The following is a 72,089-nucleotide window of genomic DNA, read 5'->3' on the forward strand; positions in this document are numbered from 1 at the left end:
CAATACTATGGAAGCGGTACCCGCACACAAATAACAAATCCTCGCAACCCAACGAGTGTAGTGGTTGTCAATCCCTCGTGGGTAAAGTAAAATGATAGATTGATAGATGCAAATAAAGTGATGGCAAATAAAACGCAACAAGGTAGTTTCAGGTTTTTGGATAATATATATCTGAAAAAATAGAAAATAAAATGAAAAAACTAATAGCAAAATACCTATTGCAACTAGATGATGTGAAGTACACTCGGGGGCCGTAGGTTTCACTAGTGGCTTCTCTCGAGAGAAAAGAAAACTATGGATAGACAAATAAATGTTGGGAAATTTATAGAAGGGGAAATAATTATGAAGACATCCAAGACAATGATTATGTATAAAGGCATCACGTCCAAGACAAGTAGACCGACTCCTGCCTGCATATACTTCTATTACTTCGCACATCGACCGCTATCCAGCAGGCATCTAGTTTATTAAGTTCATGGAGAAACGGAGTAATGCTTTAAAAAAGATGACATGATGTAGATATATTCATAAAGGAATATACCCCATCATTTTATCCTTAATAGCAATGATACATGTATGTCATGTCTCTTTCTTTCACTGAGATTGAGCACCGCAAGATCGAACCCATCAGAAAGAACATCTTCCGTTGCAAGATAAAAGATCAAGTTTGAGACAAAAACCGAATATCGAAGAAGAAATATGAGGCTACAATAATCAAGGATGGATATAATTACATAGATCTGATCATAATCTCATAATTCATCAGATCCCAACAAACACACAACAAAAGATAGAGTTACATCAAATGGATCTCCAAGAGACCATTGTATTGAGAAGCAAAACAAGAGAGAAAGCCGTCTAGCTACTTCCTACGGACCCGTAGGTCCAGTATGAAGTACTCACGCATTATCGAAGGAGCACCAATGAGGATGATGAACCCCTCCATGATTGTGTTACTCTCCGAAACGGGCTCTAGATTCGATTTTGCGGCTTCTAGAACTTGCGGTGGCTGAAACGGTTTTTCATCGACTCCCCTAGGGTTTCTGGAGTATTGTGGTATTTATAGAACTTAGAGTTAGTGGAGGAGGTGCCCGAGGCCCCCACTACCAAGCAGGCTGCTCTAGGGACCCTGGGCATGCCCTAGTGCCTAGTGGGCCGCCTGGGCCTACTCTGGTGATCATCCTTGGCCCCCAAGTTTCCTTGTGGTCAAAATAATATTCAAAAAGTTTCGTGTCATTTTGACTTCATTTGGTATTGATTTTCTCTAAAGGAAAAAACAACATAAAATAGCAACCGACACTTGGCACTATGTCAATTGGTTAGTCCCAAAAAATGATTTAAAGTTGCTATAAAATGATCATAAAACATCATAGAATGATAACATAAAAGCATGTAACAATCAAAAATTATAGATACGTTGGAGACGTATCAGGCCGCTGGGCTTTGCGCTTCTGATTGAAAGCCACTAAATGGATATATCGATCCCCTCATATGGTGTTGCTACCTGACGAGTGGCTCGGTGGATACTGCACTGCCTAATCAAAGTAGAAAATTCAAAGTGCAAAAACGGATTCCGAGGAGATTACAATCCTCATGTTTGTCGGCCTCACCCAACCTGAGTCACGAGAACTACCGCTTTTTCTCCGAAAAACAAGTTGTCGAGCAAGGAGTTGATCCTCACGCCGATATCCTAAATTGACGTGAGTCGGTGGGACTATGATACCTCCATTTTGCATCATGTTTTCATGTTGATATTTATTGCTTCTTTGGCTATTATTTCACTTCACGATACTATTCTTATGCCTTTTCTCTCTTATTTTGCAAGGTTTACATGAAGAGGGAGAATGTCGGCAACTAGAATTCAGGTCTGAAAGTGGAGCAAAGTTGAGATACCTATTCTGCGCAACTCCAAACGCCGTAAAAATCAACGAGGATTTTTTTCCCGATTTATCAAAAATACTAGGCCGAAGAAGTGCCACAGGGGCACCAGGGGGTGCCCACAAGCCTGCACGGCGCGACCACCCCTCGAGGCTGCTCCATGGGGGCTTGTGGGCTACTGGCCCCCCTCTTTTGCTATATGAAGGGTTTCGTCTAGGAAAAAAATCAGGGAGGAGCTTATTCATGGATTCGCAGCCGCCACGAGCCGGAACTTGAGTAGAACCAATCTAGAGCTCCGGCAGGACGATCCTGCCGGGGAAAATTCCCTCCCGGAGGGGGGAATCATCGCCATCGTCATCACCAACACTCCTCTCATCGGACGGGACTCATCACCATCAACATCTTCATCAGCACCATCTCATCTCCAAACCCTAGTTCATCTCTTGTAACCAATCTCCGTCTGGCGACTCCGATTGGTACTTGTAAGGTTGCTAGTAGTGTTGATTACTCTTTGTAGTTGATGCTAGTTGGATTATTTGGTGGAAGAGTTTATGTTCAGATCCTTGATGCTACTCATTACCTCTCTGGTCATGAATATGATTATGCTTTGTGAGTAGTTACTTTTGTTCCTCAAGACATGGGATAAGTCATGCTAATAGTAGTCATGTGAATTTGGTATTCGTTAGGTAATTTGATATGTTGTATGTTGTTTTTCCTCTAGTGGTGTTATGTGAACGTCGACTACATAACACTTCACCATTATTTGGGCCTACAGGAAGGCATTGGGAAGTAGTAAGTAGATGATGGGTTGCTAGACTGACAGAAGCTTAAACCCTAGTTTATGCATTACTTCGTAAGGGGCTGATTTGGATCCACTAGTTTAATGCTATGGTTAGACTTTGTCTTAATTCTTCTTTCGTAGTTGCGGATGCTTCCGAGAGGGGTTAATCATAAGTGGGACGCTTGTCCAAGTATGGGCAGTACCCAAGCGCCGGTTCACCCACATATGAACATGATAAAACTAGCATGACAGAAATTCCTGTGTGTCCTCGGGAGCGTTTTTCCTCCTATAAGACTTTGTACAGGCTTGTCCCTTGCTACAAAAGGGATTGGGCCACTTTGCTGCACCGTTGCTACTTTTGTTACTTGTTGCTTGCTACGAATCATCTCACCACACAATCACTTGTTACCGACAATTTCAGTGCTTGCAGATATTTCCTTGCTGAAAACCACTTGTCAGATCCTTCTGCTCCTCGTTGGATTCGACACTATTACTTATCGAAAGGACTAAGATTGATCCCCTATACTTGTGGGTCATCAAGACTCTTTTCTGGCGCCGTTGCCGGGGAGTGAAGTGCCTTTGGTAAGTGGAACTTGGTAAAGAAACATTCATATAGTGTGCTGAAATTTATTGTCACTTGTCACTATGGATACTAATCCTTTGAGGGGCTTGTTCGGGGTATCTTCACCTCGAACAGAAGCACAAATAGTTGCTCCTCAACCTGCTGCACCTACTGAAAATATTTGCTTTGAATTTCCTTCGGGTATGCTTGAGAAACTACTGACTAATCCTTTTACACGAGATGGAACATCACATCCAGACTTGCATCTGATCTATGTAGATGAAGTTTGTGGTTTATTTAAGCTTGCAGGTGTGCCCCAGGATGAGGTCAAGAAGAAGGTCTTTCCTTTATTTTTGAAGGATAAGGCGTTGACATGGTATAGGCTATGTGATGATACTGGATCATGGGACTACAATCGGTTGAAATTGGAATTTCATCAAAAGTTTTATGCTATGCATTTAGTAGATCGTGATCGGAATTATATTTATAATTTTTGGCCTCGTGACAGAGAAAGCATCGCTCAAGCTTGGGGGAGGCTTAAATCAAGGTTATATTCATGCCCCAATCATGAGCTCTCGAGAGAAATTATCATTCAGAACTTCTATGCTCGGCTTTCTCATGATGATCGCACCATGCTTGACACTTCTTGTACCGGTTCTTTTATGAAGAGAGATATTGACTTCAAATGTAATTTATTGGAGAGAATTAAACGCAACTCTGAAGATTGGGAGCTTGAAGAAGGTAAGGAGTCAGGTATGAATTTCACATTTGATTGCGTTAAATCCTTTGTTGAGACAAATACCTTTAGTGACTTTAGCGCTAAGTATGGACTTGACTCTGAGATAGTGGCTTCATTGTGTGAATCATTTGCTGCTCATATTGCTCATATTAATCAGTCCACGGGCTAGATATGTCATCGGTGATAAGTGGATAAGTGGCTCAGCCAGCCAGAGCCGTCGTCGGTGATAAGTGGCTCATCGTCTCGTTATTTAAGTCGCTAAATTTGGATCGTATGTTTTTTACCGGTCACTGATCACATCGTCCATGCGGGTGTTTGACACACGTTCGGAATGGACGGCTGCTCTCACACCATACTTTTAGCACCCAACAAACATGAGCGTATGAGCAACAACAAAAAGAGATTCGGAATTAGTCCGAATCAAAGAAAATAAATAAAACAGAAAGAAATTCAGAGTTAGCCCGTGTCAAAGGAAAGAAATGGTTTGATGTCGGTCCGAGTGAAATGAAGAGGAAAATAAAATTGATTTTTCGACATTAGTCTATATGAAAAAGAAATGTGTTTAAAAAAGAAATGTGAGAGGTAGCGGTCAGCCCGATCGTTTGAGGCCTCTGTTTGAATCGTATGTTTTTTTACCGATCACCGATCAGACCGTTCGTCCAGGTGTTTGACACGCGTTCGGGATGCACGACTGTAGATGCGCCCACACCATACTTTTGACTCCCAACAAACATGAGCCTGTGAGCAACAACAAAAGAAGATTCGGAATTAGTCTGAATTTCTTTTTAGTCAGTCCAGGGGCTAGATATGTCGTCGGTGATAAGTGGATAGCCACCAGAGCCGTCGTCGGTGATAAGTGGCTCATCGTCTTGTTATTTAAGTCGCCAAATTTGGATCGTATGTTTTTTACCAGTCACTGATCACATCGTTCACGCGGGTGTTTGACACGTGTTCGGGATGCACGGCTATAGATGCTTTCACACCATACTTTTAGCGCCCAACAAACATGAGCCTATCTGCCTATGAGCAACAACAAAAAGAGATTCGGAATTAGTCTGAATCAAAGGAAATAAATAAAACAGAAAGAAATTCAGAGTTAGTCCGAATCAAAGGAAAGAAATGGTTCGATGTCGGTCCGAGTGAAATGAAGAGGAAAAATAAAATAGATTTTTTGACATTAGTATATATGAAAAAGAAATGTGTTTAAAAAAAGAATATGAGAGGTAGCAGTCAGCCCGATCGTTTGAGAACTCTGTATGGATAGTATGTTTTTTACCGATTACCGATCAGATCGTCGGTGCAGGTGTTTGACACGCGTTCGGGATGCACGGCTATAGATGCGCTCACAAAAAGAAATTCAGAGTTAGTCCGAGTGAAATGAAGACGAAAAATAAAATTGATTTTTTAACATTAGTCTATATGAAAACGAAATATGTGTATAAAAAAGACTAACGTCGCTCCGTACTTCTAGCCCCCAACATGCACGAGTTAACAGCGACCTAGGGTGACAGGCTTTCACACCATACTTTTAGCGCCCAACAAACATGAGCCTATCTGCAAAAAGAGATTCGGAATTAGTGTGAATCAAAGGAAATAAATAAAACAGAAAGAAATTCAGAGTTAGTCTGAATCAAAGGAAAGAAATGGTTCGATGTCGGTCCGAGTGAAATGAAGAGGAAAAATAAAATAGATTTTTTGACATTAGTATATATGAAAAAGAAATGTGTTTAAAAAAAGAATATGAGAGGTAGTGGTCAGCCCGATCGTTTGAGACCTCTGTTTGGATAGTATGTTTTTTACCGATTACCGATCAGACCGTCGGTGCAGGTGTTTGACACGCGTTCGGGATGCACGGCTGTAGATGCGCTCACAAAAAGAAATTCAGAGTTAGTCCGAGTGAAATGAAGACGAAAAATAAAATTGATTTTTTGACATTAGTCTATAGAAAAACGAAATATGTGTAAAAAAAGACTGACGTCGCTCCGTACTTCTAGCCCCCAACATGCACGAGTTAACAGCGACCTAGGGTGACAGGCTGCTGGGCCAAACCCAGCCAGAAGTACGTCACGACCGCTTTTTACCTTGGCAGACCAAGCATAGCTAGTGCTAGCCTTGCGTGGTCGGCCATACATGGCTCATCGTCTTGCTATATAATCCGAGAAGTGGCCAGCTAAACGAGCCGTGTGGGACTAAATAGATACCGGGTCGGCGCGCGGCGCGGCGCATGTGAGCTGAGCTGAGCTGATTGGGCGGGCGGGGATGGGGATGGGGGTGGGAGGAGGGGAGGCGGCGGCGGCGGTGGCGGTGGGGGAGGAAGGGAAGGAGGAGGGCAAGGGGTGGCGCGCCAAGTCGAAGCTGAGCGCGGCGGTAGGGGTGGCGCTGGCGTTGAGCGGGGTGCTGGTGCTGCACCGCAGCCTCCGCCACAACGCGCTGGTCAAGGCCGAGGAGGGCATCGTGTGCATGTGCGAGGAGCGCGCCCGCATGCTGCAGGACCAGTTCGCCGTCTCCGTCAACCACGTCCACGCCCTCGCCATCCTCGTCGCCACCTTCCACTACGAGAAGCAGCCGCCCGCGCTCGACCAGGTCCGTCCCTCCCTCCCTCCCTCCCTCCCCTACCTCCCACCACTGCCTTCCATCCATGCGTGCCTGCCGTCACCACGACGGACAGCTTCAGCAGTCGCCACTGCTTCCTCGGCTCCACCGCAGCGAGTTCGTGGGCGCCATGCTCTGGCTCAGATGCTCGCTCGCTTGCTCGCTCTGCGCCCGGAGTTACTCGCCTGTCTGGCTTCTGAGCCGGCCCTGGCTGGCTCCTGCCTGCTGCCTCTCCCAGTCCCATCCATTACGATGATACCTTGACCACGCAGCAGAAGTACATGCTCTGCCTTTGTACGGCTGCTCCCTCTTCATTGAATTCATGAGAGAGCTCTCCGGGGTCCGGGCCTGTGTCTGCCATGGAAGGACATGCCATCCAGTACCACCGTTTTACAAAAGCAGCTCCTGTTCCGGGGGTTTGAAACTTTGAATTGACTCACCGCCGCCCCGACTTGCTCTGGGCCTCTGGCTTTAACGCGTGCGCTTCTCACCGCCAGCAGTGACGTGCGCGCTACCTCTCCGTTGGCATCTACGGCATGCAGCGAGTACTATCTGTGTGTCAACATATGCTACTACCAAGTATTTGGCTCGCCATGTTACATGTGTGCAATGTAATTCTCACACGTACATTACCAAGTTGAGGTCGCCAAAAAATAAAACAAAGCTCAGTTCTTACTAATGGTAGCAGGTTCACCAATAGATGCTCTCATCTTATGGAACTTTAAATTTTTCAACCACCAACCATCGACCCACTTGTAGCTATGGTTCCTCTGCCTCCCGACTGCACCGATCGCCCGTCCGCCTAGTCTCCGTTGGTGCGTCTAGCATCGTGTGAAAGCATGTGGAGGTGTGTATCCGACACTTCTCATGGGATTCCATCTGTTATTTTCTTTGGTGAACCTTTTTGGATCCGGTCTTCGTTCGTTTTGTTACTACCAAGTAGGAGTATTTGACTCCCCCATGTAACATGCGTGCAATGTCATTCTCACACGTACATCATCAAGTTGAGTTCCTCAGAAATAAAACCAAGCTAATTCTGTACTAGTGGTAGCAGGTTCACTTCAAAATTTACAACCAGCAACCAACGACCCACTTGTAGCTAGGGTTCCTTTGCCTTCCGACTGCGCCGATCGCCCATCCGCCTAGTCTCTGTTGGTCCTAGGACCATGCAGGCACGATGGATCTCAGTCCTTGTCAGCCGGACAGTTATGTTTTACATATACATGGGATTGATAATGATGCATCCGAAAATGTTATATGAAATTTCTATATACATATGAAATTTGAGATGAGTATTGCTTTTGAGTGCACGTGAAATGATATTTGATACATCTCATATAAACATATATTGATTACTATATATTTTGTTGTTTGTACTAAAGGGCCCCGAGTTATAGTGTTCGCCCCGGGCCAGCAAAAACTTAGGACCGTCCCTGATCTCCGAATAGAACATGGTATTAAAGATCAAAGAGAGAGAAGAAGTCATCTAGCTAATCACTATCGACCCATAGGTGTGTGATAGACTACTTTCACATATCATCGGAGAGGTAGCAAGGTTGATGTACAAGCCCTACGCGATCGATTCCTTCTTAGGCAAGACGTCAGAAAAGTCTCGAGATGGGATTGCGAAAGAAAAGAGACTTGCGGCGGCGAAAAAATTATTTCGGATCGCCCTCTAGGGTTTTGGAATATTAGGGAATTTATATTAATGGAATTATGTTAGACAGAGCCACGAGGGGCCGACAAGTCATCATGACGTGCCCTAGCCCCTGGACGCGCGCCCTGTTGCCTTATTGTCTCCTCATTTGTCGTCTATTCTCCCCCAAAGCTTACACGCTCTTTTCTAGCCTAGAAAAATTATGAAAATCTTTCGTAGTGCTTGGACTCCATTAGGTATTCTTTTTCCGTCAAAAAGAAAGCTGACGAAAAACAACATCTGCCACTAGGTACTCGGTTAATAGATTAGGTACCAAAAACAATATAAAATTAAGAAAAAAGTATCTATGATTGATAATACAATTGCATAAAACTATCAAAAATTATAGTTAAGTTGAAGATGTATCATGATGTCAGCCTCCTTTTTCCCTCTTGTGTCTTTTTTCCTAACCTAAAAGAAAAGAATCCGCGAGGAGTAGTTCTCTCCGCCCCTTCGCTCCCACTAGAGAGCCGAGTTTTTATGATATAGAAAAGCTGTAATAGGTCGTTCTCTCTCGCACCCAATTCGACAAGACATCTATGTTGGAGCAATGTTGCCAATACGAATGGAAAATTTTACTTGTGGTTGCTTCATCATCCCATTTTTATTCATTCCGATTGGGTCAACGAAAATCTTTTCTCCCCTTTCTTTAAAGTCATGTGAGTTAGGGTTGACTCGGAGGTACTCAGTATTTTCCCTTTCAGACAGACTAACATCATCTTTATTTTATTGCAATCCAACTAACTCTGAATCATTTTTTTCTTCCTCACATGCTCGTGTTTTTCTGCGATACACATGCTCGTGTGTGTTAGGCGTCAAAAGTATGGAGTAACATCATCCTCTTATTGCCCACTCGCATCTTCTTTTCTCGCATGTGGACATGAAATAAATGAATCCGCTCAGTATAATGCTCGGGTACGACGTGGCAGCAACCAACAACCCACTTCTAGCTAGGTTTTCTCTGCTTCCCCACTGCGACGTCGACCGTTCGCCTAGTTTCCGTTGGCCCTAGGACCATGGAGGCACGGTGGATCTCGGTCCTTGTCGGCGGGAAGGTCCTGTTTTTAGATGTTTTTTTCTGTTCTGTTAGGGTTTCTTCCATGCTGAAGAAGGCGATCTTTAAACTGTAGATAATGCTTTTGAAGAATGTGAACTATTTTTTGAAGTTGTGAACAAATTATGAAATTGTGAAGAAATTTTTAAACCATATAATTGTTTTTAATTTCTGATCAAATTTCGTAGACAGGAACGTTTTTTGCATATGCGAACAAACAAACTGAAACTGTAGAAAATAATTTTGAAGAACCTGAACCATTTTCTGAAGTTCTGAACAAATTATGAAATTTTGAAGAAAAAAATTAAAATCCCAAACATTTTTTGAAGTAATTTAGCGGGAAAACTAAAAAAATAGGAAGGTAGAGGACGAGAGCGAAGAATCTGGCCACAGTGAAGGGAGGCGCAAACTGTGGGGAGCTCGGGGGCCTGCTGCACGGTGCCGGAGGTCGCCGGAAGCGGCGGCACGGTCTGTGGCAGCCGGCATGGGCGAGAGGGAGAGGAGGCAAGCCCGTGCTCATGTGGTCATTTTTTTTCCTTGAGAAATCTGCTCGGACGGCGCGTTGAATATGCTAGACGACGGGGTGCTTTGTTTAAAAATGAATCATTTTTCACGTATTCACTTAAACAGGGATTGTAAGTTTAATCCTTAAAAACGAAGGGACTCTTTTGAAAGAAATCCGCAATGGTGAACGGGCAAAGCACCATTTGCTTTATTATTTGGTAAAGATTTGTTATTACTTTTGGCTTGCACTATTTTATGTGCGTGGGTAATTGGCTTCGAGTGGGTAACACGGTCACCTTCGCGCACTGATATCGTCGTCTTGCCTCTGTCGACTCAATTGTGCCATCACCTTGGTGTGCTGACCTGTGTCAACATCCCTGCGCCATCACCTCATTTAGCCGATGTCCTATACGTCGACTTGCTCTGTCACCTCGGCTGGACCGGGGGCTTCGCCATTTCTTCATCAACCTTCTTCGGGGACTTCGGCGTTGCCAGCCGACCAGCTTCGTCATGTTAGACGGACTGCCCTTAAATTTGTATGAGCCATTTTATAATATATGTGTTTCCTTCTTGGTTGTTGCAAAGTCTTTGTCTACGACTCCTTTTTTCGACACGAGTGTGTGGTCAATAGTCAGGTAGACTGGTTTCTTTCTAAAGTCGCTCGAGTTTAGTTCGCTAAACAAGTCTCAGAGAAACACTCCACCTTCGGAATATAGATGTTAAAGCCGAAGGCTGGCCCATTTAAAGTATGGAGATTGGATGTATCATGTTAAAGCACGATGGAAGCACATATTAACTTTAAAACCAATTTTTGGATTGGCACCAAGAAACTTGACTTAGTTTGGATGTGAAGTTTTTGCTACAAAACTTGGTATGGCGGAGCTTATGGCAGTTTTAATCTATTTTTATGTTTTTCTTTTAGGAAACATGACATCCTCTTGTTCGTGGTGTTATGTATGGTGGATTTTCTTGGAAAATCTTTGTCGACCCACAGCTCGGCATCTTTTTGCCGAGATGCACCTCGGCGTTTAGGGAGCCTCCTCTTGACTGGGTCCCTTACGTAGTCATTCAGCTGGGGAAATATTTGTCGACCCACATTTCCGCATCTTCCCTATCGACCTGCACCATGGCATCTTGGATATTGCCTTGTATGCATCAGTTTCGACACATGTATTTGGTCGAAATTTGGTTGCCCGCCTCCCGTACTTGCCCCTTACGTTCCACAATGTTCGGTCAAGGGTGTAAAGGGAGAACCAGTGTGATTGTATTTCTAGCTTGACTCGTTAAGTACCCTAGTGGAGCAAGCTGAAGAGTGATTGCCATGCTAGGCGTAAACTAGTCGACCATCCAATGAATGTGTTAAACAAAAGATCGATAGAGATTACCCATGTTAAACGATGCCTTTTCATAAAATTGGCCGAAGTGTTAATGGCTCAACCTCGGTTGACGCCGAACACTAACCGGTGGGCTAGTAAGTGGCCTCCCACCTTCAAGCTCCTATGGCTAAGTGAAAGTTATAAAGCCTGCATATCTGATTGCCTCGTTTCCACTAAACACAACCGCCTCCGGGCATCGAGATGCCAGCTAAGGGTTGTAGTAACTCCTATGGCTAAGTGAAAGTTATAAAGCCTGCATATCTCATTGCCTCGTTTTCACTAAACACAACCACCTCCGGGCATCGAGATGCCAGCTAAGGGTTGTCTTGTTACTACAGAAACACCCTTCATAGCATCTACCAAAGGGTGGAAGCCGACGATGGGACACTTTCAAATGATAAACAATCGCAACGGAGTCAGAATAAACATATAGCATAAAGCTGTAAAGAACAACTTAAAAGCTAACTATCACGACATGTGTCGAGGTCTCCTTGAGGCACCTCGGCATGGTTACATCCGGACTCTTGGAGAGACCAACATATCATCAGTGTTTATATTTGATATACGTGTGTTGCCTTCTGTAATCATCATTCTAAAGCCATAAATATGCATCAATTTGACTTAAGACTTTAGCCAATCTGGATTGCGTCGCTCCTATGCTTATCCCCTACGTTCTCGATTGTTTGGCTACGATGTAAAGGAGCATCTGTGTGATTGTTACTACAGGGTTATCCGGGTTAGTACACTAGTGGAAAAAGGGCCTTTGGCCGGGACCATTTAGTCCCGGCCTGCCTCTCGGCCGGGACTAAAGGCCCGGCCACGTCGCCTCAATTCTCAATGCCTCCCTCGAGGCTTTAGTCCCGGCCCGTAAGGAGCCTTTAGTCCCGGTTCGTGTCCCAAACCGGGACTAAAGGGCTATGCGGCGGGCAGTGGTGGTGGCAACCGTTCGTATCCCCCTTTAGTCCCGGTTGGTGGCACAACCCGGGACTAAAGGACTAACACGTGGCGTACCGTAGTGGTGGCAACCGTTGGTATACCTCTTTAGTCCCGGTTGGTGGCTCAACCCGGGACTAAAGACCCAAACGGTTTGCATCCCGCGTCGTTTCGGGTGATGAAAAGCACGAACCGAAGCACAGTCGCCATTTCTCTGTTTCTTATTCTCTCTCTCTCTCCCTCTCTGTTCTTCTCCTCTCTTCTTCCCTTCTCTTCTTCCACCATGCCAACTAGCTTTCATAAGGTGTACACGAACCTGAGCAGCGAGGTGCCATTTTTTCTTCAACAGTTGAAGGAAAAATGGTTTGACAACGCAGTGGATCATGAGAAGTTCTTGGGGCTTGATCTGGAGTACACAGCCGATCAACGCGGTGTTGCCGTCATCCAACTATGCTTCGCACGCCATGTCTTGATCTTCCAATGGGCGAGCTAAGTTTTGAGGCTTTCTTTGATCCAAGATAATGACATTGTAAGTTTATTGTTTCAATCACAGTTGGTTCCCTTCAAATAGTTGTAGTGAAACAATTTTGATTACTTGAAGGGGAACACAATCTAATTGGAATAGTGTTCCATAATCTGAAAAATCGTATTAGAATCAACTAGTGTTTAATATGTTCCATTGGAATCATAGTTGGTTCCCTTCAAATAGTTGTAGTGAAACAATTTTGATTAGTTGAAGGGGAACACAATCTGATTGGAATAGTGTTCCATAATCTGAAAAATCGTATTAGAATCAACTAGTGTTTAATATGTTCCATTGGAATCATAGTTGGTTCGCTTCAAATAGTTGTAGTGAAACAATTTTGATTAGTTGAAGGGAACACAATCTGATTGGAATAGTGTTCCACAATCTAAAAAATCTGATTGGTTCAATATGTTCCATTGAAATCATAGTTGTAGTGATACAATTTTATGCGGTGTTCTTTGATCCAAGGTTATGAAAATTGAATATAGCTAGTGATCTCTCTAGGTTCCATTGGATAGGAATATGATATGTCATAGTCATGAAAATTGCATATAGCTAGTGATCTCTCTAGGTTCCATTGGATAGCTATAGTGATCTCTCTAGGTTCCAATGCATATGTTCTATTTGAATCCTAAAGATAATTTTCTCTTTAGTTGTAGTGAAACATGTTTCCTTATTGCAGCAGTATGTAACATTTGTTCCATTTTAATTTGTTTCTGTTGCAGGAGTGACAAGCATTGTACAGAACTAATGGACTTCCTTCGCAGCGGCATCACTTTTGCTACCGTTGACATAAGGAACGACAAGCTGAAGATGAGGCACAGCTTCGGTATTGAGATACCAGCTGGTTGCCTCGTTGATCTCCAAACGGTATTCAGGCTTCGACATGACAGGACTTCGATGGCTCATATGGCAATTGCCTTGATCGACGAGGGATATGGTGATATGAAGACCAGTTTCCCAAAGTATCACCACAAACTTCGGGAGAAGGGCCCACTTGATCCTATCAACATTGAGTATGCAGCAAAAGATGCATACGTTTCATATGAGTTATACCGCAAGATTCGAGTCGTCAACTATGGCCAGCGTCACCTCGAGGAAGGTGGACATTCTGATTCAGACGAGTAGTGTCCTCAACGGAGAACACTTGTATATATATATCTATGATAGCTATTATTATGTACTGTTTGGACTAGTATCATGTACTGCTTGGATCAATTTATATATGTCTAGTTTCTGTTTGTGCCATTATAGTTTCCAAATTTGAATGGTTTACCCCTTTCTAACTTCATTTGCTACTTTTGAATGGTTTAGCCCTTTCTAACTTCATGTATCATGCATTTCGACCACATATATATAGAAAAAGTCTTCAGTTCAAATAAGTTCAAAAAATGAAATCCCTTTTGTAACAGATCTGTTTTTGATTAAAACAGTCATTTAAAAATGGAAGACCATTAGTCCCACGTGGCATGCAGCGGAACCACGTGGCGTGCCGCGGAACCACTTTTGTTGTGGGGGTCGCTTCTCCTTCTTCTCCTTGTGCTAGATATTGGTTATGCACTAGGGGAAGTAGGAGTAGCGACCATCATCGACGGTTGAAAAATCAGGTGAGCTAGTGTCCACCATATATGAGAGAAGAAGAATGTCGTCTCTTATTGTGGGGGTCGCTTCTACTTCGAGAGAGATTGTCCATTTTGTGATGTGCCTTTGAATGGTGCATTTTGAACACACAAAAAGTATGGAGTTCAAATAAGTTCAAAAAAATGAAATCCCTTTGTAAGAGATGAGGTCTCGTTCGAAACGCTGCTACTTCGAGAGAGATTATCCGTTTTGTACACGAAGTGCATCCAGTTTTTATCGTAGACCTCTCAACTTTTTAACACATGCTATGTGGGTGAAATGATGATAGCATGCCAACTTTCAACATTTTCAGAGTTCATTTGTAGTGCTTTTCAATTTCAGGGTCAACTAGCTCAAAAAAAATAAGTAAATGCACGAAGAATACCAAATGAAGTCAGAAATTGTTGCCATTTTGTGATGTGCCTTTGAATGGTGCATTTTGAACACACAAAAAGTATGGAGTTCAAATAAGTTCAAAAAATGAAATCCCTTTGTAAGAGATGAGTTCTCGTTCGAAACGCTCCTACTTCGAGAGAGATTGTCCGTTTTGTGCACGAAGTGCATCCAGTTTTTGTCGTAGCCCTCTCAACTTTTTAACACATGCTATGTGGGTGAAATGATGATAGCATGCCAACTTTCAACATTTTCAGAGTTCATTTGTAGTGCTTTTCAATTTCAGGGTCAACTAGCTCAAACAAAAGAAGTAAATGCATGAAGAATAACAAATGAAGTCAGAAATTGTTGAAATTTTGTGATGTGCCTTTGAATGGTTCATTTTGAACACCCAAAAAGTATGGAGTTCAAATAAGTTCAAAAAATGAAATCCCTTTGTAAGAGATGAGTTCTCGTTCGAAACGCTGCTACTTCGAGAGAGATTGTCCGTTTTGTACACGAAGTGCATCCAGTTTTTGTCATAGCCCTCTCAACTTTTTAACACATGCTATGTGGGTGAAATGATGATAGCATGCCAACTTTCAACATTTTCAGAGTTCATTTGTAGTGCTTTTCAATTTCATGGTCAACTAGCTCAAAAACAAATAAGTAAATGCACGAACAATACCAAATAAAGTCAGAAATTGTTGAAATTTTGTGATGGGCCTTAGAATGGTGCATTTTTAACACACAAAAAGTATGGAGTTCAAATAAGTTCAAAAAAATTAAATCCCTTTGTAAGAGATGAGTTCTCGTTCGAAACGCTCCTACTTCGAGAGAGATTATCCGTTTTGTACACGAAGTGCATCCAGTTTTTATCGTAGACCTCTCAAATTTTTAACACATGCTATGTGGGTGAAATGATGATAGCATGCCAACTTTCAACATTTTCAGAGTTCATTTGTAGTGCTTTTCAATTTCAGGGTCAACTAGCTCAAAAAAAATAAGTAAATGCACGAAGAATACCAAATGAAGTCAGAAATTGTTGAAATTTTGTGATGTGCCTTTGAATGGTGCATTTTGAACACACAAAAAGTATGGAGTTCAAATAAGTTCAAAAAATGAAATCCCTTTGTAAGAGATGAGTTCTCGTTCGAAACGCTCCTACTTCGAGAGAGATTGTCCGTTTTGTGCACGAAGTGCATCCAGTTTTTGTCGTAGCCCTCTCAACTTTTTAACACATGCTATGTGGATGAAATGATGATAGCATGCCAACTTTCAACATTTTCAGAGTTCATTTGTAGTGCTTTTCAATTTCAGGGTCAACTAGCTCAAACAAAAGAAGTAAATGCATGAAGAATAACAAATGAAGTCAGAAATTGTTGAAATTTTGTGATGTGCCTTTGAATGGTTCATTTTGAACACCCAAAAAGTATGGAGTTCAAATAAGTTCAAAAAATGAAATCCCTTTGTAAGAGATGAGTTCTCGTTCGAAACGCTGCTACTTCGAGAGAGATTGTCCGTTTTGTACACGAAGTGCATCCAGTTTTTGTCATAGCCCTCTCAACTTTTTAACACATGCTATGTGGGTGAAATGATGATAGCATGCCAACTTTCAACATTTTCAGAGTTCATTTGTGGTGCTTTTCAATTTCATGGTCAACTAGCTCAAAAACAAATAAGTAAATGCACGAACAATACCAAATAAAGTCAGAAATTGTTGAAATTTTGTGATGGGCCTTAGAATGGTGCATTTTTAACACACAAAAAGTATGGAGTTCAAATAAGTTCAAAAAAATTAAATCCCTTTGTAAGAGATGAGTTCTCGTTCGAAACGCTCCTACGTCGAGAGAGATTGTCCGTTTTGTGCACGAAGTGCATCCAGTTTTTGTCGTAGCCCTCTCAACTTTTTAACACATGCTATGTGGGTGAAATGATGATAGCATGCCAACTTTCAACATTTTCAGAGTTCATTTGTAGTGCTTTTCAATTTCAGGGTCAACTAGCTCAAACAAAAGAAGTAAATGCATGAAGAATAACAAATGAAGTCAGAAATTGTTGAAATTTTGTGATGTGCCTTTGAATGGTTCATTTTGAACACCCAAAAAGTATGGAGTTCAAATAAGTTCAAAAAATGAAATCCCTTTGTAAGAGATGAGTTCTCGTTCGAAACGCTGCTACTTCGAGAGAGATTGTCCGTTTTGTACACGAAGTGCATCCAGTTTTTGTCATAGCCCTCTCAACTTTTTAACACATGCTATGTGGGTGAAATGATGATAGCATGCCAACTTTCAACATTTTCAGAGTTCATTTGTAGTGCTTTTCAATTTCATGGTCAACTAGCTCAAAAACAAATAAGTAAATGCACGAACAATACCAAATAAAGTCAGAAATTGTTGAAATTTTGTGATGGGCCTTAGAATGGTGCATTTTTAACACACAAAAAGTATGGAGTTCAAATAAGTTCAAAAAAATGAAATCCCTTTGTAAGAGATGAGTTCTCGTTCGAAACGCTGCTACTTCGAGAGAGATTGTCCGTTTTGTACACGAATTGCATCCAGTTTTTATCGTAGACCTCTCAACTTTTTAACACATGCTATGTGGGTGAAATGATGATAGCATGCCAACTTTCAACATTTTCAGAGTTCATTTGTAGTGCTTTTCAATTTCAGGGTCAACTAGCTCAAAAACAAATAACTAAATACACGAACAATACCAAATAAAGTCAGAAATTGTTGAAATTTTGTGATGTGCCTTTGAATGGTGCATTTTGAACACACAAAAAGTATGGAGTTCAAATAAGTTCAAAAAAATGAAATCCCTTTGTAAGAGATGAGTTCTCGTTCGAAACGCTCCTACTTCGAGAGAGATTGTCCGTTTTGTGCACGAAGTGCATCCAGTTTTTGTCGTAGCCCTCTCAACTTTTTAACACATGCTATGTGGGTGAAATGATGATAGCATGCCAACTTTCAACATTTTCAGAGTTCATTTGTAGTGCTTTTCAATTTCAGGGTCAACTAGCTCAAACAAAAGAAGTAAATGCACGAAGAATACCAAATGAAGTCAGAAATTGTTGAAATTTTGTGATGTGCCTTTGAATGGTGCATTTTGAACACACAAAAAGTATGGAGTTCAAATAAGTTAAAAAAATGAAATCCCTTTGTAAGAGATGAGTTCTCGTTCGAAACGCTGCTACTTCGAGAGAGATTGTCCGTTTTGTACACGAAGTGGATCCAGTTTTTGTCGTAGCCCTCTCAACTTTTTAACACATGCTATGTGGGTGAAATGATGATAACATGCCAACTTTCAACATTTTCGGAGTTCATTTGTAGTGCTTTTCAATTTCAGGGTCAACTAGCTCAAAAAAAATAAGTAAATGGACGAAGAATACCAAATGAAGTCAGAAATTGTTGAAATTTTGTGATGTGCCTTAGAATGGTGCATTTTTAACACACAAAAAGTATGGAGTTCAAATAAGTTCAAAAAAATGAAATCCCTTTGTAAGAGATGAGTTCTCGTTCGAAACCCTGCTTCTTCGAGAGAGATTGTCCGTTTTGTACACGAAGTGCATCCAGTTTTTGTCGTAGCCCTCTCAACTTTTTAACACATGCTATGTGGGTGAAATGATTATAGCATGCCAACTTTCAACATTTTCAGAGTTTATTTGTAGTGCTTTTCAATTTCAGGGTCAACTAGCTCAAACAAAAGAAGTAAATGCATGAAGAATAACTAATCAAGTCTGAAATTGTTGAAATTTTGTGATGTGCCTTTGAATGGTGCATTTTGAACACCCAAATAGTATGGAGTTCAAATAAGTTCAAAAAATGACATCCCTTTGTAAGAGATGAGTTCTCGTTCGAAACGCTGCTACTTCGAGAGAGATTGTCCGTTTTGTACACGAATTGCATCCAGTTTTTGTCGTAGCCCTCTCAACTTTTTAACACATGCTATGTGGGTGAAATGATGATAGCATGCCAACTTTCAACATTTTCACAGTTCATTTGTAGTGCTTTTCAATTTCATGGTCAACTAGCTCAAAAACAAATAAGTAAATGCACGAACAATACCAAATAAAGTCAGAAATTGTTGAAATTTTGTGATGTGCCTTAGAATGGTGCATTTTGAACACACAAAAAGTATGGAGTTCAAATAAGTTCAAAAAAATGAAATCCCTTTGTAAGAGATGAGTTCTCGTTCGAAACGCTGCTACTTCGAGAGAGATTGTCCGTTTTTTACACGAAGTGCATCAAGTTTTTGTCGTAGCCCTCTCAACTTTTTAACACATGCCATGTGGGTGAAATGATGATAGCATGCCAACTTTCAACATTTTCAGAGTTCATTTGTAGTGCTTTTCAGTTTCAGGGTCAACTAGCTCAAAAAAAATAAGTAAATGCACGAAGAATACCAAATAAAGTCAGAAATTGTTGAAATTTTGTGATGTGCCTTAGAATGGTGCATTTTGAACACACAAAAAGTATGGAGTTCAAATAAGTTCAAAAAAATGAAATCCCTTTGTAAGAGATGAGTTCTCGTTCGAAACGCTGCTACTTCGAGAGAGATTGTCCGTTTTTTACACGAAGTGCATCAAGTTTTTGTCGTAGCCCTCTCAACTTTTTAACACATGCCATGTGGGTGAAATGATGATAGCATGCCAACTTTCAACATTTTCAGAGTTCATTTGTAGTGCTTTTCAGTTTCAGGGTCAACTAGCTCAAAAAAAATAAGTAAATGCACGAAGAATACCAAATGAAGTTAGAAATTGTTGAAATTTTGTGATGTGCCTTTGAATGGTGCATTTTGAACACACAAAAATTATGGAGTTCAAATAAGTTAAAAAAAATGAAATCCCTTTGTAAGAGATGAGTTCTCGTTCGAAACGCTGCTACTTCGAGAGAGATTGTCCGTTTTGTACACGAAGTGGATCCAGTTTTTGTCGTAGCCCTCTCAACTTTTTAACACATGCTATGTGGGTGAAATGATGATAACATGCCAACTTTCAACATTTTCAGAGTTCATTTGTAGTGCTTTTCAATTTCAGGGTCAACTAGCTCAAAAAAAATAAGTAAATGCACGAAGAATACCAAATGAAGTTAGAAATTGTTGAAATTTTGTGATGTGCCTTTGAATGGTGCATTATGAACACACAAAAAGTATGGAGTTCAAATAAGTTAAAAAAAATGAAATCCCTTTGTAAGAGATGAGGTCTCGTTCGAAACGCTGCTACTTCGAGAGAGATTGTCCGTTTTGTACACGAAGTGGATCCAGTTTTTGTCGTAGCCCTCTCAACTTTTTAACACATGCTATGTGGGTGAAATGATGATAGCATGCCAACTTTCAACATTTTCAGAGTTCATTTGTAGTGCTTTTCAATTTCAGGGTCAACTAGCTCAAAAAAAATAAGTAAATGCATGAAGAATACCAAATGAAGTCAGAAATTGTTGAAATTTTGTGATGTGCCTTAGAATGGTGCATTTTGAACACACAAAAAGTATGGAGTTCAAATAAGTTCAAAAAAATGAAATCCCTTTGTAAGAGATGAGTTCTCGTTCGAAACCCTGCTACTTCGAGAGAGATTGTCCGTTTTTTACACGAAGTGCATCCAGTTTTTGTCGTAGCCCTCTCAACTTTTTAACACATGCTATGTGGGTGAAATGATGATAGCATGCCAACTTTCAACATTTCAAGAGTTCATTTGTAGTGCTTTTCAATTTCAGGGTCAACTAGCTCAAAAAAAATAAGTAAATGCACGAAGAATACCAAATGAAGTTAGAAATTGTTGAAATTTTGTGATGTGCCTTTGAATGGTGCATTTTGAACACACAAAAAGTATGGAGTTCAAATAAGTTCAAAAAAATGAAATCCCTTTGTAAGAGATGAGTTCTCGTTCGAAACGCTGCTACTTCGAGAGAGATTGTCCGTTTTGTACACGAAGTGGATCCAGTTTTTGTCGTAGCCCTCTCAACTTTTTAACACATGCTATGTGGGTGAAATGATGATAGCATGCCAACTTTCAACATTTTCAGAGTTCATTTGTAGTGCTTTTCAATTTCAGGGTCAACTAGCTCAAAAAAAATAAGTAAATGGACGAAGAATACCAAATGAAGTCAGAAATTGTTGAAATTTTGTGATGTGCCTTAGAATGGTGCATTTTGAACACACAAAAAGTATGGAGTTCAAATAAGTTCAAAAAAATGAAATCCCTTTGTAAGAGATGAGTTCTCGTTCGAAACCCTGCTTCTTCGAGAGAGATTGTCCGTTTTTTACACGAAGTGCATCCATTTTTTGTCGTAGCCCTCTCAACTTTTTAACACATGCTATGTGGGTGAAATGATGATATCATGCCAACTTTCAACATTTTCAGAGTTCATTTGTAGTGCTTTTCAATTTCAGGGTCAACTAGCTCAAAAAACAATAAGTAAATGCACGAAGAATACCAAATGAAGTCAGAAATTGTTGAAATTTTGTGATGTGCCTTAGAATGGTGCATTTTGACCACACAAAAAGTATGGAGTTCAAATTAGTTCAAAAAAATTAAATCCCTTTGTAAGAGATGAGTTCTCGTTCGAAACGCTGTTACTTCGAGAGAGATTGTCCGTTTTCTACACGAAGTGCAACAAGTTTTTGTCGTAGCCCTCTCAACTTTTTAACACATGCTATGTGGGCGAAATGATGATAGCATGCCAACTTTCAACATTTTCAGAGTTCATTTGTAGTGCTTTTCAATTTCAGGGTCAACTAGCTCAAAAAAAATAAGTAAATGCATGAAGAATACCAAATGAAGTCAGAAATTGTTGAAATTTTGTGATGTGCCTTAGAATGGTGCTTTTTGAACACACAAAAAGTATGGAGTTCAAATAAGTTCAAAAAAATGAAATCCCTTTGTAAGAGATGAGTTCTCGTTCGAAACCCTCCTACTTCGAGAGAGATTCTCCGTTTTTTACACGAAGTGCATCCAGTTTTTGTCGTAGCCCTCTCAACTTTTTAACACATGCTATGTGGGTGAAATGATGATAGCATGCCAACTTTCAACATTTTCAGAGTTCATTTGTAGTGCTTTTCAATTTCAGGGTCAACTAGCTCAAAAAAAATAAGTAAATGCACGAAGAATACCAAATGAAGTTAGAAATTGTTGAAATTTTGTGATGTGCCTTTGAATGGTGCATTATGAACACACAAAAAGTATGGAGTTCAAATAAGTTAAAAAAAATGAAATCCCTTTGTAAGAGATGAGGTCTCGTTCGAAACGCTGCTCTTCGAGAGAGATTGTCCGTTTTGTACACGAAGTGGATCCAGTTTTTGTCGTAGCCCTCTCAACTTTTTAACACATGCTATGTGGGTGAAATGATGATAACATGCCAACTTTCAACATTTTCAGAGTTCATTTGTAGTGCTTTTCAATTTCAGGGTCAACTAGCTCAAAAAAAATATGTAAATGGACGAAGAATACCAAATGAAGTCAGAAATTGTTGAAATTTTGTGATGTGCCTTAGAATGGTCCATTTTGAACACACAAAAAGTATGGAGTTCAAATAAGTTCAAAAAAATGAAATCCCTTTGTAAGAGATGAGTTCTCGTTCGAAACCCTGCTACTTCGAGAGAGATTGTCCGTTTTTTACACGAAGTGCATCCAGTTTTTGTCGTAGCCCTCTCAACTTTTTAACACATGCTATGTGGGTGAAATGATGATAGCATGCCAACTTTCAACATTTTCAGAGTTCATTTGTAGTGCTTTTCAATTTCAGGGTCAACTAGCTCAAAAAACAATAAGTAAATGCACGAAGAATACCAAATGAAGTCAGAAATTGTTGAAATTTTGTGATGTGCCTTAGAATGGTGCATTTTCACGACACAAAAAGTATGGAGTTCAAATTAGTTCAAAAAAATGAAATCCCTTTGTAAGAGATGAGTTCTCGTTCGAAACGCTCCTACTTCGAGAGAGATTATCCGTTTTGTACACGAAGTGCATCCAGTTTTTATCGTAGACCTCTCAACTTTTTAACACATGCTATGTGGGTGAAATGATGATAGCATGCCAACTTTCAACATTTTCAGAGTTCATTTGTAGTGCTTTTCAATTTCAGGGTCAACTAGCTCAAAAACAAATAACTAAATACACGAACAATACCAAATAAAGTCAGAAATTGTTGAAATTTTGTGATGTGCCTTTGAATGGTGCATTTTGAACACACAAAAAGTATGGAGTTCAAATAAGTTCAAAAAAATGAAATCCCTTTGTAAGAGATGAGTTCTCGTTCGAAACGCTCCTACTTCGAGAGAGATTGTCCGTTTTGTGCACGAAGTGCATCCAGTTTTTGTCGTAGCCCTCTCAACTTTTTAACACATGCTATGTGGGTGAAATGATGATAGCATGCCAACTTTCAACATTTTCAGAGTTCATTTGTAGTGCTTTTCAATTTCAGGGTCAACTAGCTCAAAAAACAATAAGTAAATGCACGAAGAATACCAAATGAAGTCAGAAATTGTTGAAATTTTGTGATGTGCCTTAGAATGGTGCATTTTGACCACACAAAAAGTATGGAGTTCAAATTAGTTCAAAAAAATTAAATCCCTTTGTAAGAGATGAGTTCTCGTTCGAAACGCTGTTACTTCGAGAGAGATTGTCCGTTTTCTACACGAAGTGCAACAAGTTTTTGTCGTAGCCCTCTCAACTTTTTAACACATGCTATGTGGGCGAAATGATGATAGCATGCCAACTTTCAACATTTTCAGAGTTCATTTGTAGTGCTTTTCAATTTCAGGGTCAACTAGCTCAAAAAAAATAAGTAAATGCATGAAGAATACCAAATGAAGTCAGAAATTGTTGAAATTTTGTGATGTGCCTTAGAATGGTGCTTTTTGAACACACAAAAAGTATGGAGTTCAAATAAGTTCAAAAAAATGAAATCCCTTTGTAAGAGATGAGTTCTCGTTCGAAACCCTCCTACTTCGAGAGAGATTCTCCGTTTTTTACACGAAGTGCATCCAGTTTTTGTCGTAGCCCTCTCAACTTTTTAACACATGCTATGTGGGTGAAATGATGATAGCATGCCAACTTTCAACATTTTCAGAGTTCATTTGTAGTGCTTTTCAATTTCAGGGTCAACTAGCTCAAAAAAAATAAGTAAATGCACGAAGAATACCAAATGAAGTTAGAAATTGTTGAAATTTTGTGATGTGCCTTTGAATGGTGCATTATGAACACACAAAAAGTATGGAGTTCAAATAAGTTAAAAAAAATGAAATCCCTTTGTAAGAGATGAGGTCTCGTTCGAAACGCTGCTCTTCGAGAGAGATTGTCCGTTTTGTACACGAAGTGGATCCAGTTTTTGTCGTAGCCCTCTCAACTTTTTAACACATGCTATGTGGGTGAAATGATGATAACATGCCAACTTTCAACATTTTCAGAGTTCATTTGTAGTGCTTTTCAATTTCAGGGTCAACTAGCTCAAAAAAAATATGTAAATGGACGAAGAATACCAAATGAAGTCAGAAATTGTTGAAATTTTGTGATGTGCCTTAGAATGGTCCATTTTGAACACACAAAAAGTATGGAGTTCAAATAAGTTCAAAAAAATGAAATCCCTTTGTAAGAGATGAGTTCTCGTTCGAAACCCTCCTACTTCGAGAGAGATTGTCCGTTTTTTACACGAAGTGCATCCAGTTTTTGTCGTAGCCCTCTCAACTTTTTAACACATGCTATGTGGGTGAAATGATGATAGCATGCCAACTTTCAACATTTTCAGAGTTCATTTGTAGTGCTTTTCAATTTCAGGGTCAACTAGCTCAAAAAACAATAAGTAAATGCACGAAGAATACCAAATGAAGTCAGAAATTGTTGAAATTTTGTGATGTGCCTTAGAATGGTGCATTTTCACGACACAAAAAGTATGGAGTTCAAATTAGTTCAAAAAAATGAAATCCCTTTGTAAGAGATGAGTTCTCGTTCGAAACGCTCCTACTTCGAGAGAGATTATCCGTTTTGTACACGAAGTGCATCCAGTTTTTATCGTAGACCTCTCAACTTTTTAACACATGCTATGTGGGTGAAATGATGATAGCATGCCAACTTTCAACATTTTCAGAGTTCATTTGTAGTGCTTTTCAATTTCAGGGTCAACTAGCTCAAAAACAAATAACTAAATACACGAACAATACCAAATAAAGTCAGAAATTGTTGAAATTTTGTGATGTGCCTTTGAATGGTGCATTTTGAACACACAAAAAGTATGGAGTTCAAATAAGTTCAAAAAAATGAAATCCCTTTGTAAGAGATGAGTTCTCGTTCGAAACGCTCCTACTTCGAGAGAGATTGTCCGTTTTGTGCACGAAGTGCATCCAGTTTTTGTCGTAGCCCTCTCAACTTTTTAACACATGCTATGTGGGTGAAATGATGATAGCATGCCAACTTTCAACATTTTCAGAGTTCATTTGTAGTGCTTTGCAATTTCAGGGTCAACTAGCTCAAACAAAAGAAGTAAATGCACGAAGAATACCAAATGAAGTTAGAAATTGTTGAAATTTTGTGATGTGCCTTTGAATGGTGCATTTTGAACACACAAAAAGTATGGAGTTCAAATAAGTTAAAAAAAATGAAATCCCTTTGTAAGAGATGAGTTCTCGTTCGAAACGCTGCTACTTCGAGAGAGATTGTCCGTTTTGTACACGAAGTGGATCCAGTTTTTGTCGTAGCCCTCTCAACTTTTTAACACATGCTATGTGGGTGAAATGATGATAACATGCCAACTTTCAACATTTTCGGAGTTCATTTGTAGTGCTTTTCAATTTCAGGGTCAACTAGCTCAAAAAAAATAAGTAAATGGACGAAGAATACCAAATGAAGTCAGAAATTGTTGAAATTTTGTGATGTGCCTTAGAATGGTGCATTTTTAACACACAAAAAGTATGGAGTTCAAATAAGTTCAAAAAAATGAAATCCCTTTGTAAGAGATGAGTTCTCGTTCGAAACCCTGCTTCTTCGAGAGAGATTGTCCGTTTTGTACACGAAGTGCATCCAGTTTTTGTCGTAGCCCTCTCAACTTTTTAACACATTCTATGTGGGTGAAATGATTATAGCATGCCAACTTTCAACATTTTCAGAGTTTATTTGTAGTGCTTTTCAATTTCAGGGTCAACTAGCTCAAACAAAAGAAGTAAATGCATGAAGAATAACTAATCAAGTCTGAAATTGTTGAAATTTTGTGATGTGCCTTTGAATGGTGCATTTTGAACACCCAAATAGTATGGAGTTCAAATAAGTTCAAAAAATGACATCCCTTTGTAAGAGATGAGTTCTCGTTCGAAACGCTGCTACTTCGAGAGAGATTGTCCGTTTTGTACACGAATTGCATCCAGTTTTTGTCGTAGCCCTCTCAACTTTTTAACACATGCTATGTGGGTGAAATGATGATAGCATGCCAACTTTCAACATTTTCACAGTTCATTTGTAGTGCTTTTCAATTTCATGGTCAACTAGCTCAAAAACAAATAAGTAAATGCACGAACAATACCAAATAAAGTCAGAAATTGTTGAAATTTTGTGATGTGCCTTAGAATGGTGCATTTTGAACACACAAAAAGTATGGAGTTCAAATAAGTTCAAAAAAATGAAATCCCTTTGTAAGAGATGAGTTCTCGTTCGAAACGCTGCTACTTCGAGAGAGATTGTCCGTTTTTTACACGAAGTGCATCAAGTTTTTGTCGTAGCCCTCTCAACTTTTTAACACATGCCATGTGGGTGAAATGATGATAGCATGCCAACTTTCAACATTTTCAGAGTTCATTTGTAGTGCTTTTCAATTTCAGGGTCAACTAGCTCAAAAAAAATAAGTAAATGCACGAAGAATACCAAATGAAGTTAGAAATTGTTGAAATTTTGTGATGTGCCTTTGAATGGTGCATTTTGAACACACAAAAAGTATGGAGTTCAAATAAGTTAAAAAAAATGAAATCCCTTTGTAAGAGATGAGTTCTCGTTCGAAACGCTGCTACTTCGAGAGAGATTGTCCGTTTTGTACACGAAGTGGATCCAGTTTTTGTCGTAGCCCTCTCAACTTTTTAACACATGCTATGTGGGTGAAATGATGATAACATGCCAACTTTCAACATTTTCAGAGTTCATTTGTAGTGCTTTTCAATTTCAGGGTCAACTAGCTCAAAAAAAATAAGTAAATGGACGAAGAATACCAAATGAAGTCAGAAATTGTTGAAATTTTGTGATGTGCCTTAGAATGGTCCATTTTGAACACACAAAAAGTATGGAGTTCAAATAAGTTCAAAAAAATGAAATCCCTTTGTAAGAGATGAGTTCTCGTTCGAAACCCTGCTTCTTCGAGAGAGATTGTCCGTTTTTTACACGAAGTGCATCCAGTTTTTGTCGTAGCCCTCTCAACTTTTTAACACATGCTATGTGGGTGAAATGATGATATCATGCCAACTTTCAACATTTTCAGAGTTCATTTGTAGTGCTTTTCAATTTCAGGGTCAACTAGCTCAAAAAACAATAAGTAAATGCACGAAGAATACCAAATGAAGTCAGAAATTGTTGAAATTTTGTGATGTGCCTTAGAATGGTGCATTTTGACCACACAAAAAGTATGGAGTTCAAATTAGTTCAAAAAAATTAAATCCCTTTGTAAGAGATGAGTTCTCGTTCGAAACGCTGCTACTTCGAGAGAGATTGTCCGTTTTGTACACGAAGTGCATCAAGTTTTTGTCGTAGCCCTCTCAACTTTTTAACACATGCTATGTGGGCGAAATGATGATAGCATGCCAACTTTCAACATTTTCAGAGTTCATTTGTAGTGCTTTTCAATTTCAGGGTCAACTAGCTCAAAAAAAATAAGTAAATGCATGAAGAATACCAAATGAAGTCAGAAATTGTTGAAATTTTGTGATGTGCCTTAGAATGGTGCATTTTGAACACACAAAAAGTATGGAGTTCAAATAAGTTCAAAAAAATGAAATCCCTTTGTAAGAGATGAGTTCTCGTTCGAAACCCTGCTACTTCGAGAGAGATTGTCCGTTTTTTACACGAAGTGCATCCAGTTTTTGTCGTAGCCCTCTCAACTTTTTAACACATGCTATGTGGGTGAAATGATGATAGCATGCCAACTTTCAACATTTCAAGAGTTCATTTGTAGTGCTTTTCAATTTCAGGGTCAACTAGCTCAAAAAAAATAAGTAAATGCACGAAGAATACCAAATGAAGTTAGAAATTGTTGAAATTTTGTGATGTGCCTTTGAATGGTGCATTTTGAACACACAAAAAGTATGGAGTTCAAATAAGTTCAAAAAAATGAAATCCCTTTGTAAGAGATGAGTTCTCGTTCGAAACGCTGCTACTTCGAGAGAGATTGTCCGTTTTGTACACGAAGTGGATCCAGTTTTTGTCGTAGCCCTCTCAACTTTTTAACACATGCTATGTGGGTGAAATGATGATAACATGCCAACTTTCAACATTTTCAGAGTTCATTTGTAGTGCTTTTCAATTTCAGGGTCAACTAGCTCAAAAAAAAATAAGTAAATGGACGAAGAATACCAAATGAAGTCAGAAATTGTTGAAATTTTGTGATGTGCCTTAGAATGGTCCATTTTGAACACACAAAAAGTATGGAGTTCAAATAAGTTCAAAAAAATGAAATCCCTTTGTAAGAGATGAGTTCTCGTTCGAAACCCTGCTTCTTCGAGAGAGATTGTCCGTTTTTTACACGAAGTGCATCCATTTTTTGTCGTAGCCCTCTCAACTTTTTAACACATGCTATGTGGGTGAAATGATGATATCATGCCAACTTTCAACATTTTCAGAGTTCATTTGTAGTGCTTTTCAATTTCAGGGTCAACTAGCTCAAAAAACAATAAGTAAATGCACGAAGAATACCAAATGAAGTCAGAAATTGTTGAAATTTTGTGATGTGCCTTAGAATGGTGCATTTTGACCACACAAAAAGTATGGAGTTCAAATTAGTTCAAAAAAATTAAATCCCTTTGTAAGAGATGAGTTCTCGTTCGAAACGCTGTTACTTCGAGAGAGATTGTCCGTTTTGTACACGAAGTGCAACAAGTTTTTGTCGTAGCCCTCTCAACTTTTTAACACATGCTATGTGGGCGAAATGATGATAGCATGCCAACTTTCAACATTTTCAGAGTTCATTTGTAGTGCTTTTCAATTTCAGGGTCAACTAGCTCAAAAAAAATAAGTAAATGCATGAAGAATACCAAATGAAGTCAGAAATTGTTGAAATTTTGTGATGTGCCTTAGAATGGTGCATTTTGAACACACAAAAAGTATGGAGTTCAAATAAGTTCAAAAAAATGAAATCCCTTTGTAAGAGATGAGTTCTCGTTCGAAACCCTCCTACTTCGAGAGAGATTCTCCGTTTTTTACACGAAGTGCATCCAGTTTTTGTCGTAGCCCTCTCAACTTTTTAACACATGCTATGTGGGTGAAATGATGATAGCATGCCAACTTTCAACATTTTCAGAGTTCATTTGTAGTGCTTTTCAATTTCAGGGTCAACTAGCTCAAAAAAAATAAGTAAATGCACGAAGAATACCAAATGAAGTTAGAAATTGTTGAAATTTTGTGATGTGCCTTTGAATGGTGCATTATGAACACACAAAAAGTATGGAGTTCAAATAAGTTAAAAAAAATGAAATCCCTTTGTAAGAGATGAGGTCTCGTTCGAAACGCTGCTCTTCGAGAGAGATTGTCCGTTTTGTACACGAAGTGGATCCAGTTTTTGTCGTAGCCCTCTCAACTTTTTAACACATGCTATGTGGGTGAAATGATGATAACATGCCAACTTTCAACATTTTCAGAGTTCATTTGTAGTGCTTTTCAATTTCAGGGTCAACTAGCTCAAAAAAAATATGTAAATGGACGAAGAATACCAAATGAAGTCAGAAATTGTTGAAATTTTGTGATGTGCCTTAGAATGGTCCATTTTGAACACACAAAAAGTATGGAGTTCAAATAAGTTCAAAAAAATGAAATCCCTTTGTAAGAGATGAGTTCTCGTTCGAAACCCTGCTACTTCGAGAGAGATTGTCCGTTTTTTACACGAAGTGCATCCAGTTTTTGTCGTAGCCCTCTCAACTTTTTAACACATGCTATGTGGGTGAAATGATGATAGCATGCCAACTTTCAACATTTTCAGAGTTCATTTGTAGTGCTTTTCAATTTCAGGGTCAACTAGCTCAAAAAACAATAAGTAAATGCACGAAGAATACCAAATGAAGTCAGAAATTGTTGAAATTTTGTGATGTGCCTTAGAATGGTGCATTTTCACGACACAAAAAGTATGGAGTTCAAATTAGTTCAAAAAAATGAAATCCCTTTGTAAGAGATGAGTTCTCGTTCGAAACGCTCCTACTTCGAGAGAGATTATCCGTTTTGTGCACGAAGTGCATCCAGTTTTTGTCGTAGCCCTCTCAACTTTTTAACACATGCTATGTGCGTGAAATGATGATAGCATGCCAACTTTCAACATTTTCAGAGTTTATTTGTAGTGCTTTTCAATTTCAGGGTCAACTAGCTCAAACAAAAGAAGTAAATGCATGAAGAATAACTAATCAAGTCTGAAATTGTTGAAATTTTGTGATGTGCCTTTGAATGGTGCATTTTGAACACCCAAATAGTATGGAGTTCAAATAAGTTCAAAAAATGACATCCCTTTGTAAGAGATGAGTTCTCGTTCGAAACGCTACTACTTCGAGAGAGATTGTCCGTTTTGTACACGAAGTGCATCCAGTTTTTGTCATAGCCCTCTCAACTTTTTAACACATGCTATGTGGGTGAAATGATGATAGCATGCCAACTTTCAACATTTTCACAGTTCATTTGTAGTGCTTTTCAATTTCATGGTCAACTAGCTCAAAAACAAATAACTAAATACACGAACAATACCAAATAAAGTCAGAAATTGTTGAAATTTTGTGATGTGCCTTAGAATGGTGCATTTTTAACACACAAAAAGTATGGAGTTCAAATAAGTTCAAAAAAATGAAATACCTTTGTAAGAGATGAGTTCTCGTTCGAAACGCTGCTACTTCGAGAGAGATTGTCCGTTTTTTACACGAAGTGCATCAAGTTTTTGTCGTAGCCCTCTCAACTTTTTAACACATGCCATGTGGGTGAAATGATGATAGCATGCCAACTTTCAACATTTTCAGAGTTCATTTGTAGTGCTTTTCAATTTCAGGGTCAACTAGCTCAAAAAAAATAAGTAAATGCACGAAGAATACCAAATGAAGTTAGAAATTGTTGAAATTTTGTGATGTGCCTTTGAATGGTGCATTTTGAACACACAAAAAGTATGGAGTTCAAATAAGTTAAAAAAAATGAAATCCCTTTGTAAGAGATGAGTTCTCGTTCGAAACGCTGCTACTTCGAGAGAGATTGTCCGTTTTGTACACGAAGTGGATCCAGTTTTTGTCGTAGCCCTCTCAACTTTTTAACACATGCTATGTGGGTGAAATGATGATAACATGCCAACTTTCAACATTTTCAGAGTTCATTTGTAGTGCTTTTCAATTTCAGGGTCAACTAGCTCATAAAAATAAGTAAATGGACGAAGAATACCAAATGAAGTCAGAAATTGTTGAAATTTTGTGATGTGCCTTAGAATGGTCCATTTTGAACACACAAAAAGTATGGAGTTCAAATAAGTTCAAAAAAATGAAATCCCTTTGTAAGAGATGAGTTCTCGTTCGAAACCCTGCTTCTTCGAGAGAGATTGTCCGTTTTTTACACGAAGTGCATCCAGTTTTTGTCGTAGCCCTCTCAACTTTTTAACACATGCTATGTGGGTGAAATGATGATATCATGCCAACTTTCAACATTTTCAGAGTTCATTTGTAGTGCTTTTCAATTTCAGGGTCAACTAGCTCAAAAAACAATAAGTAAATGGACGAAGAATACCAAATGAAGTCAGAAATTGTTGAAATTTTGTGATGTGCCTTAGAATGGTGCATTTTGACCACACAAAAAGTATGGAGTTCAAATTAGTTCAAAAAAATTAAATCCCTTTGTAAGAGATGAGTTCTCGTTCGAAACGCTGCTACTTCGAGAGAGATTGTCCGTTTTGTACACGAAGTGCATCAAGTTTTTGTTGTAGCCCTCTCAACTTTTTAACACATGCTATGTGGGCGAAATGATGATAGCATGCCAACTTTCAATATTTTCAGAGTTCATTTGTAGTGCTTTTCAATTTCAGGGTCAACTAGCTCAAAAAAAATAAGTAAATGCATGAAGAATACCAAATGAAGTCAGAAATTGTTGAAATTTTGTGATGTGCCTTAGAATGGTGCATTTTGAACACACAAAAAGTATGGAGTTCAAATAAGTTCAAAAAAATGAAATCCCTTTGTAAGAGATGAGTTCTTGTTCGAAACCCTGCTACTTCGAGAGAGATTCTCCGTTTTTTACACGAAGTGCATCCAGTTTTTGTCGTAGCCCTCTCAACTTTTTAACACATGCTATGTGGGTGAAATGATGATAGCATGCCAACTTTCAACATTTTCAGAGTTCATTTGTAGTGCTTTTCAATTTCAGGGTCAACTAGCTCAAAAAACAATAAGTAAATGTACGAAGAATACCAAATGAAGTCAGAAATTGTTGAAATTTTGTGATGTGCCTTAGAATGGTGCATTATGAACACACAAAAAGTATGGAGTTCAAATTAGTTCAAAAAAATGAAATCCCTTCGCAAGAGATGAGTTCTCGTTCGAAACGCTCCTACTTCGAGAGAGATTGTCCGTTTTGTACACGAAGTCAAAATAATTACTTTTGAAAATAGAACATAGTTTTGCGTTATTTATTCAATTTCAAACACTTTTCATTATCATAGTTTTGTCAAATTCTCAAATATGCAAAAAGAATTTTTAATAAACATAGTTTCTAATTGAAAATAACATAATAGATAATAGTTTGGATAGTCAAAATTATTAATTATGAAAATTGAAAATAGTTTTGCATTATTTATTCAATGTCAAACACTTTTCATTATCATAGTTTTGTCAAATTCTCAAATATGCAAAAAGAATTTTTAATAAACATAGTTTTTAATTGAAAATAACAAAATAGATAATAGTTTGGATAGTCAAAATTATTAATTATGAAAATAGAAAATAGTTTTGCATTATTTATTCAATTTCAAACACTTTTCATTATCATAGTTTTGTCAAATTCTCAAATATGCAAAAAGAATTTTTAATAAACATAGTTTTTAATTGAAAATAAAAAATAGATAATAGTTTCGATAGTCAAAATTATTAATAATGAAAATAGAAAATAGATTTGCATTATTTATTCAATTTCAAACACTTTTCATTATCATAGTTTTGTCAAATTCTCAAATGTGCAAAAAGAATTTTTAATAAACATAGTTTTTAATTGAAAATAACAAAATAGATAATAGTTTGGATAGTCAAAATTATTAATTATGAAAATAAAAAATAGTTTTGCATTATTTATTCAATTTCAAACACTTTTCATTATCATAGTTTTGTCAAATTCTCAAATATGCAAAAAGAATTTTTAATAAACATAGTTTTTAATTGAAAATAACAAAATAGATAATAGTTTGGATAGTCAAAATTATTAATTATAAAAATAGAAAAAAAATTGAAACTATATTCGAAATCATAGAGAAAATTTAATCTAAATTCTCATTTGAATTTAGATTGAATTTTCCCTACAATTTCTAATATAGTTTCAATTTTCAGTGAGTTTAGGCCCGTAAGCCTGCTTTAGAGAGGAGCTCGATGGAGAAGCTGCGACGGGGCTTATAAACAAGTGTTAGTCCCCCTCGCTGGGCGAGGTGGGACTCAACTTATCGTGCAGCCGAGGAGGGCTTTAGTCCCGGGTGGAGCCACGCCCCGGGACTACAGACCACCTTTAGTCCCGGTTGGAGCCACGCCCCGGGACTAAAGACCCCTTTTCGGCAGGCGAGGGGGCGGGAAACGAGGAACTTTAGTCCCGGGCCGTGGCTCCACCCGGGACTAAAGGGGGTCTTTAGTCCCGGGTCAAGCCACGTACCGGGACTAAAGATCCACCTATATAAGCGGGACTTCGAAAAATTCCAACCCAAATCGTCCATTTCTCTTCTTCTTCCTCTCGTTCTCCTGCCCGACGCGGCACAACGACGAACTCGACGACGCCGTCAGGCTGCCCGACGTCCTGCTCGCCGCCGCCTACCGTCCTCCTCGCCGTCGCCGTCGTCCTCCTCGCCGCCGCCGTCCTCCTCGCCACGCGTCGCCGTCCTCCTCGTCGCACGCCGCGCCGTCCTCCTCGCGCGCGCCGTCGACACCTCCAGCCTGTAAGCCCCCCGCCCCCTCCTCCCCAACACTCCGGCCAGTAGAAGAAAAGAAGAAAAAGGAGAAGAAAAGAAGAAAAAGGAGAATAAAAGGAGAAGAAAATAAGAGGAGGAGAGGAGAAGAAGAGGAAAAATAGAAGAAGAAAAGAAGAAAAAGGAGAAGAAAAGAAGAAAAAGGAGAAGAAAGGAAGAAAAAGGAGAAGAAAAGAAGAAAAAGGAGAAGAAAGGAAGAAAAAGGAGAAGAAAAGAAGAAAAAGGAGAAGAAAAGAAGAAAAAGAAAAAGATTTTGTTGTCATTTAATTCCTATTGTTATTAGGTTTGTGCTAGATTATTAGGGTTAGTAATATTTAGAATTAGGTTAGGGTTACAAGAAGAAGAAATATGAACAAAAATAAGAAAATAAGATTAGGAAAAATGAAAATAAGAAGAGGAGGAGAAGAAAAGAAGAAAAAGGAGAATAAGAAAAGGAGGAGAGGAGAAGAAGAGGAAAAATAGAAGAAGAGGAGAAGTAGAAGAAGAGAAAAAATTAGAAGAGGAGGAGAGGAGAAGTAGAAGAAGAGAAGAGGAGAAGTACTACAAGAAGAGGAGAAGTAGAAGTAGAAGAAGAAGTAGAAGAAGAGGATACATATTGTATAGTGTCATTTAATTTTTCTATTGTATAGTGTATATGCTTAATTTTGCTATTGTATAGTGTATATGCTTAAGTGTTAATAGTGTTTCTTAGATTATTGCTTAATTTTGCTATTGTATATGCTTAAGTGTTAATAGTTTAATTTTGCTATTGTATATGCTTAAGTGTTAATAGTTTATTTTTAGCAAGAAAAATAATATTTTAGGATGCCTATCCCGCATCCTCGTCGTCGACTCGGCGGAGGACACCTGCTTGATCAGAGGGGCCCTGTCCGGGACTGGGCTCCGCCCGGCTGGTATTGGGAGGTGCTACCTTCCAGGGGGCGTAGGTTGGTGAGGAGCCAGCCCGTCGTTGACCCGATCCTTGTTTGGTGGCGGTCGCGTGGGCCAGTGAGGGTGCCGAGGCTTCCGGACACCGCGAAGGTGGTACGTCACCGTGTCAGCGAGGAGGATGAGCACGTCCGTCGCTACATGGTTGCGTTGGAGGGCAGGTTCGAGCATACCTGGCAGGTTCTTCGGGGATCTCACTGGAGCTATGATCATGTGATGGTTCCTTCTCTTTGGGTGTCCACCGCCCGCGCCGATACCCGTCGGGCGCTACGGTTCTAGATGTATCAGTGATGCTATATGTATGATAGTATTCGAGGAGTATTAGTGATAATATTCGACGATGTACGGACAAAAGAGATGATGTATTAGCTTATAATTGAATGCATGCTAATTTGAATACTACTTTATTTTACGATTTGGTTTTGCTTATTGAATGCTCAAATTGGAAAAGTACTCCTACTTTGAATACTATGCAGAAATCTAGGACTCTCGGGTGGAGCCACGACCCGGGACTAAAGTTGTTTTGGAACGGAGTTCCTGATAGAATAATTCTTTTTTGGTACAAAGGTTAAGATAATCCTTTTTTGCAGAACTCTGGATCCACATATCAGGAACCTCAAAGAGGAAGAACTTCTCGAAGATATAATCAAAGACGGCCCCGACGTTGAACCAGTTGAATCTCCGTCGTCATATCTAAACCAGGACGTTGGAATGGAGGTCGAGCGACACGAAGATGAAGCCGATGGGGCAGGAGATAGGTCCAATGACGGAGAAGACGATAGCTCCACTGATGGAGAAGCTGGTGAAGAAATAATAAAATCCGGCGAGGTATACATATGAAGTTCGACAATCACTTGTAATATGTGAAAAATATTGGAGATAGCTCTATATTGTATACATATACATTCATTTGACGAATGTTTCTCCCTCTTAGGCCTCCACATCGAGCAAAACTACGAAACGAGGCCCGACTAGAAAGTTGGATGCACGGACGCATTACACCTTTGAGGTGATATTTCCTACGGGCGAACCCAAGCTTCCTAAGAATGCTGCTGACACATTCAAGAAGCAATGCGGAGTTCTCGTTAGGGAACACGTCCCGATCAGCGTTCGGGAGTGGAACAAGCGCAAAGGGGCAGCCGATAGTGACTATGTCGCTGAAAGGTACAAAGATAATCTTTGGAATGATCTCATGTCACATTTCAACCTGCCAGAATGTGAGAATGAAGACGCCGCAGACAAACTGAGGGCCAAAGTCAAGCAGTGGACTCTGAAGACGATGGCCGAACTGTTCCGTAGCTGGAAGAAGAATCTATGGAAAAACTATCTGAAGACAAAGAAAGTGCCAGTATTCGAGCGGTATCTAGCCAAGCAGGCGAATCACTGGAAGACATTTCAAGAGTACAAGGAGTCAGAAGATGCCCAGGCATTATCAGAAAAGAACAAGATATATGCCGACAAGAAGAAATATTACCACAAGCTGGGGCCAGGGGGCTATGAGACTGCCATCCCAAAGTGTGATAAGAAAGAGCAAGATCTGATAGATAAAGGCATCATACCTGAACCACTCCGTGATGAGTGGGAATTGAGAGCAAGAAATTGGTTCCTTGCGCATGGTGGGTCGTACGACGAAAAAACAGGGGACCTCATCTGCAATGACGGTCTTAGGATACCCAGGGAGAAATGGAAAAGGATAGTGAAAGAAATTAAGGAGGGAAAAAGAAAGTTCACTGCAGATAGAGATAAAGATTTTCTCACACTGGTCCTCGGCAATGACGAACATGGAGGAAGAACGCGAGGCTTCGGTCCTTCTTACCCATGGTGGCTTGGGTTTGCCAGAGACCAAGACACTTACAGAAGTCGAGAGAGAGCAAAGAAGCGGCAGCGGGATGAGGAGAATGACAAGTTCCACCAGTTGCTTGCCAGGATTAACGAGCAAGAGAAGCAGATTGATGAGCTTAGAGGAGTACCGCGCCAGGAAGATCCTGCACTTGATATTACCGGCGCCCCATCTAAGCGGAAAAGCAGCGTGGCTGAATCTGAGGCCCCGCCCGACGATGCACGAAGAATGATAGAGGGCGGTCCCGGCTACCCCGTGGATGGAATCAAGGAGTCAACATCATGTGAACTCCATCAGAAATTCAAGAACATATCCATGAAGGTGGCCGTCGGACAAGCTTTACCTTCTGGCCCTGATGCACGCTGGCATGGCCGTGAGATTCGAGCTGGCTTTGCTAAAGTCGGGGTGGATGAAATCATGACTGGGTTTAATGATATGGAGCTCGACATAGCTGGACCCGAAGATGAGAGGACACTCGGAGAAGTACTGGGTGGAGTCATCCTATGGGATAAGAACTACATCAAGCTTCCAGGCTCGGCCCCAAGGACAACACCGCCTCCGAGTCGTCGCAGGTCACCTACACCTCCATTACCTCCAAGCCCTCCACATGACGTCGGCCAGCACAACACGAGTCCATCTCGATCACCGCCGCCGGACTTGGGTCATCCGTCTCCGCCACCGCCCGCACAGGATACTAAGCGGAAGCGTGCCAGCAAGAACGCTCCATCGATGATTTCTAAGCGACGGATCTCCCCAAAGCGCAAACTGTCGCCCCTCCCAAAGGTACCTCATGCTAATCTTCCTATCAGACCTTATGATCGTACCTCCGAGGAAAACGCCAGGATAGCAAAGGAACAGCATGATGCGCAGATGAAAAAGAAGGAACCCGAGCCCCGCCCAGAATACACCAAGAAGCAAACAGCATGGGCAAAAGACTTCATAACCCTTCCATCATAGTATGACTTACACTATAAGCCTGATGACTATACACGCACATTGCAGAAGGAAGTAAAAAAGAGCAGCTCACGTGCAAGTACAAGTGGGAGCAAATCAAGTTCAACTACAAGCAAGAAAAAATCAGACGTTCCTCAGCTTGGACAACAGGCCAAACAGTCGATCCCACCCCTCAAGGTGTTAAGCGAGAATGTTCCCCCTCCGGTGCAGGGGCAAGCTTTTGAAAGAGCAAAGGAGTTGGCGGCTGAATGTGGTATCTCGGTTGAAGATTTGCTGGCTTCCCAAGACGACAGGATGCCCAAGGCTGTGGTAGCCCCTAAGCCACAGTTTGTCATGGGAGAGCCTTTGATCAGCAAAGATGATCTCCCAACAAATATGCGTTACTTGCATAAATGGTATTTAAGTGAATCAAAGAATGGGAGAACGATGATCGTGCTGAGTGTCCCACGGGAGTACTACGGCCGCTCCGATGAAATCCATATCGACTTTGATGAACTCTTCCAGATGTACAATGGCGACGCCCTCGACAAATCGCTTATGAGTTGCTATTGCCTGTAAGTTTTTCAATTCGTTGTCTACATATAACTTGTTTAGTTATTTCAATTCATTGTCTATATATAACTTGTACTCTATTATGCAGAATGAAGATTCTGGATTGTAAAAGTAAGAGCATCCTAAATATTGGGTTTATTGACCCAGATAAAATACATATAGCGACGCTAACTGACAAACCCAAGGAGACAGAGGAAAACCTTCTAAGGTTTCTAATAGATCAAAATTTCTGTGATCACATACTGTTTCCATACAACTTCAGGTGAGGGTCTTTACTCTGTTGTGTCTATTCACTTATAAGTGTAATTGATAAGTTACTGACACACACACACACACACACACACACACATATATATATATATGTGTGTGTGTGTGTGTGTGTGTGTGTGTGTGTGTGCAGCTTCCATTGGATTTTGTTGGACATTCAAATTGATAAGGGAAGAGTTGATGCCTTCGACCCATTATCGAGACCCTTGGAACAGTTCCAAAGCCTGCAGAACATGCTCCAAGGGTAATTTTAATCATTCTTGCGCTCTATCGGTCTCTTTCGATGATTTTCTGATATATCAATTAATGAAAAACTTAGCAAATCATTATCCTTGTCGGGCATGGTTTGGAAGCGGTTCAAGTGCGTGACTCCCTATAACTTTCCTGAGAAGCTGACCTTTAGAGCGGCTCAGGTAAGTAGTAGTACGATATACTTCTATTAATTTTCAATACATTTATGATGCTAGATTATTATTTTGATTATATATATTCTATTCTCGTAAAGTGTGACCAGCAGCCACGGGGAACGCATCTATGCGGATACTATGTTTGCGAGACCATTCACACGTTTACCTCTGAGCTCAAGGATCACAGATTCGACGTAAGCAATGAACATTCACACCTCTATTTTTACCCTTCATTCTTTGTTATCATGATTGATATTCATATTCATATCCTCTTCTTATATAGCACACGGCCATGAGGACGAAGGTCCTACGAGAGCAACGCGCGATTGCTGTTGCAGAGGAGCTTGCGGGATTTCTAAGGACGGAAGTTATATAGCTCAAAGGACGATTTAGTGTAGCTAAGGGCCATTAGTGATGTTCGTCCATGTAATCGAATAGACGGGCTCTAGTCCCGATAATTCAGATCTCCATATAATTGTATATATATGCTCGCTTGTAAGATAAGTTAATCTTATATATAAATATATGCATAATTATTTCTATTTAAATTATATAAAAACTAATTCCCGAACACCAAACGAGGCATAACGTTAATCTCCCAAACACCTAAACCCTAAAACCCAAAAATAATTTCATTCAAAAAAAAACCCAAAAACCAGCAAAATCTGAAAATCTTTAGTCCCGGTCCGTGTAACGAACCGGGACTAAAGGGCCTGCCCCTGGGGCGCTACGAGGCGCCCACGTGGAGCACCTTTAGTCCCGGCTTGTAAGAGGGCCGGGACGAAAGCTTAGGACTTTAGTCCCGCCCCTTTAGTCCCGGTTGGTGAACCGGGACTAAAGCCCCTTACGGGACGGGGCTAAAGGCCCCGTCCCCACTAGTGGTACCTCAGACTAGGTGAAGCCGAAAGCTAGCTATCTAAAGAATATAATCGGTCGGTAACGACGCAAGTGAACATTTAGGGTCAATAAGTCCATAGAGTTTGGGAACTTTCCCAAAACTAAATCTTCACTATTTTCCTCTCACATTGATCGGAGGTAAGGTTTCATGCTCATGGTTAACATGACAGCCTGGGAAAATAAACTTATAATAGAACTATTTTTCTTAGAATATGTTTCTTATGTTTAATAGCAATATAACATATATTTCGCGTACCTTTGTTTATAGAACCATATGGTCGGATTGTCTTGTTTTTCGTAAACCTTTGTCCTTCTAAAGGCTTTATAAAGTAGGACAAACACTTTCCGGCTACTCGGTGAGGAGGTTGAAGCCGATGGTCGGTTGAAACCAAGAGTTAATGATGCAAAGTACTTGAATACATAGAATCAATACACATAAATCGTGACTAAACTCATTTTACTATGGATGTCGATCCTTAAGTCGGCACCCATGCCCAAATAAAGGACCGGTGGCCGTGACTCCCCATTGATTTGCGTTGGTTTCCCTCCAAGCTTAAAGGGTGATGTAGCACAATGACTATAAGTATTTCCCTCACTTAAGAAACCAATGTATCAATCGAGTAGGAAGTTCCACAATACTATGGAAGCCATACCCGCACACAAATAACAAATCATCGCAACCCAACGCGTGTAGGAGTTGTCAATCCCTCGTGGGTAAAGTAAAAGGATAGATTGATAGATGCAAATAAAGTGATGGCAAATAAAACGCAGCAAGGTAGTTTTAGGTTTTTGGATAATATATATATCTGAAAAAGAACATATAAAATGAAAAAACTAATAGCAAAATACAGATTGCAAATAGATGATGTGAAGTAGACCCGGGGGCTGTAGGTTTCACTAGTGGCTTCTCTCGAGAGTAAAGCAAACTATGGATAGACAAATTACTGTTGGGAAATTTATAGAAGAGCAAATAATTATGAAGATATACAAGACAATTATTATGTATATAGGCATCACGTCCAAGACAAGTAGATCGACTTCTGCCTGCATATACTTCTATTACTCCGTACATCGACCGCTGTCCAGCAGGCATCTAGTGTATTAAGTTCATGAAGAAACGGGGTAATGTTTTAAGAAAGATGACATGATGTAGAAAAGATCTATTCATATAGGAATAGGCCCTATCATTTTATCCTTAATAGCAATGATGCATGTATGTGATGTCTCTTTCTTTCATTGAGATTAAGCACCGCAAGATCGAACCCATCAGAAAGCACATCTTCCGTTGCAAGATAAAAGATCAAGTTGGCCACACAAAAAACAAATATCGAAGAAGAAATACGAGGCTATAATAATCAAGAATGGATATAATTTCATAGATCTGATCATAATGTCATAATTGATCGCATCCCAACAAACACACCGCAAAAGATAGAGTTACATCAAATGGATCTCCAAGAGACTATTGTATTGAGAAACAAAACAAGAGATAAAGCCATCTAGATACTTCCTACGGACCCGTAGGTCTAGTATGAAGTACTCATGCATTATCTAAGGAGCACCAATGAGGATGATGAACCCCTCCATGATTGTGTTACTCTCCGAAACGAGCTCTAGATTCGATTTCGTGGCTTCTAGAACTTGCGGTGGCTGAAACGATTTTTCATCGACTCCCCTAGGGTTTCTGGAGTATTGTGGTATTTATAGAACTCAGAGTTAGTGGAGGAGGTGCCTGAGGCCCCCACTACCAAGCAGGCCGCTCTAGGGGCCCTCGGCGTGCCCTGGTGCCTAGTGGGCCGCCTGGGCCTCCTCTGGTGATCATCCTTGGTCTCCAAGTTTCCTTCTGGTCAAAAAATATATTCAAAAAGTTTCGTGTCATTTGGGCTTCATTTGGTATTGATTTTCTCTAAAGAAAAAAACAACAAAAAATAGCAACCGGCACTGGGCACTATGTCAATTGGTTAGTCCCAAAAAATGATTTAAAGTTGCTATAAAATGATCATAAAACATCATAGAATGACAACATAACAACATGTAACAATCAAAAATTATGAATACGTTGGAGACGTATCAGGCCACTAGGCTTTGCGCTTCTGTTTGAAAGCCACTAAAGTGGTATATCGATCCCCTGATATGGTGTTGCTACCTCACGAGTGGCTCGGGGGATACTGCACTGCCTAATAAATGTAGAAAATTCAAAGTGCAAAAACGGTTTCCGAGGAGATTACAATCCTCTGGTTTGTCGGCCTCACCCAACCTGAGTGACAAGGACTACCGCGTTTTTCTCCTAAAAACATGTTGCCGAGCAAGGAATTGATCCTCACGCCGATGTCCTAAATTGACGTGAGTCGGTGGGGCTACTAAGATAAGTGGTTTAATTTTTTTTCCTTGAGGTGCATCACGGTTTTAGACTCACACACACCTTGAGGGCTATTGGCTATACATCTTGGAAGTAAATAAATTGCAGAGATCAAAAATAAATTCCGCAAAAGACAGCCCGAGACCGAGGTGGTGCACCACCTCGGAAGCAGTCCGGCACAGAGCTCAGATGCGAATGGCTGGTTCCATAAAAGACTATTTCGGCATTTAATATTGGATGAGCTCCTTAAAAATTTTCAAAGACCGAGGTAATCTATGACACCTCACATACCGACCATTGTTGGAGCTGGGCTGCAAAAGGACACCTCAGATGCAGTTCGGCATTGGAGCTCGGACGCAAGAGGACACCGCCGCACGGGAAATACTTCAAACCCGAGGTGCGGGGTAAAAAATAACAATACATTGATATAGGCCAAAAACATAAAGGACTAGTCGGATGCCCGACGTGTGAACTCTTCGGCTTCAGCTTGGCGATCCTCAAGATCAAAGATGGGAAGATTTCTTAAACCAGCTTTCAAGACCGACGGCTGAAGATGAAGAACAATTCAGCGGAACCGAGGAGCGTCCCCAACTTGAAGACCGGTTCAGGGGGCTACTGATGGTGTCCTCGACTAGGGGGTACTCACCACGTCATCTCTCGACCAGTTAGTCGGGCCGAGGACCCCCATAATGGTTCCCTAATGGGCCACTTCGGATAGCCCATGATGCATACAAGAGAGATTCCACAAGACTTGGCACAGAAGACAAGGACTCATCTAAACCCTAGGCCTCTAGTATTATATAAACAGAGGCCAGGCTAGTCAATAGATAATCTCATATTCATAACAACAATCTCATGGTAGATACATGAACTCTATACTATCCCCGTATCAATACAATTAAAAGCTGGACGTAGGATATTATTTCTTCACTAGTGGATAAACGGCTACCCTCAACTTACGTTGGTGGCGCCCGAATTTGACGCGACACCGGAACTAATTTTTTCAAATAGAGATGACATAGGACAAATTGGTTCGTGAGCTTTGTGTAGTTAGTGCCGGCGTCGACTCACGGCGGAACACCATCGAAACATGGGCCCTGCTTAGCTAACCAGCCTGAATATATTGTTGATGTTGGATGTGCGCCTACGACACGGATATATTATATAGTGTTGTTGTTTCCTAGTCATGAATGCCAACACTAAGTTTGGCCTATATAAACTAGTGACCATGGTTTCTCAAAATACATTTACTTCCAATTCTTCTCCCTAACTAGTTATAGACCCTCTTAGTTATGGACCCACGTTGATGAAGCGTTTTGAAATTTTGGGACTCTCCCGCCCTCGGCGAGCTCTCGTCTGCCTTGTTGGCTACACCATGAGGTCCCCACGGCCAATGCAGCCGGCCCTGTTAGGCGAATCATCCCACTGCAGCAGCGCAACTTCTGTTTATTCCAGCAGCTACGCCACCAACGTCGACGATACCTGCCATGTGCTGCCTTGCGGCTGTCGACGCCCTGTTGATAAGAGTATGTCGCACATAGAATGGAATCCACAACGAGAGTTCTACATATGTGCCAACCGTTGAAATGTGCATATATGACCAGAAATACATCTTAATCGATTTTCAGAAAATTTCACAATTCAACTCCTCTAGTGTCGCTCACATCAATATGTTTATATACATATTGTGATCCACGGAAAACAATAGGAAAATATTGCTTCACATGGATATGGGTTGATCTCTTCCAGAAATACGTGAGCGAGTTGCTCGACTACTCCATTGAACCACTAAGACGACAGACAGATGAGATGCAACTCAGGAACGATGTGATGGAAGGCCAAATCAAGAAATTCAACATGCTTCGATATGCACTTTTAGCCATTTGCTTGATTGGCCTTTTTCTCCCAGCTCGATCGATGGCACCATTTCTTCTCATGGCCGTCATCATACTGATGATATTCTTAGTCTAGATTTAGTAGTAAATTATATTTTTTATCGTTAATTATCCTTATGTAATGGCTAATATTTTTTAAATATTGCATTTTTTATTCTTTTTGAAAAATAATGCACCCAATAAAAAATTTCGAGAAATATACCTTCCTCGGCCACCCTGTGGCCGACTGGGAGCTCTCGGCCTCGCCATAGCCGACAGGGTGCTCTCGGCCTCCCCCTAGCTGACAAGGAGCTCTCGGCTTCCACGTGGCCGATTAGTCGCTGACCACTGCCACTCGGCTTTGGGGAAGCCGATAGGCCACTCGGCCTGGCCGTGGCCGAGTAGTGGTAGCGCCAGCCCCTCCCCCCCTCTCCCTCCTTTCTCTATTTCTTCTCCTTATTTGTTCCCTTATTTATTTTTGCTGTTTTGGAGGGAAGTGTCATCTTTTTTCCTCTTTGGAATAATCATTCTATTACTTCTAAGAAGAATTCAAACAATGAAAAAATGGTACTAAAATGATGTACTCCTTTTCTTGGATAAATAGCAATAGACACATGGAACTAAAATTACAATTTCCTACTTCTTGAACAGATAACAACTAGATTTTGAACATTCACAAAAAAAAGATTAAATTTCGTAAAACTAAATCTGTCAGTATTGTCTTTCTCATATTGCTTAGAGCAATGCTACACCCACGAACTGTTTTTAGAGGACGAAAGAACTAGCTTACATGAACTGTTTTGAACGTCTCACTCGCGATGATATTTTATGTTGTGTAAGGAGGAGGGCATCCAAACTATCCGTCTCACTCGCGATGATATTTTATGTAAGAAACTTATGTGTATTTTGAACGTTAGCTATTTTGCCTACTCCGTTGCCGTAAATATTTCCATGTCTCCATTCCCGCCTAATTTTTTGCACCACCTTTCCTGCCAAATTTTGCCCGTTTCGTTTCCCGCCACCTTTCCCGCCAACTATTTACCCTCTTATTTCCCGCCAAATCTTTCCCGCCTCATTTCCCTCCTCTTTTTCCCGCCATAGTCCTGGTCATCTAAGTCTATAAAAGGAGGCATTGGACTGCCTTCCTCCATCATCCAGCCTCACTTGAGAACACTGGCACTGCCTTCCATCCTCCATCATCCAGTGAATATGAGTTTGCCTTGCTCGGATCAGAGCATCAGGCCTAAGAAAATGCAGAGTCCGAGTTTGCCTCGGCGTGTGGAAGTAGTTCGATGTTGGTGCGGTGATCTCTGCAAGGTGAAGGAGGTGACAGATTTTTCAGATTGGTTGGGCATGAAGTTTTTCATGTGCGCCAATTATGAATCTGATCCGCCCAAATCTATTTCTGCGTACCTCAGGCCTCCGGTATGCTCAAGTTATCCAGAGTAAATATAATGTTGATATTATTGTTTACTTGATATTTATATATATATATATATATATATATATATATATATTGTAGTCTCCTCCTCCTCTCTGCATGTACTATCGTTGGATTGACACGGAAATGCCGGACTGGGCGATTACCGAGATTCGTGAAAGAGGTCATCGTGCATGGGCTAGCTTGGACTTGGAAGAGTGTCGCACGAAGGCTGAAGCAGAGGAGAAAGCAGAACAGAACAAAGAGTGGGAAGATTACTGTGTGGAGCAGAGGGCTTTTATTGATGAGATGATAAGGAAGAACCAAGAAGAGAAACTTCGGTTGGAGGAGGTTTACAAACAGCGGGAACAGGCCCGTGAAGCTGAGAGGGGGAGAAAGAGAGAAAGGGCTCGTGCGGCCAAAGCAGCAGAAGAAGCCGGTGATGGAAAAGGGGAATATCCATGCTGGACTCAGTAGATTTATTATAATTTCAGCAAGTTGTATCTTAATTTCAGCAAGTTGTGTTAGCACGTTGTATCTTAATTTCAGCAATTTGTATTTTAATTTCGGCAAGGTCTATCTTAGTTTGTCTGTAATCTCAAGTTATTGGTAGTATATGTGTTATCCACGAAGAACCAACAGAGCATTTTTGTTCCTGTCTTGCTTTCCCGCCATTTTGTTCCCGCCTAGCTTTCCCGCCATTTCGTTCCCGCCTCGCTTTCCCGCCATTTATTTCCCGCTCTTCGGCACCTATAAAACCCTCTCCACAGCAAGGTTGTTAAGGAGTGTGCTCAAAATGTCTCATTATCCTTTCGATCGTAGTTTTCACAGTGGTATGTCGGAGTGTCTTCTACGCTTGGCTAGCAATTTCAAGATAGACAATAGAATAGTTTCATGGGACGAACTCATCAGTAGTGACACGCTACTGAATGAGGTTGCTCATGCATTAGATAGGAAGGGGTGGCCTGCAAGGACATATGAAGAGATTCGGAAGGAACTTCTGCGGTTGAATGAAAGGTGGAAGAAGAAAGGGCAGCACATACGCGGTTGAATGGGGATGTAACACGCACTCAAAGTAGTGACATGGTTCTCTGTGAACATCACCTTCCCAAGAAGCCACAATAGGTACGCCTCCAGGCTACGAGTAATCTGTATAGCACTCAAAGGGACTTGTGAATAACCTGGAAATCTCTCGATCTGCAATCATGTAAGGACAAAGGGACTTGTGAATAACCTGGAAATATTGCAACTTGAAACATTTACCTTTGATAGATATGTGAGGTAGGAACTAACCCTGAAATGTTGTAACCAGTCATACTTAGGTCCGTGTGCCTCTAACGCCAGTACTGGAGCCCCATCATATATATTGAAGAAACGTGTTGCCAAAGTATGTTGCCAATCTGGCGGGTCCTCCAACGGTCCTATCGCATTTCCCGCCAACAGAAGTCCGAGCAATATTGAGACATCTTCCAGAGTAGGAGCCATCTCAGCCCATCTGAAGTGGAAAGTGTGGGTCTCAGGCCTCCATCGGTCCACTAAGCAATTGAGCAAAGAAGAGTCAATGCTGAGGTGCCGCGAAGTCTCAGTGGCCTCAACTAGACGTGCGAATGATAAAAGCCTGGCCCATTTGAGTCTGCATATCCACCAATCATAAAAGAGATTGCGTCAAGACCTATGAGCCCGCAAGCAGCAAGTACATGCGAGCATCTCTTGCAGCTCTCCTGTCCCTAACATGTCTCTGTGTGCAAACATTTAGTCTATTACGTATCAGCTCATATTTCCATTGTTGGTTCTGCTTGCAGAGTTTCTTGAATAGATTCATGAGGTTCTTATTTCTAAATTGCGAGAAGACATTTGCCCCTAGATGGCGCATGCACCAACAACTCTGAATTTCTTGCCAAGGATTTTGTTCACCGGGAGCAGGGTTTGACAATGTCTTGATCGCGCTGAGTATACCTGCATGCCTATCATGAAGGATGCACACATTCTGCTTATCTTGCATAACAACTATTTTCAACTGCCTGAAGAACCATGTCCAACTCTCGATGTTCTCTCTCTCCACAAAAGCAAATGCAAGTGGGACGACTTGATTTTGCCCATCTTGACCTATGGCTGTGAGGATCTGACCCTTGTACTTGCGAGTGAGAAATGTGCCATCAACACATATCACCGGTCGACAATGTCTAAAAGCTTCAATGCAGGCACCGAAAGAGAAGAACATCCGATGTAACACCATAACCATTGGGAACTCTGGCAGGTACAACTCTTGGATGTCAACATACGTGCCAGGATTCCGGTTCTGCAGTGTCTGCACGAGCCGAACAACAGAGTCATATGCATTAAAATATGAACCAAATCTGGTCTCCAGTGCCTTCTGCTTAGCCCTCCAAGCCTTGCCATATGATATGTTGTACTTTAACCTGACGAAGACTTTTTTCTGGATAGCCTTCACTTCCATCGCCTTGCACTCCACAATCTCGCTGTAAAGCAAGCGAGCTATCATAGTGGAAGTAAGGTTGGGATGATCTTGAGGGATGCATGGAATAACACAATTATGACTAACTAAGTCACTTATGACCCATCTTGTGTCGTACTTAGGGAGATATCCATGCACCCTTGCGGGACAACCCTGATTTCTACAAACCATTGTCAACTTATCCGGACAAGATACTTGAGCTACAAATACCCTTTGAGTGGACATTGCCCAATTAAGGACGGCATCCTTCAGAGCTTGTTTGTTCGGGTAGAGGGCACGTGTTGCAATGTTGTTCTGGTGATACTGCCAGGCAGAATCATGACCGTCGTTCACCAACATTACAGATGAGAAGTCCTGATTCCATGATGCAGGAATAGACACTTCATGTGCTCTTCTCCATCTGATTCGGCGGATTCATCGGAAATATCACCCGCTATATCTTCTTCATGCATCTCGTTTTGCATGTGCCCATCTATCTCGTCGGCATCCGCCTCACCGCTGAGATAATCATCTGCATCTCCCCCTTCTGCCTGACTACTCTGGCCTGCTTCGTAAAAATCATCCCGAGCATGGGACGCATGAATTGACTGTGAATCATGCATCCCTACACTGCTCTCACCATATTTAGAGCTACGTTCCACTTCAGGTTCAGTAACCGGCTTTAGCACGGGGAGAAGTAAGGCCACAGGATGATATCCCCTACCTCGCAAGATTCTAAAAAGCGCACCCACTGGTCGTCCCGCTCTATATGCTTCAAATACCAGAAAATATTACCAGTGGACCGGGTCCATAATGCATGAACACCGATGGTGTGTGTTTCAGTATTGAACCCTAAACATCGCGCAAGCCATTCTGTCAACTGAGTAACAGACCATGTTTTAGGGGAGGACACCTGCACCTTTGTGTACTGAAATTCACTAAGATCAGCTCCCATCTCATTTGTTTGAACGGTACCACGACCATAGTGCAAACATAACGTCACTAAATCAGACATCTATGCTGACCTAACATATTATTCAACAAGGAAAAAAAATTAGAAGAACGACAAACCGAAATATATTTTCCAAATCTATTGGAGAACCTAAAAATATTTAAACTACTTCATTTACTAAACTTCATTTATACTAATCTACAGGAGCACCTAAAACTAGTTAGACAACTAAATTTATACTAATCTACCAGAGCACCTAAAACTAGTTAAACAACTAAATTTATACTAATCTACCGGAGCACCTAAAACTAGTTAAACAACTAAATTTATACTAATCTACCGGAGCACCTACAACCTGTTAAACAACTAAATTTATACTAATCTACCGGAGCACCTAAAACTATTTAAACAACAAAAATATTTTACCCTTGAAGCGTGTGCAGAAACGATGAACAATGAACGACTCTTGACGAACACCGAGATTAATCCCACACCACCACCTCCAACTCCACCAAAACAACCAACTACACCCACACCACCACCACCACCACCAGCACTACAACCTCCACCTCAACCTCCACCACCACCACCAAAAATAGCTTCAAAACAAGCACCACAAACTACCCCATTGCGAGTGAGAAGGATAGTTCGGATGCCCTTCTCCTTACACAACAAATGTACGGTTCAAAAATGGAAATGGCAGATTTTTTGGGTGGGGGGAGAAGGTAGGAGGAGAAAGAAAGAAAGGAGATAAGGTAGAAAGGAGAAGGAAGAAAGAGGGAGGAGGAAGAAAGGAGGAAGGAGGAAGAGAGGAGGAGGGGCTGCGTCGGCTGGCTGGCCACTAGTCGGCCTCCCCCAGGCCGATAGCCTTATCGGCTACGCTAGGGCCGACAGGCAGGGCCGACTGGGCTATCAACGTGGCCTGGCCAGTAGTCGGCCGCCACGTGGCTGAGAGGCACTTATCGGCCGCCACTAGGCCGACTAGCCCCCTGTCGGCCGCGCCGACGCCGACAGCATCCTGTCGGTCATGCCAGGGCCGAGACAGGCCCACTTTTGAAAATATTCAAATTGGCGCATTATTCTTCAAAAAGAATAAAAAAAACATATTAAATTTTTTTTGCTATGTAATGTATATATATATGTAAGAAGACTAGATTAATTAATGATAAAGGTTGACCACATGGGCGAACGCTACCAAACACACCACCATCTGTCTAATCCAACCGCCCATATACACACCCGATCTATTCCTCACACAAACACACCCAATCAATCCCAATCATCCGACTCCACCGTCGCCGGGAACGACCAAGGTCCTGGCTGCCGTTGCCATCTCTGACTCCATACGACCGCCGTCTCCAACTCCACCGCTGCCGCGTCAAGGACCCGTCAGCCCCTCGCTTCTATCGCACTATATAGCTAGATATTTTGTGTATGAATTGACTGTTTAACTTTATGCATGTTATTATATGTTTGAGCCGTGCACCGTTTGTAGAATTGTTTACTTACTAGTATATGTTCTATTTTGATGTGTTAGTTATTTAGTTTAATGATCTATGCATGCTTACTTTGATCAACGATATTGACATAAGTTAATGAATGCCCCGTGTAAGAACTGTGGTGCTTTGAGATGCCAGAAGGATAGGAAGTTCTTCATCGATCTTTCGAAAGACTTCATCACTAAAACGGTATATATATGATTTAGTTCAACATGTTCTGTTTGAGTTCCTTGACCGCTCTCTGTACTGCTTGAAGCAGGCGCCCAAGCCTAGTTCGATTGCTTCGCCGCCTTCCTTCACCAAGTTGGGTTCGTGACGGCCCGACCTGACCCATCCCTCTTCGGTCTCAAGCGCGCCGACGAGTGTGCGTACCTCCTGTTGTACAGCGACGACATTGTCATCACAGCGTCGTCAATGTCTCTCCTCCATCGACTCCAGCAACAGCTCCTTTCCGAGTTCACCATGAAAGTCTCGGCCCCTTGTACTACTTCTTCACCATACGCGTCTCCCACACCAACGTCGGCTTCTTCCTATCACAAGGCAAGTATGTCGCAGAGCTGATGTACCGCACCAACATGCTGCAGTGCAAGCCGGACAACACACCCGTCGACACGCGTTGCAAGTTGTCCGCCGATGCGTGGGCCCCGACCGAGGACGCCTCGGACTACCGCAACATTGTGGGTGCATTGCATTAACTAAATACAACAAAAGGAGATTCAAAGTTAGTCCGAGTGAAAGGAAATAAGTTAAACAAAAAGAGATTCGGGGTTAGTCCCAGTCAAAGAAAATAAATACAACCAAAACGAATTGTTGAGGAAATCATTAATTAACTGGTAGTTGCTCGGTTGGTCTACGAGTAGATGATTAATAGGCTAATCAGCAAGTTAATTCGCCAATTAATTAATTAATCAAGCGATTTATGAGTGATTTATGAGTTAATCGGCTACTCGATGACCCAATGAATTCAGAGCTAGCCCGAGTCAAAGGAAAGAAATGGTTCGATGTCGGTCCGAATGAAATGAAGAGGAAATATAAAATTGATTTTTGTACATTAGTCTATATGAAAAAGAAAAATGTGTTTGATAAAGACTGATATCGCTCCGTACTTCTAGACCCCAACACACACGAGTTAAACAACGACCTAGGGTAACAGGCTGTTGGGCCAAACCTAGACAGGGTACGTCACGACTGCTTTTTAATCAGTCCACGGGCTAGATATGTCATCGGTGATAAGTGGATAAGTGGCTCAGCCAGCCAGAGCCGTCGTCGGTGATAAGTGGCTCATCGTCTCATTATTTAAGTCGCTAAATTTGGATTGTATGTTTTTTACCGGTCACTGATCACATCGTCCATGCGGGTGTTTGACACACGTTCGGAATGCACGGCTATAGATGCTCTCACACCATACTTTTAGCACCCAACAAACATGATCCTATGAGCAACAACAAAAAGAGATTCGTAATTAGTCCGAATCAAAGGAAATAAATAAAAGAGAAAGAAATTCAGAGTTAGCCCGAGTCAAAGGAAAGAAATGGTTTGATGTCGGTCCGAGTGAAATGAAGAGGAAAAATAAAATTGATTTTTCGACATTAGTCTATATGAAAAAGAAATGTGTTTAACTAAAGAAATATGAGAGGTAGCGGTCAGCCCGATCGTTTGAGGCCTCTATTTGGATCGTATGTTTTTTTACCGATCACCGATCAGACCGTCCGTCCAGGTGTTTGACATGCGTTCGGGATGCACCACAGTAGATGCGCCCACACCATACTTTTGACTCCCAACAAACATGAGCCTGTGAGCAACAACAAAAGAAGATTCGGAATTAGTCTGAATTTCTTGCCAAGGATTTTGTTCACCGGGAGCAGGGTTTGACAATGTATTGATCGCGCTGAGTATACCTGCATGCCTATCATGAAGGATGCACACATTCTGCTTATCTTGCATAACAACTATTTTCAACTGCCTGAAGAACCATGTCCAACTCTCGATGTTCTCGCTCTCCACAAAAGCAAATGCAAGTGGGACGACTTGATTTTGCCCATCTTGACCTATGGCTGTGAGGATCTGACCCTTGTACTTGCGAGTGAGAAATGTGCCATCAACACATATCACCGGTCGACAATATCTGAAAGCTTCAATGCAGTCACCGAAAGAGAAGAACATCCGACGTAACACCATAACCATTGGGAACTCTGGCAGGTACAACTCTTGGATGTCAACATACGTGCCAGGATTCCGGTTTTGCAGTGTCTGCACGAGCCGAACAACAGAGTCATATGCATCAAAATATGAACCAAATCTTGTCTCCAGTGCCTTCTGCTTAGCCCTCCAAGCCTTGCCATATGATATGTTGTACTTTAACCTGACGAAGACTTTTTTCTGGATAGCCTTCACTTCCATCGCCTTGCACTCCACAATCTCGCTGTAAAGCAAGCGAGCTATCATAGTGGAAGTAAGGTTGGGATGATCTTGAGGGATGCATGGAATAACACAATTATGACTAACTAAGTCACTTATGACCCATCTTGTGTCGTACTTAGGGAGATATCCATGCACCCTTGAGGGACAACCCTGATTTCTACAAACCATTGTCAACTTATCCGGACAAGATACTTGAGCTACAAATACCCTTTGAGTGGAAATTGCCCAATTAAGGACGGCATCCTTCAGAGCTTGTTTGTTCGGGTAGAGGGCACCTGTTGCAATGTTGTTCTGGTGATACTGCCAGGCAGAATCATGACCGTCGTTCACCAACATTACAGATGAGAAGTCCTGATTCCATGATGCAGGAATAGACACTTCATGTGCTCTTCTCCATCTGATTCGGCGGATTCATCGGAAATATCACCCGCTATATCTTCTTCATGCATCTCGTTTTGCATGTGCCCATCTATCTCGTCGGCATCCGCCTCACCGCTGAGATAATCATCTGCATCTCCCCCTTCTGCCTGACTACTCTGGCCTGCTTCGTAAAAATCATCCCGAGCATGGGACGCATGAATTGACTGTGAATCATGCATCCCTACACTGCTCTCACCATATTTAGAGCTACGTTCCACTTCAGGTTCAGTAACCGGCTTTAGCACGGGGAGAAGTAAGGCCACAGGATGATATCCCCTACCTCGCAAGATTCTAACAAGCGCACCCACTGGTCGTCCCGCTCTATATGCTTCAAATACCAGAAAATATTACCAGTGGACCGGGTCCATAATGCATGAACACCGATGGTGTGTGTTTCAGTATTGAACCCTAAACATCGCGCAAGCCATTCTGTCAACTGAGTAACAGACCATGTTTTAGGGGAGGACACCTGCACCTTTGTGTACTGAAATTCACTAAGATCAGCTCCCATCTCATTTGTTTGAACGGTACCACGACCATAGTGCAAACATAACGTCACTAAATCAGACATCTATGCTGACCTAACATATTATTCAACAAGGAAAAAAAATTAGAAGAACGACAAACCGAAATATATTTTCCAAATCTATTGGAGAACCTAAAAATATTTAAACTACTTCATTTACTAAACTTCATTTATACTAATCTACAGGAGCACCTAAAACTAGTTAGACAACTAAATTTATACTAATCTACCAGAGCACCTAAAACTAGTTAAACAACTAAATTTATACTAATCTACCGGAGCACCTAAAACTAGTTAAACAACTAAATTTATACTAATCTACCGGAGCACCTACAACCTGTTAAACAACTAAATTTATACTAATCTACCGGAGCACCTAAAACTATTTAAACAACAAAAATATTTTACCCTTGAAGCGTGTGCAGAAACGATGAACAATGAACGACTCTTGACGAACACCGAGATTAATCCCACACCACCACCTCCAACTCCACCAAAACAACCAACTACACCCACACCACCACCACCACCACCAGCACTACAACCTCCACCTCAACCTCCACCACCACCACCAAAAATAGCTTCAAAACAAGCACCACAAACTACCCCATCGCGAGTGAGAAGGATAGTTCGGATGCCCTTCTCCTTACACAACAAATGTACGGTTCAAAAATGGAAATGGCAGATTTTTTGGGTGGGGGGAGAAGGTAGGAGGAGAAAGAAAGAAAGGAGATAAGGTAGAAAGGAGAAGGAAGAAAGAGGGAGGAGGAAGAAAGGAGGAAGGAGGAAGAGAGGAGGAGGGGCTGCGTCGGCTGGCTGGCCACTAGTCGGCCTCCCCCAGGCCGATAGCCTTATCGGCTACGCTAGGGCCGACAGGCAGGGCCGACTGGGCTATCAACGTGGCCTGGCCAGTAGTCGGCCGCCACGTGGCTGAGAGGCACTTATCGGCCGCCACTAGGCCGACTAGCCCCCTGTCGGCCGCGCCGACGCCGACAGCATCCTGTCGGTCATGCCAGGGCCGAGACAGGCCCACTTTTGAAAATATTCAAATTGGCGCATTATTCTTCAAAAAGAATAAAAAAAACATATTAAATTTTTTTTGCTATGTAATGTATATATATATGTAAGAAGACTAGATTAATTAATGATAAAGGTTGACCACATGGGCGAACGCTACCAAACACACCACCATCTGTCTAATCCAACCGCCCATATACACACCCGATCTATTCCTCACACAAACACACCCAATCAATCCCAATCATCCGACTCCACCGTCGCCGGGAACGACCAAGGTCCTGGCTGCCGTTGCCATCTCTGACTCCATACGGCCGCCGTCTCCAACTCCACCGCTGCCGCGTCAAGGACCCGTCAGCCCCTCGCTTCTATCGCACTATATAGCTAGATATTTTGTGTATGAATTGACTGTTTAACTTTATGCATGTTATTATATGTTTGAGCCGTGCACCGTTTGTAGAATTGTTTACTTACTAGTATATGTTCTATTTTGATGTGTTAGTTATTTAGTTTAATGATCTATGCATGCTTACTTTGATCAACGATATTGACATAAGTTAATGAATGCCCCGTGTAAGAACTGTGGTGCTTTGAGATGCCAGAAGGATAGGAAGTTCTTCATCGATCTTTCGAAAGACTTCATCACTAAAACGGTATATATATGATTTAGTTCAACATGTTCTGTTTGAGTTCCTTGACCGCTCTCTGTACTGCTTGAAGCAGGCGCCCAAGCCTAGTTCGATTGCTTCGCCGCCTTCCTTCACCAAGTTGGGTTCGTGACGGCCCGACCTGACCCATCCCTCTTCGGTCTCAAGCGCGCCGACGAGTGTGCGTACCTCCTGTTGTACAGCGACGACATTGTCATCACAGCGTCGTCAATGTCTCTCCTCCATCGACTCCAGCAACAGCTCCTTTCCGAGTTCACCATGAAAGTCTCGGCCCCTTGTACTACTTCTTCACCATACGCGTCTCCCACACCAACGTCGGCTTCTTCCTATCACAAGGCAAGTATGTCGCAGAGCTGATGTACCGCACCAACATGCTGCAGTGCAAGCCGGACAACACACCCGTCGACACGCGTTGCAAGTTGTCCGCCGATGCGTGGGCCCCGACCGAGGACGCCTCGGACTACCGCAACATTGTGGGTGCATTGCAATAACTAAATACAACAAAAGGAGATTCAAAGTTAGTCCGAGTCAAAGGAAATAAGTTAAACAAAAAGAGATTCGGGGTTAGTCCCAGTCAAAGAAAATAAATACAACCAAAACGAATTGTTGAGGAAATCATTAATTAACTGGTAGTTGCTCGGTTGGTCTACGAGTAGATGATTAATAGGCTAATCAGCAAGTTAATTCGCCAATTAATTAATTAATCAAGCGATTTATGAGTGATTTATGAGTTAATCGGCTACTCGATGACCCAATGAATTCAGAGCTAGCCCGAGTCAAAGGAAAGAAATGGTTCGATGTCGGTCCGAATGAAATGAAGAGGAAATATAAAATTGATTTTTTTACATTAGTCTATATGAAAAAGAAAAATGTGTTTGATAAAGACTGATATCGCTCCGTACTTCTAGACCCCAACACACACGAGTTAAACAACGACCTAGGGTAACAGGCTGTTGGGCCAAACCTAGACAGGGTACGTCACGACTGCTTTTTAATCAGTCCACGGGCTAGATATGTCATCGGTGATAAGTGGATAAGTGGCTCAGCCAGCCAGAGCCGTCGTCGGTGATAAGTGGCTCATCGTCTCATTATTTAAGTCGCTAAATTTGGATCGTATGTTTTTTACCGGTCACTGATCACATCGTCCATGCGGGTGTTTGACACACGTTCGGAATGCACGGCTATAGATGCTCTCACACCATACTTTTAGCACCCAACAAACATGATCCTATGAGCAACAACAAAAAGAGATTCGTAATTAGTCTGAATCAAAGGAAATAAATAAAAGAGAAAGAAATTCAGAGTTAGCCCGAGTCAAAGGAAAGAAATGGTTTGATGTCGGTCCGAGTGAAATGAAGAGGAAAAATAAAATTGATTTTTCGACATTAGTCTATATGAAAAAGAAATGTGTTTAATTAAAGAAATATGAGAGGTAGCGGTCAGCCCGATCGTTTGAGGCCTCTGTTTGGATCGTATGTTTTTTTACCGATCACCGATCAGACCGTCCGTCCAGGTGTTTGACACGCGTTCGGGATGCATGGCTGTAGATGCTTTCACACCATACTTCTGGCGCCCAACAAACATGAGCGTGTGAGCAACAACAAAAGGAGATCCGAAACTAGTCCGAATGAAAAGAAATAAGTACAACAGAAAAAATTTAGAGTTTGTCCGAGTCAAAGGAAAGAAATGGTTCGATGTCGGTCCGAGTGAAATGAAGAGGAAAAATAAAATTGTTTTTTGACATTAGTGTATATGAAAAAGAAATATCGGAATTAGTCTGAATCAAAGGAAATAAATACAACAAAAAGAAATTCAAAGTTAGTCCGAGTCAAAGGAAAGAAATGGTTCGATGTCGGTCCGAGTGAAATGAAGAGGAAAAATAAAATTGATTTTTTGACATTAGTCTATATGAAAAAGAAATATGTGTATACAATAAAAGGAGATCCGGAACTAGTCCGATCACTGATCAAACCGTCCGTACGGATGTTTGACACACGTTCGGGATGCACGACTGTAGATGCTTTCACACCATACTTCTGGCGCCCAACAAACATGAGCGTGTGAGCAACAACAAAAGGAGAATCGGAATTAGTCTGAATCAAAGGAAATAAATACAACAAAAATAAATTCAAAGTTAGTCCGAGTCAAAGGAAAGAAATGGTTCGATATCGGTCCGAGTGAAATGAAGAGGAAATTTTTTTTGACATTAGTCTATATGAAAAAGAAATATCAGAATTAATCTGAATCAAAGGAAATTAATACAACAAAAGGAGATCCGGAAGTCGTCTGATCACTGATCAGACCGTCCGTGCGGGTATTTGACACATGTTCGGGATGCATGGCTGTAGATGCTTTCACACCATACTTCTGGCGCCCAACAAACATGAGCGTGTGAGCAACAACAAAAGGAGATCCGAAACTAGTCCGAATGAAAAGAAATAAATACAACAAAAAGAAATTAAGAGTTAGTCCGAGTCAAAGGAAAGAAATGGTTCGATGTCGGTCCGAGTGAAATGAAGAGGAAAAATAAAATTGTTTTTTTGACATTAGTGTATATGAAAAAGAAATATCGGAATTAGTCTGAATCAAAGGAAATAAATACAACAAAAAGAAATTCAAAGTTAGTCCGAGTCAAAGGAAAGAAATGGTTCGATGTCGGTCCGAGTAAAATGAAGAGGAAAAATAAAATTGATTTTTTGACATTAGTCTATATGAAATGGTTCGATATCGGTCCGAGTGAAATGAAGAGGAAAAAAAAATTGACATTAGTCTATATGAAAAAGAAATATCAGAATTAATCTGAATCAAAGGAAATAAATACAACAAAAGGAGATCCGGAAGTCGTCTGATCACTGATCAGACCGTCCGTGCGGGTATTTGACACATGTTCGGGATGCATGGCTGTAGATGCTTTCACACCATACTTCTGGCGCCCAACAAACATGAGCGTGTGAGCAACAACAAAAGGTGATCCGAAACTAGTCCGAATGAAAAGAAATAAATACAACAAAAAGAAATTAAGAGTTAGTCCGAGTCAAAGGAAAGAAATGGTTCGATGTCGGTCCGAGTGAAATGAAGAGGAAAAATAAAATTGTTTTTTTGACATTAGTGTATATGAAAAAGAAATATCGGAATTAGTCTGAATCAAAGGAAATAAATACAACAAAAAGAAATTCAAAGTTAGTCCGAGTCAAAGGAAAGAAATGGTTCGATGTCGGTCCGAGTAAAATGAAGAGGAAAAATAAAATTGATTTTTTGACCTAGGGTGACAAGCTGCTGGGCCAAACCCAGCCAGAAATACGTCACGACTGCTTTTTACCTCGGCAGACCAAGCATAGCTAGTACTAGCCTTGCGTCGTCGAGATACATGGCTTATCGTCTCGTTATATAACCCGAGAAGTGGCCAGCGAAACGAGCCGTGTGGGACTAAATAAATAGTACTAGCATGCAGGAACCGAGCTCGTCTTCGGCCCACCCGTGGCAAGTGCCCTCTTCTTCGCGTCTTCGGACCACCAGCTATGCTCTGTAGTCTGTATATACTCGTCGAGATCCACACAGCCCCACTGCTACTCACCACCAGCATCGTGGGCTCTCATCTTTCTCAGTTGCCACTCCGTTGGCATCGACGGCATGCAGCAAGGACTACGTGTGTGTCAATATATGCTACTACCAAGTATTTGACTCGCCATGTCACATACGTGCAATTTAATGTAATTCTGACACGTACATAACCAAGTTCGAGTTCCCCCAATATAAAACCAAGCTCAGTTCTGTACCAGAGGTAGCAGGTTCACCAATACATGCTCTCTTCTCATCGTATGGAACTTCAAATTTTTCATACAGCAACCAACAACCCACTTCTAGCTAGGTTTTCTCTGCCTCCCCACTGCGACGTCGACCGTCCGCCTAGTTTCCGTTGGCCCTAGGACCATGGAGGCACGGTGGATCTCGGTCCTTGTCGGCGGGAAGGTCCTGTTTTTAGATGTTTGTTTCTGTTCTGTTAGGGTTTCTTCCATGCTCAAGAAGGCGATCTTTAAACTGTAGATAATGCTTTTGAAGAATGTGAACTATTTTTTGAAGTTGTGAACAAATTATGAAATTGTGAAGAAATTTTTAAACCATATAATTGTTTTGAATTTCTGAGCAAATTTCGTAGACAGGAACATTTTTTGCATATGCGAACAAACAAACTGAAACTGTAGAAAATAATTTTGAAGAACCTGAACCATTTTCTGAAGTTCTGAACAAATTATGAAATTTTGAAAAAAAATTAAAATCCCAAACATTTTGTGAAGTAATTTAGCGGGAAAACTAAAAAAATAGGAAGGTAGAGGACGAGAGCGAAGAATCTGGCCACATGGAAGGGAGGCGCAAACTGTGGGGAGCTCGGGGGTCTGCTGCACGGTGCCGGAGGTCGCCGGAAGCGGCGGCACGGTCTGTGTCAGCCGGCATGGGCGAGAGGGAGAGGAGGCAAGCCCGTGCTCATGTGGTCCTTTTTTTCCTTTAGAAATCTGCTCGGACAGCGCGTTGAATATGCTAGACGACGGGGTGCTTTGTTTAAAAATGAATCATTTTTCACGTATTCACTTAAACAGGGATTGCAAGTTTAATCCTTAAAAACAAAGGGACTCTTTTGAAAGAAATCCGCGATGGTGAACGGGCAAAGCACCATTTGCTTTATTATTCGGTAAAGATTTGTTATTACTTTTGGCTTGCACTATTTTATGTGGGTGGGTAATTGGCTTCGACTGGGTAACACGGTCACCTTCGCGCACCGATATCGTCGTCTTGCCTCTGTCGACTCAATTGTGCCATCACCTTGGTGTGCTGACCTGTGTCAACATCCCTGCGCCATCACTTCATTTAGCCGATGTCCTATACGTCGACTTGCTCTCTCACCTCGGCTGGACCGGGGGCTTCGCCATTTCTTCATCAACCTTCTTCGGGGACTTCGGCGTTACCAGCCGACTAGCTTCGTCATGTTAGACGGACTGGGGCTTCGGCAAAGTCTTTTTCCTAAGTTAACTGGGGCTCTTAAATCTGTATGAGCCATTTTATAATATATGTGTTTCCTTCTTGGTTGTTGCAAAGTCTTTGTCTACGACTCCTTTTTTCAACACGAGTGTGTGGTCAATAGTCGGGTAGACTGGTTTCTTTCTAAAGTCGCTCGAGTTTAGTTCGCTAAACAAGTCTTAGAGAAACACTCCGCCTTCGGAATATAGATGTTAAAGCCGAAGGCTGGCCCATTTAAAGTATGGAGATTGGATGTATCATGTTAAAGCACGATCGAAGCACATATTAACTTTAAAACCAATTTTTGGATTGGCACCAAGAAACTTGACTTAGTTTGGATGTGAAGTTTTTGCTACAAAACTTGGTATGGCGGCGCTTATGGCAGTTTTAATCTATTTTTATGTTTTTCTTTTAGGAAACATGACATCCTCTTGTTCGTGGTGTTCTGCATGGTGGATTTTCTTGGAAAATCTTTGTCGACCAACAGCTCGGCATCTTTCTGCCGAGATGCACCTCGGCGTTTAGGGAGCCTCCTCTTGACGGGGTCCCTTACGTAGTCATTCAGCTGGGGAAATATTTGCCGACCCACATTTCCGCATCTTCCCTATCGACCTGCACCATGGCGTCTTGGATATTGCCTTGTATGCATCAGTTTCGAAACATGTCTTTGGTCGAAATTGGGTTGCCCACCTCCCGTACTTGCCCCTTACGTTCCACAATGTTCGGTCAAGGGTGTAAAGGCAGAACCAGTGTGATTGTATTTCTAGCTTGACTCGTTAAGTAGCCTAGTGGAGCAAGCCGAAGAGTGACTGCCATGCTAGGCGTAAACTAGTCGACCATCCAATGAATGTGTTAAACAAAAGATCGATAGGGATTACCCATGTTAAACGATGCCTTTTCATAAAATTGGCCGAAGTGTTAATGGCTCAACCTCGGCTGACGCCGAACACTAACCGGTGGGCTAGTAAGTGGCCTCCCACCTTCAAGCTCCTATGGCTAAGTGAAAGTTATAAAGCCTGCATATCGGATTGCCTCGTTTCCACTAAACACAACCGCCTCCGGGCATCGAGATGCCAGCTAAGGGTTGTAGTAACTCCTATGGCTAAGTGAAAGTTATAAAGCCTGCATATCTCATTGCCTCGTTTCCACTAAACACAACCGCCTCCGGGCATCGAGATGCCAGCTAAGGGTTGTCTTGTTACTACAGAAACACCCTTCATAGCATCTACCAAAGGGTGGAAGCCGACGATGGGCCACTTTCAAATGATAAACATTGCAAGATCGAACCCATCAGAAAGCACATCTTCCGTTGCAAGATAAAAGATCAAGTTGGACAGACAAAAACCAAATATCGGAGAAGAAATACGAGGCTACAATAATCAAGGATGGATATAATTTCATAGATCTGATCATAATCTCATAATTCATCGGGTCCCAACAAACACACCGCAAAAGATAGAGTTACATCAAATGGATCTCCAAGAGACTATTGTATTGAGAAACAAAACAAGAGAGAAAGCCATCTAGATACTTCCTACGGACCCGTAGGTCTAGTATGAAGTACTCACGCATTATCTAAGGAGCACCAATGAGGATGATGAACCCCTCCATGATTGTGTTACTCTTCGAAACGAGCTCTAGTTTCGATTTCGTGGCTTCTAGAACTTGCGGTGGCTGAAACGGTTTTTCTTCGACTCCCCTAGGGTTTCTGGAGTATTGTGGTATTTATAGAACTCAGAGTTAGTGGAGGAGGTGCCCGAGGCCCCCACTACCAAGCAGGCCGCTCTAGGGGCCCTCGGCGTGCCCTGGTGCCTAGTGGGCCGCCTGGGCCTCCTCTGGTGATCATCCTTGGTCTCCAAGTTTCCTTCTGGTCAAAAAATATATTCAAAAAGTTTCGTTTCATTTGGGCTTCATTTGGTATTGATTTTCTCTAAAGAAAAAAAACAACAAAAAATAGCAACCGACACTGGGCACTATGTCAATTGGTTAGTCCCAAAAAATGATTTAAAGTTGCTATAAAATGATCATAAAACATCATAGAATGATAACATAACAGCATCTAACAATCAAAAACTATGAATACGTTGGAGACGTATCAGGCCGCTGGGCTTTGCGCTTCTGATTGAAAGCCACTAAAGGGGTATATGGATCCCCTCATCTGGTGTTGCTACGTGACGAGTGGCTCGGGGGATACTGCACTGCCTAATAAATGTAGAAAATTCAAAGTGCAAAAACGGTTTCCGAGGAGATTACAATCCTCAGGTTTGTCGGCCTCACCCAACCTGAGTCACAAGGACTACCGCGTTTTTCTCCTAAAAACATGTTGCCGAGCAAGGAATTGATCCTCACGCCGATGTCCTAAATTGACGCGAGTCGGTGGGGCTACAGGATAAGTGGTTTAATTTTTTTCCTTCAGGTGCATCTCGTTTTAGACTGACACACACCTTGAGGGCTATTGGCTATACATCTTGGAAGTAAATAAATTGCAGCGATCAGAAATAAATTCCGCAAAAGACAGCCCGAGACCGAGGTGGTGCACCACCTCGGAAGCAGTCCGACACAGAGCTCAGATGCGAATGGTTGGTTCCATAAAAGACTATTTCGGCATTTAATATTGGATGAGCTCCTTCAAATTTTTCAAAGACCGAGGTAATCTATGACACCTCACATACCGACCATTGTTGGAGCTGGGCTGCAAAAGGACACCTCAGATGCAGTTCGGCATTGGAGCTCGGACGCAAGAGGACACCGCCGCACGGGAAATACTTCAAACCCGAGGTGCGGGGTAAAAAATAACAATACATTGATATAGGCCAAAAACATAAAGGACTAGTCGGATGCCCGACGTGTGAACTCTTTGGCTTCAGCTTGGCGATCCTCAAGATCAAAGATGGGAAGATTTCTTAAACCAGCTTTCAAGACCGACGGCAGAAGATGAAGAACAATTCAGCGGAACCGAGGAGCGTCCCCAACTTGAAGACCGGTTCAGGGGGCTACTGATGGTGTCCTCGACTAGGGGGTACTCACCACGTCATCTCTCGACCAGTTAGTCGGGCCGAGGACCCCCATAATGGTTCCCTAATGGTCCACTTCGGACAGCACATGATGCATACAAGAGAGATTCCACAAGACTTGGCACAGAAGACAAGGACTCATCTAAACCCTAGGCCTCTAGTATTATATAAACAGAGGCCAGACTAGTCAATAGATAATCTCATATTCATTACAACAATCTCATGGTAGATACATGAACTCTATACTATCCCCATATCAATACAATTAAAAGCTGGACATAGGGTATTATTTCTTCACTAGTGGATAAACGGCTACCCTCAACTTACATTGGTGGCGCCCGAATTTGACGCGACACCGGAACTAATTTTTTCAAATAGAGATGACATAGGACAAATTGGTTCGTGAGCTTTGTGTAGTTAGTGCCGGCGTCGACTCACAGCGGAACACCATCGAAACATGGGCCCTGCTTAGCTGACCAGACTGAAAATATTGTTGATGTTGGATGTGTGCCTACGACACAGATATATTATATAGTGTTGTTGTTTCCTAGTCATGAATGCCAACACTAAGTTTGACCTATATAAACTAGTGACCATGGTTTCTCAAAATACGTTTACTTCCAATTCTTCTCCCTAACTAGTTATAGACCCTTTTAGTTATGGACCCACATTGACGAAGCGTTTTGAAATTTTGGGACTCTGCCGCCCTCGGCGAGCTCTCGTCTGGCCTTGTTGGCTACACCATGAGGTCCCCACGGCCAATGCAGCCGGCCCTGTTAGGCGAATCATCCCACCGCAGCAGTGCAACTTCCCTTTATTCCGGCAGCTACACCACCAACGTCGATGATACCGACCATGTGCTGCTTTGCAGCTGTCGACGCCCTGTTGATAAGAGTATGTCGCACATAGAATGGAATCCACAGCGAGAGTTCTACATATGTGCCAACCGTGAAAATGTGCATATATGACCAGAAATACATCTTAATCGATTTTCAGAAAATTTGCACAATTCAACTCCTCTAGTGTCGCTCACATCAATATGTTTATATACATATTGTGATCCACGGAAAACAATGGAAAAATATTGCTTCACATGGATATGGGTAGATCTCTTCTAGAAATACTTGAGCGAGTTGCTCGACTACTCCATTGAACCACTAAGACGACAGATAGATGAGATGCAACTCAGGAACGATGTGATGGAAGGCCAAATCAAGAAATTCAACATGCTTCGATATGCATTTTTAGCCATTTGCGTGATTGGCCTTTTTCTCTCAGCTCGATCGATGGCACCATTTCTTCTCATGGCGGTCATCACACTGATGATATTCTTAGTCTAGATTTAGTAGTAAATTATATTTTTTATCGTTAATTATCCTTATGTAATGGCTAATTTTTTATAAATATTGCATTTTTTATTCTTTTTGAAAAATAATGCACCAATTCAAAAAATTCGAGAAATATACCTGCCTCGGCCACCCTGTGGCCGACTGGGAGCTCTCGGCCTCGCCATAGCCGACAGGGTGCTCTCGGCCTCCCCCTAGCCGACAGGGAGCTCTCGGCTTCCACGTGGCCGATTAGTGGCCGACCACTGCCACTCGGCTTTGAGGAAGTCGATAGGCCACTCGGCCTGGCCGTGGCCGAGTAGTGGTAGCGCCAGCCCCTCCCCCCTTCTCCATCCTTTCTCTATTTCTTCTCCCTCCTTCTCTATTTCTTCTCCTTATTTCTCCCCTTATTTATTTTTGCTGTTTTGGAGGGAAGTGTCATCTTTTTTCCTCTTTGGAATAATCATTCGATTAATTCTAAGAAGAATTCAAACAATGAAAAAATGGTACTAAAATGATGTACTCCTTTTCTTGGATAAATAGCAATAGACACATGGAACTAAAATTACAATTTCCTACTTCTTGAACAGATAACAACTAGATTTTGAACATTCGCAAAACAAAAGATTAAATTTTGTAAAACTAAATATGTCACTATTGTCTTTGTCATATTGCTTAGAGCAATGCTACACCCACGAACTGTTTTTAGAGGATGAAAAGACTAGCTTACATGAACTGTTTTGGACGTCTCACTCGTGATGATATTTTATGTTGTGTAAGGAGGAGGGCATCCAAACTATCCGTCTCACTCGCGATGATATTTTATGTAAGAAACTTATGTGTATTTTGAACATTACAATTTTGCCTACTGCGTTGCCGTAAATATTTCCATGTCTCCATTCCCGCCTAATTTTTCGCACCACCTTTCCCGCCAAATTTTGCACGTTTCGTTTCCCGCCAACTATTTACCCTCTTATTTCCCGCCTCATTTCCCTCCTCTTTTTCCCGCCATATTCCTGGTCATCTAAATCTATAAAAGGAGGCATTGGACTGCCTTCCTCCATCATCCAGCCTCACTTGAGAACACTAGCACTGCCTTCCATCCTCCATCATCCAGTGAATATGAGTTTGCCTTGCTCGGATCAGAGCATCAGGCCTAAGAAAATGCAGAGTGCGAGTTTGCCTCGGGGTGTGGAAGCAGTTCGATGTTGGTGCGGTGATCTCTGCAAGGTGAAGGAGGTGACAGATTTTTCAGATTGGTTGGGCATGAAGTTTTTCATGTGCGCCAATTATGAATCTGATCCGCCCAAATCTATTTCTACGTACCTCAGGCCTCCGGTATGCTCAAGTTAACCAGAGTAAATATGTTGTTGATATTATTGTTTACTTGATATTTATATATATATATATTGTAGTCTCCTCCTCCTCTCTGCATGTACTATCGTTGGATTGACACGGAAATGCCGGACTAGGCGGTGACCGAGATTCGTGAAAGAGGTCGTCGTGCATGGGCTAGCTTGGACTTGGAAGAGCGCCGCGCGAAGGCTGAAGCAGAGGAGAAAGCAGAGCAGAAGAAAGAGTGGGAAGATTACTGTGTGGAGCAGAAGGATTTTATTGATGAGATGATAAGGAAGAACCAAGAAGAGAAACTTCGGTTGGAGGAGGTTTACAAACAGCGGGAACAGGCCCGTGAAGCTGAGAGGGGGAAAAAGAGAGAAAGGGCTCGTGCGGCCAAAGCAACAGAAGAAGCCGGTGATGGAAAAGGGAAATATCCACGCTGGACTCAGTAGATTTATTATAATTTCAGCAAGTTGTATCTTAATTTCAGCAAGTTGTGTCAGCACGTTGTATCTTAATTTCAGCAAGTTGTATTTTAATTCCGGCAAGGTCTATCTTAGTTTGTCTGTAATCTCAAGTTATTGGTAGTATATGTGTTATCCACGAAGAACCAACAGAGCATTTTTGTTCCTGCCTTGCTTTCCCGCCATTTTGTTCCCGCCTAGCTTTCCCACCATTTCGTTCCCGCCTCGCTTTCCCGCCATTTATTTCCCGCTCTTCAGCACCTATAAAACCCTGTCCACAGCAAGGTTGTTAAGGAGTGTGCTCAAAATGTCGCATTATCCTTTCGATCGTAGTTTTCACAATGATATGTCGGAGTGTCTTCTACGCTTTGCTAGCAATTTCAAGATAGACAATAGAATAGTTTCATGGGACGAACTCATCAGTAGTGACACCTCCCCCGGCCGCCCCTATCCCCTGCCCCGTCGTCGCCTCCCCCGGCCGTCGCCTCCCCCGGCCGCCCCTATCCCCTGCCCCGCCGTCGCCTCGCCCGCCCGCCGCAGGCCGCAGCCGCCGCCGCAGGCCGCAGCCGCCGTTTGCTGCAGGCCGCAGCCGCCGCCGTCGCCTCTCCCGGCCACCCTTATCCCCCGGCCGCCGCCGCAGGCCGCAGCCGCCGCCGTTTGCTGGCCCGCGCCGCAGCCTCTGGTTCAGCGGCCGCCGCCGCCTAGGATTTGTGTGGGGTGAGGACTGAGGCGCACTGGGGACTGGGGTGAGGAGAGGAGCAGAGCAGAGGAAGACAGAAGTGGAGGAAGATGCGTCGTGGTCTGGTCGTGGGCACAAAGTGATTAGCACTAGTATTAAAAAAAATTTGGCTCCAAATCAAGGTATGACACGTGCCACACCTTGCCCACCGGGCGTGAAATGAAGAGAAAAAATAAAATAGATTTTTTGACATTAGTATATATGAAAAAGAAATGTGTTTAAAAAAAGAATATGAGAGGTAGCGGTCAGCCCGATCGTTTGAGACCTCTGTTTGGATAGTATGTTTTTTACCGACTACCAATTAGACCGTCGGTGCAGGTGTTTGACACGCTTTCGGGATGCACGGCTGTAGATGCGCTCACAAAAAGAAATTCAGAGTTAGTCCGAGTGAAATGAAGACGAAAAATAAAATTGATTTTTTGACATTAGTCTATAGAAAAACGAAATATGTGTAAAAAAAGACTGACGTCGCTCCGTACTTCTAGCCCCAACATGCACGAGTTAACAGCGACCTAGGGTGACAGGCTGCTGGGCCAAACCCAGCCAGAAGTACGTCACGACCGCTTTTTACCTCGGCAGACCAAGCATAGCTAGTGCTAGCCTTGCGTCGTCGGCCATACATGGCTCATCGTCTTGCTATATAACCCGAGAAGTGGCCAGCTAAACGAGCTGTGTGGGACTAAATAGATACCGGGTCGGCGCGCGGCGCGGCGCATGTGAGCTGAGCTGAGCTGATTGGGCGGGCGGGGATGGGGATGGGGGTGGGAGGAGGGGAGGCGGCGGCGGCGGTGGCGGTGGGGGAGGAAGGGAAGGAGGAGGGCAAGGGGTGGCGCGCCAAGTCGAAGCTGAGCGCGGCGGTAGGGGTGGCGCTGGCGTTGAGCGGGGTGCTGGTGCTGCACCGCAGCCTCCGCCACAACGCGCTGGTCAAGGCCGAGGAGGGCATCGTGTGCATGTGCGAGGAGCGCGCCCGCATGCTGCAGGACCAGTTCGCCGTCTCCGTCAACCACGTCCACGCCCTCGCCATCCTCGTCGCCACCTTCCACTACGAGAAGCAGCCGCCCGCGCTCGACCAGGTCCGTCCCTCCCTCCCCTACCTCCCACCACTGCCTTCCATCCATGCGTGCCTGCCGTCACCACGACGGACAGCTTCAGCAGTCGCCACTGCTTCCTCGGCTCCACCGCAGCGAGTTCGTGGGCGCCATGCTCTGGCTCAGATGCTCGCTCGCTTGCTCGCTCTGCGCCCGGAGTTACTCGCCTGTCTGGCTTCTGAGCCGGCCCTGGCTGGCTCCTGCCTGCTGCCTCTCCCAGTCCCATCCATTACGATGATACCTTGACCACGCAGCAGAAGTACATGCTCTGCCTTTGTACGGCTGCTCCCTACAAATAAATCACAAAAACCAGCTCAGACATTCTCTCGAACACAGAACGGGCAAGGCTAAGACCGAGAGTTGCTGGACGTACCGCGGTGGCATCCGGAGCACGGCGATGTCCATGGCAACGGGCACGAGAGAGAGGACTATTGTGTCGATCTTTTCGGTACTGAGGCTCGGAACGGTTGTGGAGCAAGGATGCCGACGGATTGTGAGACATACGACGCGAAGGAGAAACAAGAGAGAAGAGAGCAAATGGATCCGGTAGATTGATGGGTGGCTTTGGTGCGATTCTTTTGTGTTGTAGGCATGTCAGGTACGATGTGGCAGATGCGTCCGGACATCCCCTTATTTTATATGGATATGAGAGGTGCTCATTAGTTCGAGCGTTTGAGGCGTCTATCTGGATCAATTTTATTTTGATCGGTCATTGACCAGGCCATCCGTCCGGATGTTTTGAAGCGTGTTTGGGACACCCAGCTGTAGATGCTCTCAAGTCATACTTTTCACGCCCAACAGACATGAGCATGTGAGTAACAACAAAAAGAGATACGGAGTTAGTTCGAGTTAAAAAATATAAATACAATAAAAAGAGATTCGGATTTAATCTGAATCGAAGGAAATAAATACAAAAAAGAGAATCGGAGTTATTCCGAGTCAAAGGTCCGAGGGAAATGAAAAGGAAAAATAGAATTGATTTTTACATATTTTAGTCAATATGAAAAAGGAATGCCGGTTCGAATGAAACGAAAAGAAAAAATGAAATTGCCTTTTAAAAATTTTAGTCTATATGAAAAAGGAAAACAATTAACTGGTAGCTGCTCGGTTTGTCTGCGAGTAGAGGATTAATAGGCTAATCGGCCAATTAATTAATTAATCGAACGATTTTTGAGTTAATCGACTACTCGATGACCCAATGAGTAGGGTTAATCGGCAAGTTAACTGGATAATCGGATGAATTCTTGAAAAGAGCCAAAAAGAGATTCAAAGTTATTCCGAGTCAAAGGAAATAAATACAACAAAAAGAGTTTCGGTGTTAGTCTGAGTCAACGAAAATAAATGGTTCGGTGTTTCGGTGCTGGTCTCCGTATTTGATCTAGATATGAGAGATGGCGGTCAGTCCGTACGTTTGAGACCTGTGTTTGGATCGTATGTTTTTTTACGATCACTGATTACACCGTTCGTGCGGGTGTTTGGATCGTATGTTATTTTACTGCTCACTGATCACACCGTTCATGTGGGTGTTTGACACATGTTCGGGATGCACGGATGTAGATGCTCTCACACCATACTTTCGACACCCAACAAACATGAGCCTGTTAGCAACAACAAAAGGAGATCCGGAACTAGTCCGAATCAAAGGAAATAAATACAACAAAAGGAGATCCGGAACTAGTCCGATCACTGATCAGACGGTTCGTGCGTGTGTTTGACACGCGTTCGGGATGCACTGTTGTAGATGCTTTCACACCCTAATTCTGGCGCCCAACAAACATGAGCCTTTGAGCAACAACAAAAGGAGATCCGGAACTAGTCCGAATCAAAGGAAATAAATACAACAAAAAGAAATCCAGAGTTAGTCCGAGTCAAAGCAAAGAAATGGTTCGATGTCGGTCCGAGTGAAATGAAGAGGAAAAATAAAATTGATTTTTTGACATTAGTCTATATGAAAAAGAAATATGTGTATACAATAAAAGGAGATCCGGAACTAGTCCGATCACTGATCAAATCGTCCGTACGGATGTTTGACACACGTTCGGGATGCACGACTGTTGATACTTTCACACCATACTTCTGGCGCCCATGAGCGTGTGAGCAACAACAAAAGGAGAATCCGAATTAGTCTGAATCAAAGGAAATAAATACAACAAAAAGAAATTCAAAGTTAGTTCGAGTCAAAGGAAAGAAATGGTTCGATGTCGGTCCGAGTGAAATGAAGAGGAAAAAAAATTGACATTAGTCTATATGAAAAAGAAATATCAGAATTAGTCTGAATCAAAGGAAATAAATACAACAAAAGGAGATCCGGAAGTCGTCTGATCACTGATCAGACCGTCCGTGCAGGTATTTGACACATGTTCGGGATGCATGGCTGTAGATGCTTTCACACCATACTTCTGGCGCCCAACAAACATGAGTGTGTGAGCAACAACAAAAGGAGATCCGAAACTAGTCCGAATGAAAAGAAATAAATACAACAAAAAGAAATTAAGAGTTAGTCTGAGTCAAAGGAAAGAAATGGTTCGATGTCGGTCCGAGTGAAATGAAGAGGAAAAATAAAATTGTTTTTTGACATTAGTGTATATGAAAAAGAAATATCGGAATTAGTCTGAATCAAAGGAAATAAATACAACAAAAAGAAATTCGAAGTTAGTCCGAGTCAAAGGAAAGAAATGGTTCGATGTCGGTCCGAGTGAAATGAAGAGGAAAAATAAAATTGATTTTTTGACATTAGTCTATACGAAAAAGAAATATGTGTATACAATAAAAGGAGATCCGGAACTAGTCCGATCACTGATCAAACCGTCTGTACGGATGTTTGACACACGTTCGGGATGCACGACTGTAGATGCTTTCACACCATACTTCTGGCGCCCAACAAACATGAGCGTGTGAGCAACAACAAAAGGAGAATCGGAATTAGTCTGAATCAAAGGAAATAAATACAACAAAAAGAAATTCAAAGTTAGTCCGAGTCAAAGGAAAGAAATGGTTCGATGTCGGTCCGAGTGAAATGAAGAGGAAAAAAAATTGACATTAGTCTATATGAAAAAGAAATATCAGAATTAGTCTGAATCAAAGGAAATAAATACAACAAAAGGAGATCCGGAAGTCGTCTGATCGCTGATCAGACCGTCCGTGCGGGTATTTGACACATGTTGGGGATGCATGGCTGTAGATGCTTTCACACCATACTTCTGGCGCCCAACAAACATGAGCGTGGGAGCAACAACAAAAGGAGATCCGAAACTAGTCCGAATGAAAATAAATAAATACAACAAAAAGAAATTAAGAGTTAGTCCGAGTCAAAGGAAAGAAATGGTTCGATGTCGGTCCGAGTGAAATGAAGAGGAAAAATAAAATTGTTTTTTGACATTAGTGTATATGAAAAAGAAATATCGGAATTAGTCTGAATCAAAGAAAATAAATACAACAAAAAGAAATTCAAAGTTAGTCCGAGTCAAAGGAAAGAAATGGTTCGATGTCGGTCCGAGTAAAATGAAGAGGAAAAATAAAATTGATTTTTTAACATTAGTCTATATGAAAAAGAAATATGTGTATAAAAAAAACTAACGTCGCTACGTACTTCTAGCCCCTAACATGCAGAAGTTAACAGCGACCTAGGGTGACAAGCTGCTGGGCCAAACCCAGCCAGAAATACGTCACGACTG

The 72,089-nt window shown here is 41.8% G+C and overlaps 1 protein-coding gene and 1 long non-coding RNA gene across 2 annotated transcripts; both read left to right on the forward strand.

The window, feature by feature from the left end:
- The first annotated feature begins 6,219 nt into the window (after positions 1-6,219).
- On the forward strand, positions 6,220-51,367 carry LOC123396260 (probable histidine kinase 4). The gene is made up of 3 exons (XM_045091254.1): positions 6,220-6,543; positions 50,497-50,571; positions 50,642-51,367. Exons 1-3 carry the CDS (start codon positions 6,220-6,222, stop codon positions 50,696-50,698), a joined length of 456 nt encoding a protein of 151 aa, XP_044947189.1. The 3' UTR covers positions 50,699-51,367.
- Positions 51,368-55,145: 3,778 nt separating this feature from the next.
- On the forward strand, positions 55,146-56,060 carry LOC123398788. The gene is made up of 2 exons (XR_006610258.1): positions 55,146-55,419; positions 55,490-56,060. It is a non-coding gene; the product is annotated as an uncharacterized LOC123398788 (long non-coding RNA).
- Positions 56,061-72,089: the final 16,029 nt, after the last annotated feature.

Source organism: Hordeum vulgare, chromosome 5H (genome assembly GCF_904849725.1).
Source record: "Hordeum vulgare subsp. vulgare chromosome 5H, MorexV3_pseudomolecules_assembly, whole genome shotgun sequence".
Classification (NCBI taxonomy): domain Eukaryota; kingdom Viridiplantae; phylum Streptophyta; class Magnoliopsida; order Poales; family Poaceae; genus Hordeum; species Hordeum vulgare.

What these genes read in the sequence shown, in the direction of transcription:
- LOC123396260 (XM_045091254.1), top strand. Translation starts at nt 6,220, where the DNA reads ATGGGGATGGGGGTGGGAGGAGGGGAGGCGGCGGCGGCGGTGGCGGTG. An exon ending in AGCCGCCCGCGCTCGACCAG is followed by an intron (nt 6,544 to 50,496) that starts GTCCGTCCCTCC and finishes GCCCCGTGTAAG; the next exon opens with AACTGTGGTGCTTTGAGATG. An exon ending in AAGACTTCATCACTAAAACG is followed by an intron (nt 50,572 to 50,641) that starts GTATATATATGA and finishes TGCTTGAAGCAG; the next exon opens with GCGCCCAAGCCTAGTTCGAT.